Raw genomic sequence first — 72,089 nt, 5'->3', positions numbered from 1 at the left:
CTCTCTTCTCCTACCAAGTTGCGGTGCTAAGCACTTGCCTGAAGCCACCACTGCCACCAATGAATACAACATACAAGCACATAGGATAGATTTGCACATGGTTGTGTAAATATTAACCAAATTCCTCATGGGCATATAAGTAGGTGAGTTTGGTGTCATGTTAGTCAAAATAAAAATAAAAAGTACCCAACTAACATGATGCCTCTTTGGCTAACTAGATAGTTAGCAAACACAAGCATTCAATCATTTTTTAGGAAACTTCACAATCTGCAGCTTCTGTGTGACTTTCCTGACTTACTTTGCTAATCTTTTCTGTACTACCTTATAGTTCGTGAGAAATGGGGAAAGAAAAAATAGTTTAGCAAGTTTAACATTCAAACGGGTTTGCAGAGGCATAACTTGAAACTCCCTATGTAAATTCTTTAACAGGGCCCCTACCTACCCCTAACATGTGCAATTTATAGTACTGGTGTATTCATGGGTGGAATTAAGGTCCTTGGGCCTCCTCAGGCACCATACAGTAGCTCGGTTGAGACTGCTATTTCTGCAAGTCTTATAGCTACGCCCCTGCAGGACAGTTGAGACACAGGTTAAGATTTCCAAGATCTGATACTACAAAGGTTGAGCATTCCAAAACCTGATGATACTGTATGGGTTTTAAACAAATTTCCCCTAAAAGGCAGAAATAATCATGACATAGTTACTATGGCTTTCTGGACAATTACCTGGTCCTTCAAGAATTCATTCCAAATATGGACAGAATTGTCCCCAACTTCAAGCAGAACAAATGTAGAAATTCATAAAATGTCAGGGTCCCAGTGAGTAACATAATGGAGGGTGGGAGATAGCAAAGTATTTTAATGTTACCTCTCAACAGTTGGCAGATGTTAATTGACCTGCCTCACCCGTATTCTGTATAGTGTTCTATAAACAAATATAAGGCTACATTACATAGGAGCAAATTATCCATACAATACAAACATACAGTACAACAAATGTAATAATGTGTTTAGAATAAAATGTCCTGTGTGCGCTTGTGAGCTGAGTAAGGCTGTAATACATTACTGATCAAGTAGTTCTTATCTACCATTAGTTTCTGAATTTTACATGTTCGTTCTAGCCAACAAAATATTCATATTTCCTATATATAGAAACTGATATTGATATTAGTAAATGATATATGTTTAGTTAAACACTCATGATGATTGTTTGATTAGAACAATAAACTTTTCACACTTTTCCAACTTCCTTTTCCGACTTCATTTGGGTTTAAGTGGCAATCTTGAGTTGAGCAATGCACTTACATGGCAGTCCAGGCGTTTGAATGATATTTGTGATTACTTGAACATGCTGATTACCAGTAAATTATGGTTTTCCCTTCTTAATAACATACTTTTTGTTGATCTATGTTTCCAATTTTGTCTTGGTTACCATAACTAACATAAACCTATAAGATGTTATAACTTTGAGTGCTTTCAGTCAGATAAGTGTTTAGTCTGGAAGGCTTTAATTGCCACTTTCCTATTAAAAATCAACACAACAGTGTTATGTCCCTTAACTTGCTGACTTCCAATAACTAGTATGTTCACCATGAACGACAGGTAGCAGCCTCATCATGATGAGCATACTCATTATTACCATTTGCTGCTATTATGCTCATGCCATCATGAGCGGGACAACAGCGACAGCCCCATTATAACGGTGGAGATTGGTGGTCATACCACATGGTCAGGCATCCAAGGTTCCATTGAAGGACCCTGGCCATATTGCCTGTTTTAAGGGCATACCTAGGTATGCCCTAACAACTGCCGGTGTTCAATTAGCACACAGGCTAATATATTGGCTAGTTCATTGTTGTCAAAAAATAAAGATCATGATTTAAAACTCCCCTAGGGTAACTAATTTTTTTTTAAATATATAAAGAACGGAGATAAAAAAGACAGTATCTATCATCTTTACAACGAAAATATACATATGCGGCGATCAGGGACATTTAAAACATGAAAGATGATGATAATGGTAATTTGAACATAATTTAGATAATACAAATGTAAACGTATATCAATCATGCCGTTATGGATCGGTATGCGGCGTAGGTGAAAATAAATTGTTATACATATTTATTGTGAATATTCATTATAAGGCAATGGAGTAGTACATTTATCAAATAAAGAACAACGAAAAATGTATGGTTTTAAAATGAAATACACAAATGTAATGAAACGCCGCTGAAACAAGCGTCACTGGTTGTTAGAGCAACAGAAGAACTACGGTGGCCGAGGAGGGACAAAAACCAAATGTTGGAACGCATGGTGGACCTCAGATACAGCGGAGCCAGCAGTGGAGAAGACAGACGGGCATAGAGGGACAGGAATGCTACAGGCAGTGAGTAATAGCAAATACCGGGTATTTACAGTACTATTGGATTATCTATCAACCCTAAATACAACTTGTGTATTAAAGAACATAATTAGTGGCATGGATAAACGAAATTGCAAATAAAAGAATGAGGTAGCCGTAAGTGTCATTACCACACTACAAGCAGATATGTAAATGTCCTAATAAAATGAACATATAGAATGTTTTTTAAAAAGTTTTTAGAAAGTTTTAACCCTATCATTGGGAGGGACAATCAGAATATAAATATAGGAAAGTACAATGCTGTCTTTAATAACCCTGTCATGGCAATGAACATTCAGAGAGATGTTTATTCCAAGGAAGATTCTGTAAGATCATTTAGACCTAAAAGGCTCTTTTCGCTGTGGTCAAAATAGGTGCCTATGTTGCAATAATATTACTAATAAATGTATGGAGTACTACTCCACAGTAACGGGCGAAAGGTTCCCGATAAGAAATTTCCTCAACTGTGGGAGTTATTTTGTTGTTTATTTACTACATTGTACATGCGACCTTCAATATGTGGGTCGCACTACACAAACACTAAGGAACCGCATCAATAAGCATAGGTTCAACGTCAGTACGGGGTTCCTGAAACAGAGTGTGTCACGACATTGTACATTTAAACACAATTGCAAATTTGTGGACATTATGGTCACTCCTATTGAGCAAATACCATTCGTTATACCAGATAGATTCACTAGGCTCAAGCAGAGGGAGAATTTCTGGATCTATAAACTGGGAACTCTACATCCGAATGGTCTAAATGATCTTACAGAATCTTCCTTAGAATAAACATCTCTCTGAATGTTCATTGCCATGACAGGGTTATTAAAGACAGCATTGTACTTTCCTATATTTATATTCTGATTGTCCCTCCCAATTATAGGGTTAAAACTTTCTAAAAACTTTTTAAAAAACATTCTATATGTTCATTTTATTAGGACATTTACATATCTGCTTGTAGTGTGGTAATGACACTTACGGCTACCTCATTTTTTTATCTGCAATTTCGTTTATCCATGCCACTAATTATGTTCTTTTATACACAAGTTGTATTTAGGGTTGATAGACAATCCAATAGTACTGTAAATACCCGGTATTTGCTATTACTCACTGTCCGTAGCATTCCTGTCCCTCTATGCCCGTCTGTCTTCTCCACTGCTGGCTCCGCTGTATCTGCGGTCCACCATGCGTTCCAACGTTTGGTTTTTGTCCCTCCTCGGCCACCGTAGTTCTTCTGTTGCTCTAACAACCAGTGACGCTTGTTTCAGCGGCGTTTCATTACATTTGTGTATTTCATTTTAAAACCATACATTTTTCGTTGTTCTTTATTTGATAAATGTACTACTCCATTGCCTTATAATGAATATTCACAATAAATATGTATAACAATTTATTTTCACCTACGCCGCATACCGATCCATAACGGCATGATTGATATACGTTTACATTTGTATTATCTAAATTATGTTCAAATTACCATTATCATCATCTTTCATGTTTTAAACGTCCCTGATCGCCGCATATGTATATTTTCGTTGTAAAGATGATAGATAGTCTTTTTTATCTCCGTGACCTTCAACCTGTTTGTTTTGGCGGGTTTTTCTGCCTTTTTGTGTGTATAAATAGGCTTGAACCGCACAGTCTATATTGGCCTGATGAAGACACCGGTTCGGTGTTGAACCGCGTAGCCTTTTGACAATAAAGTCCTTTATCTTGATGCCTGCCTAAGTCTCCATATTGCTCACTGTTCCACATAGCAGCGCCGGTGGTCCTATTTTTCCACTTCAACCAATTCCTTGAGCTGTAGTTAGTCATTATCTCGGTAAGTGTAAGGCCATGTTCTGACATGGCGGGCTTATTGCAGATTTTTGGTGTAGACAAAGAACAGTACACACAGGGCTGTATTTACAGCTCACACTGCTCGAGGCACTAATCCTGAATACGCCCACATTAAAGGTCCAGTTACACTCAACAATAATTGTCATGTTTCGCTACTTTCTGAGCAATAGCAGTGATATTTGATCAGTGTTAACAAAGAAGATCAACAATAAAACTATTGTGAATCAGCAATTGTAATGTCATAAAATTAATTGTTAATGGAGGTACGATTGATAAATGTAAATGTTGCTCAGTGACATATACACAAGGCAGGGACGTAGCTAGTGGGGGCAGGCGGGACATGTGCCCCGGGCGCAACTTAGAGGGGGGAGCCAACGATCAGTGTCTGCGGCCTGCTTTCTAGGTGAGCTTCTGGCCTCAGGCGCAGTGCACAGCAGTTAAGAACTGCCGCCCGACTGTAACAGCAGCTGTAGTCTGTGCTGCTAACAAATCTCCCCCTCCAGCCCCCCTCTCTACTCTTTACACCTCTCCTCGGGCTGCTTCTGTTATCATTCGGGACTTGAGGGAGGGGGAGGGGAGACTGTCTGAGGCACTGTGTCGGTCCATCAAGCTGCAGAACTCCCTTCACAATTATCCTACATAAAAGGTAAGTGCATGTGTGTTTACAATGTGTACTTTATATGTGTATAATGTGTGCATGTAATGTGCATATTTGTGATGTGTACATGTGTGTGTATATATAGTGTATGTGATGTGTACATGTTTATATATAGTGTGTGAAGTGTTCATGTCTGTATATAGTGTATGTGATGTGTACATGTGTATATATAGTGTGTGATGTGTTCATGTGTGTATATATAGTGTGTGATGTGTTCATGTGTGTATATATAGTGTGTGATGTGTACATGTGTATATATAGTGTGTGATGTGTTCATGTGTGTATATATAGTGTGTGATGTGTTCATGTGTGAATATATAGTGTGTGATGTGTTCATGTGTGAGTATATATAGTGTGTGATGTGTACGTGTTCATGTGTGCCTATGACTTTCAATGGAATTGCTGCAGAAATTTTCTTCAGCAATTCTGTTGTGTGTGTGGACAAACCCTAAATCTGCAGTATAAGGGCTTCTCCACACGTATTGGAATTGCTACAGAAAATTTCTGCAGCAACTAGCAAAAATTCTGCTGTGGAAAAACAGCACCATTTCTTGTGTTTTTTGCTGCATAAAATGGTGCGGATTTTGCTGCTTTTTTCACAATGCTGGGGGATGGTGACATCTCTGAAAAACGCAGCAATTCAGTCCACTTTCCGCAGCAGGAATTGACATGTTGCGGTACGAAAAATACGTACCGCAGGTCAATTTCTGGTCAGAAATTTTACGCAGCGTTTGGATGGGATTTGTAAGTATCACCCAATTTGCTGCTACTGTATTTTGCTGCATATTTAAATACGCAGCAATTCCGTTACGTGTGGGCAAGCCCAAATGCAGTAGCAACAGAGTGGGTGAGATTTGAACAAAACTCAGCCACACGATTAGTGGGAAAAAGGCTCAGTAATTAACCTGTGGTCCGTTTTTTTAATTTGCAGCATGTTAATTGTATTTGTGTAAATGCTGCTTATTTGTTTTGAGTTTTCCCTATTTAATTCAATGGGGAAGTAAAACTCAGAACATATAGCAGATGTTGTGTTTTTTTACGGCGGAAATGCAGCGATTCTGATGCAAAAAACGCAACCCAGGAAAAATTTAAATCTTATACTTACCTAGAATTTTGTTTCTTCTTTCGGGCCGGCCTCTTGGGGCGACGTTTCATCCCATGTGACCGCTGCAGTCAGTCGCAGGCTGCAGCGGGTTACATGGGATGAAACATCATTCCAGGGCTGCAGGATGTAGGAGGGAAGCGTCGCCATGGTGAGTATCCAATTTTATTTCTGCTCATTTTTCCGCAGTGGCCATTCCTGGCCGAAAAACTGCACCACAGGGCAGTGCTTTTAAACAGCGTATCTGCCCTGTGTGAACATACCCGTACAGTATATACATATAGTAGCTGCTGTCTTACAACGATACACCTGCAAACCACGTCAACATGCTGCATTCCCACGAGTCAGCGCAGTTTTCAAATGATTGTTAATCTCCATTGAGTTTTTTTGCAGACATTAACAATCATTTAAAAACTGCACCGACTTTTGGTAAAACTGCATGTGCTGTGTGTTTTACTGGACAATGGTTGTTACGATCTGATTGTTTGCATTAAAGGTTATGTACACATTTGAAAGGGATTTTTTTTTAAATGTCAGTCAGTGTGTTTTGTGCAACTTTATAATTAGTTTTTATTAAAAAATCATTTTACTTTTTGAGATATCGCTGCTCTGTATCCTGTATACAGAGCAGCTGTATCTTACGCTGAATCCTGAACTTGTCAGGTCTGTGGGACTGATGGGTTCAGTGTCAGCAGGTCCTGTGTGACTCTGACACGCTGGATCCACCAGTAATACATCACATCTAAGTTAGATGTGATAGATTACAGGTGGATACAGTCGACTACTCTATTGATACCGCCAATAAAACGGAAACCTTGTGAAACGGAGACAAACAGTAACCATTAGCAACGGAAGCGTTACCATTGAAATGGTAACGGAAAGCTATGGTTTCCGTTTGGTTTCCGTTCGTGGGTTCCCCTGACGGAAAGGTCTGATGAAACCCATGAACGGAACCACGACGCAGGTGAGAATGAAGCCTAATTACTACTGTATGATCTTTACAGATGTGGAGGGTACTATTTTTTTGGGGTATAAGCAACTCCCAGCATATAATTACCATTATTCAGGTCATACTGGAAGCTGCTAACTTGACTTTGCAAATTAACTCTGTACTGAAATGTATTTGTACTGAGCTTTGTTCTGGTGTTGTATTCATGTACTGAGATTTGTTCTGGTGCTGTATATATATAATGAGCTTTGTTTTGGCACTGTATATATGTAATGAGCTTGGTTCTGGTGTTGTATATATGTACTGAGCTTTGTTTTGGCGCTGTATATGTGAAATGAGCTTTGTTCTGGTGCTGTATATATGTAATGAGCTTTGTTCTGGTGCTGCATATATGTAATGAGCTTGGTTCTGGTGTTGTGTATAGAACTATATTGCTTGTAAAATGTACAAATGTTTTTATGCTCGAGTTACATAAAAAAAAATGTGGAAAAGAAATGACACGTCATTGATTGGTAGAGAAAACAAACATGGCGAGGGGGAAGGAGCTGTTGGGAAAGAGATTGGGGGGGGGGGGCGCCAAACTGAATTTTTTCCCCGGGTGCTGGAGAACCTAGCTACGCCTCTGCACAAGGCATTGCTGAAAAGCGCACAACCCGGTGTTCGGTGGTGTGAACTGTGTTCCCCAAGAGTGATGTGCTCTATTGGGTAATACAGGGCCCACAATGCTCTATCTATCTATCTATCTATCTATCTATCTGTCTGTCTGTCTGTCTGTCTGTCTGTCTGTCGTCTATCTATCTATCTGTCTGTCTATCTATCTGTCTATCTATGTCGCTCTACGCACGGATCATAAAAACAAACCACTAGAGGTCAGACATAACCTGTTGTACACAATAGTGTAATTATGAAAGGCGCTTTCTAACTTTTGTCTTACTCACAGAGAGTAAACGCTGTGTATCTCCTTACAGATGTGAGAGAGAATGCATTTACAATCCTATGATAAACCAATTATTTTAAAAAAAAGAAGCAAAAAAGGTATTGTGAGGCCAAACTGGAAAACCAAGGCTGCGGGTGACGTTTTGTTGTAACAGTATAAAGTTTCAGCTTTGTTTTTTGGACTTCTGCATTCATTTTAAAACGTTTTTTAATTTGAGTTATTTACTTTTCAAAAATCAAATATTACACAGATATTTTATATGTTGTTAAAGAATTAAAATGATCATCTTCCCACAATTAACATTTATCACCTATCTATGTTATAGGTGATGAAAGAATGGTCACTGGGTAACCCACTACTGGGACACCCACCGATCTCTACAACAGGGTTCCAGGGTTTTGAATGACGCGGCGGTTGCGCATGTGCACTGCTACTCAATTCAATGTCTATGAGGCTGACGGAGACAGCTGTGTGTAGTGCTTGGCTGTTCCCGTAAACCCCGTAGAGATTAATTGGAGTGGCAGCGCACATGCGAGACCGCCACTCTATTCACAATCCTCCTACTTTTTACAATTGAATGGGAGAGATAGGGTATATATATCTTTGAGATAGGGTATATATATCTTTGTATATATATATATATATATATATATATATATATATATATATATATATATATGTATTTCTTACATGGTTACATATGTAACCATGTATCTTTGTTTGTCAAGTATACATTATATGATATAAATTTACCTCTGTGATGTTAGAGAAGAAGCCATTCCAAGCGAAACTTGAGTTGGGCTGTTTTTATAGTGGTTGCCACGTGGAATTTATACTTTTTATATGCCTGTATTTTAAACTCGCTTGTGAGTATAATAAATCCCCTAAATGTTCATAACCCGCGGTAAAATAAATGTTTTATTTTACAAAGTACTATTATTAGATAACACTATATATCACAATCCCCTCATTTATTGAGAATACTTACTATGATTTGAAAAAAGTTTTGCAGTCCATTATTCTGTCCAAATATTTCTGTAAAAAAAAGAATTGAATTGCAGCATAGTGAAGAAGGAAAACCTTTGCTCTAAAATGTCCCTTCTTCCCTCTGCTGAGACCACAGCCATTGGCAGTGGAGAACCTTTAAAATCTGATACTGTGCAAATAGAAACTACTGATATTTTCCCTGTGCTATTCAACAAGCTGGCAGTGCATTGTAAAAATAGTTCTAGAGAGGGGCCCTAAACATTTAATTGTATGGGACCCAGAAATTTCTAATGGCAGCCCTGCGTTCACTACAGGGAGGGGGAGAGGTGAGGGAAGATGATCTTACCTGTACAGTGCACTGAACATCACACTAGCAGAAAATAGACAACAGAAGCAGAAATATAAGCAAGTGATACAAGCTAAAAGCCCCACCTCGACCACGGATGGGAACATGCTGCAAAACTGCATGTTAGTCCATATGGTTTTGGTATGGTTCTACAGCTGTCAACATTTTTTTTTTAAATAAAATAGTTTTTCATAGGACTGCTTCTACAGATTTTCAATGCTGCCGTTTTACTCCATTGAAGTCAATGTGAAAAACCGCAGCAATTGACAATTACATTTTTCATTGTAACATGTAGATGCTGTGGTTTTCAGACTCTTCTCATCTATGAGCAACTAAAATGTTACTGTACATGTTAGTCAAATATAATAAACTATAAACTGAGAAAAGTTAATTGCATTTCTATATATACATATTCTATAATCTTATGCGTGTGTGCTAAAGACAATTCATCATGCCTCAGATGTATAGCTGAACACCTTCGAATGACAGGTAATTGAGCATGAGCTTTTTTTATGGTAGTCTATATGTTACACTGCATGGCACTGCCCATATAACACTCATCTAGTCAGTGGTTAGTGTGACCTCTGCACTCACCTTAGGGGTCTACCCCCTACTTAGAGCTTCTAGTCATCCCTTTTGAATTAGCTACCACTAATAGCCTGGTACCTGGTGCCTGTGACTCTCACACATCGTTTTAGTTAAATAAATCAAATACATCATGTAGCAGTATTATTTAGACATTGTATAGTGCTGTTATTGGATTATGTATAGTTGTGAAAACAATAATAAGATATGAAAAACGAAATAATAACAGTATCACTTGGAGTAACGTTAAAACAATTGTTTCTGGGGCCAATGTTATTGCCTCTAAGCCTGGGCAATTTCTAGTAATTTTGTGTAGTTTGATTCCATGCCTGTCTTGGGGTGGGTAAGGGTGGGGGAGTTTATGGGGGGTGGGGGTTTAAGGGTAGTGGTAAAAGCTTTAAAAGTCATATTGTATTATAAAGCGTGTATTGTAATACTTTGTTTTAAAAAAATGATTTTATTCTTGTTAAAATTTCACATTGTGTTGAATAAAAATTACAAAAAAAAAAAGAAAGAAGATTATGTATAGCACTCTATGGTGGTATATACTTAGCCACCGTACCCATATTTTATTTTTGTAATGTATGGTGAAAGTGACACTGCATAGCATGGTTGTTTTGACAAATGCATGAAAAAGTTTGTTGGCCAAAATATACCACTGTTTTTGGGTACCATAGTGTATGACTTTCAGATATAAGCACTTTCTTAGCTTTACAAAATAACAGAATTATAAACATAGATTCCATATTCTTGTAAGTATAATAATTTGAATTTTGTGTTGAAAATAATGTAAACAAGACCCACAAGTCTGGAGCACCAGGTTCTGGCTTAACTGTACTCATTCTATGCCACTACAAATGTTCTAGCTCTGCTCGGCAGTAGACGGGCTTATTGGGCTAGCCTAAAAATCCATTTGGTGAATTTTTTAAAATTTCCTAGTAAATAGAAATGTTAAACTGTGCAAACATACACAGTCTACATATGGTTCAGAAGTGCAATTCAGACTCGTGTCCCTGAAAATAAGTCATAATTTATTTTAAGGGCACGTGGAGGTGGGAAGGATCTTGTTAGTGTACCTTGCGAGAAACAATTAGGGAGCTTATGGTCTGGGTGCAGGGACATTCAATACAACGATTAAATCTTTTCATGTCTTAGGAATGTGCTTATGTCACGTTACTAAAACATACAATTCTGTTAATCCCTCTGTTTAACCCTTACACTGTCTGGTAGTTACAGTATAATTGCCAACTAGAATAATACATCACAGGAAGTTAAAAGTTGGCTTTTCTTGTTGTATTGCAGAATCTGACGACAATTTAATGTCGACATATTTACTTTGGAAGAACTAATGTTCTATATTTCGAGCTTGAACTTTGGAATATACTGTCTCCTGAAGAGCTGTCTGTAGTTTTCTCTTGTCTCTTATCAGTAGGTTCTCATGATTAATGGGCAATTTATTGATAGATAAAGTGCAATTCCAAGTTCTTAAACCTCAAGCAACTTTGTAAACTCCTTTGTTTTAACAGTCTGGGGGTTAAAATAAATATTTGTTCCTAGTTAGCACTTGACTCTGTTCTGAGTGTTATGCACCCAGTACATAGCTGAAGAGTTCAGATCACCTGTCCTGTCAGCTGAATAAGAAGCGATATGAAAGACTCATTGCAGAAACAAGACAAACCACACACCTTCTATTTTGAGTGACATTGATTTCAATAATTCCTAATAAGATATATCTTAAAAACATGATATAATTAGTCTGGGCACCCATGGAAAGTTATAGGCACAGGAAATGGCTACCTTGGAGTGCTTTGTATCATAGAAAGGACTGTGCAGATGGATGCCCAGACTACTCTGTCTTGAAGAGGATCTGTCACTAGTTTAGTAATGCCCTATCTCCTAGCTAATCTAATAGACGCTGCCACACAGATAATGATAGTGAAAATTGTGTCCCAAAACATTTATTATTTTAAAAGTTATGCAAATTCTAAATATGCAAATTAACCTATACTTGACAAATGGGTGTCAACACCAGCGATTCTCCTGAGGTGGAGCTACCTCACAGCCTCGGATTCTGTCCTATCAGCATGAAGCTGCTTCACACAGTGTGAGAGACTGAGGCTGGAGGGAAGGGGGATCACGTCAAACAGCCATATCTCGGGCTGTGGACCACCTAGAACAGCAGTTCTGGTGGCAAAGATGAGAAACAACTGGAGATATTACCAGTTGAAAACACGGTCGGAAATAGAAGCTATATACTATATGATCAGGCTGTGTTGCTGGGCAGGGAAGGGGAGAAGCTGTATGACGATTGGACAGCGTCATACAGAAAACATTACATCGCCCAGAGTAAAAAGAAAGAGTCACCTCCCATTTGGAAATTAGAGCCACATTAGCATATTTAGAAAAATGCACATAACCTTGCAAATAATAAACGTTTTTGAAAAAAGATTAGACTGTAGTTTTTCAGCATCATAGCGCCTATTAGATTAGTTAGGAGATAGGAAATTAATAAACTAGTGACAGATCCTCTTTAAGTACTGCACTGATCTCTAGGAAGGAGAAGCTGAACATCATCAGCCTGACATATGCTGAACATGGGGCTGAGGGAACAGAGAGGATGTTTTTATTGTGGCTCGGGGACATTGTGGCTGACACTGTAGGCCTGGTTTTTGGGGGCACACTGTGGCTAGCACTGTAAGGAGGAACACTCTGGTCAGTACTGTAATACACGTCAGTTGCTGTAGATCTTCATTTAATTGAAAAAGGGGTTCATGTTATTCAATCTATGATTTAAATAATGGTTCTACTATGATGATGTCACAATAGTTTATGTTTGGGTTCTACTGAGATGTCAAAATGTTGCAAGTCTATCTTCTACTGTGAGGATGTTACAATGGCGCTTGTCTGGATTCTACTGTGATAATTTCACAATGATCCTGATCTGAGTTTTACTGTAATGTCACAATGGTGCTGGCATAGGTTCTACTATGATGATAGTGGAAATGGTGCAGGTCTAGATTGCTCTGGGATGATGTTAAATTACTTGGTGATGATATCACAATGGTGCTTGTTTAGGTTCTACTGTGATGATGTCACAAATGTGCAGGTCTGTGTTCCACAGTGATGATGTCACAATGGTGCTCCCTTCCCTAGGGTTTCACTGTGATGATGTGCTTGTCTGGGTTCTGCTTTGATGATATCACAATGGTGTTGGCTTGGGTTCTGCTTTGATGATGAACCCATTGTGATTAACTGGGATCTGCATTGATAATGTTATAATGGTTCTCGCCTCGGTTCTACTATGGTGATACCACAATGGGGCTTTCCTGAGTATTACAGTACTGATTTCACAATGGTACTGATCTTGGATCTAGTTTGATGATATCACAACGGTACTTGCGTGGGTTCTATGTGATGATATCACAATAGTTCTGGCATCGAGTCTACTATGATAATATAGCAATGGTGCTGGCTTGGGTTTTACTGTGATGATGTAACTATGGTGTTAATCGTTCTACTGTGATGATGTCACAATAGGGGTAGCCTTGTTTCTACCTTGATGATGTCATAATGGTGCTGGCTTGGGTTATACTGTGTTGGTGTCACAATGGTGCCAACCTTGGGTCTGCCTTATTAATGTCAAAACGGTGCTGGTTTAGGTTCTACTGTGATAATGTAACAAAGGTGCTTGTCTAGAATCTACTGCTTTGATATCACAATGGTTCTGGTCTGGGATCTACAGTGATGATATCCCATTGTTTCTAGTCTGTGTTCTACTGTGATGATGTCACAATGGGTCTGCGTTCTACTGTGATGATGTCACAATGGTTCTTGTCCGGCTACTATCATGATGAGGTCACACTGGTGCTGGTCTGGGTTCTACTGTGATGTCACACTGGTGCTAGCCTTGGTTCTAACCTGTTGGTGTCACAAAGTGCTGACTTGGGATCCCTTGGGATGATGTCACAAATGTGCAGGTATGGGTTCTTCAGTGATGATGTCACAATGGTGCTCTCTAGGGTTTGATTGTGATGATGTCACTGTGGTGCTTGTCCTGGTTCTGCTTTGATGATATCACAATGGTGTTTGCTTGGGTTCTAATTTTATTATGCCACAATAGTGATTAACTGGGATCTACATTGATAATGTTACAATGGCGCTAACCTAAATTTTACTGTGATGATATCCCATTGGAGGTTTCCTGGGTTTTAAAGTAATGATGTCGTATTTCTCCCTGTAACATTGTGGTGATGTCACAATAGTGCTTATCTGTGTTCTGCTTTGATAATATCACAATGGTTCTCTGGGTTCTATTGTGATGACATCACAAGGTTACTTGTATTGGTTCTTGTGTGATGAATACACAATGGTTCTGGCCTTAATTCTACTGTGCTGATGTCACAATGGTGTTGGTTTGGGTTCAACTGTGATGTTGTTATAATGGTGCTAGTATTAATTCTACTGTGATAATATGACAATGGTCCTAACCTTGGTTCTAGCTTGATGATGTCACATTGGTGCTGACTTGAGTTCTTGTAATTATTGGGTATTGTAATTATGTTACAACAGTGTTTGCCTGGGTTCTAGTGTGATTAGGTCACCAACATTATGGTCTGTATGCATCTCCGATAATGTTACATTGGTGATTGTCTGGGTTATACAGTGATGTCACAGTGTCAGATCACGAACACAAAAAAACAAAAAAAAGTGTATAATAAAATATTTTATCCGTGGACTGCTGTTATTATATTTATACATTTTTTGATTATAAGTCAGGTAGCAGAGGTACTGAAGTTGAAATATTTCCCAAAATATGGGAGCTTATATCGTGCTCTCCTGGTTTCCACTGTGCTCTCCTGGTTTCCACTGTGATGTTGTCAAAATGGTTCTGGTCTGGGTTCTATTGTGATGATGTCAAAATGGTGCTTGTCTTGGTTCTATTGTGATGATGCCACAGTGGGGCTGGTCTGGTTTTCCTGTGATTATGTCACTGTAGTGTTGGTATTGGATATGTCTTGTTGATGTCAGAATGGTGCTGGCTTTGGTTGTACTCCTATTAGGTCACAAAGTTGCTCGTCTGAGTTCTACTATGTTAATATCGCAATAATTCTTGTTTGGGTTCTACAGTGATGATGTTACAATGGTTCTTGTCTGGTTTATACTGTGATAGTGTCACAATGGTGCTGGTCTGGGTTTTACTGTGATGATGTTCGAATCATTCCAGTTTTGATTCTAATGTACCTATGTCACAATGGTATTGGCTTGAGTTCTACTTTTATGGGTCTGATATTGGTGCAGGCCTTGGTTCCACCATGCTGATTTCACAATGGTGCTAGCTTGGATTCCATTGGGATAATATCACAATGGCACAGGTCTGGGTTATCCAGTGATAATGTCACAATGGTGCTGGTCTAAGTTCCACTGTGATGATGTCATAATGGTACTTATTTTGGTTCTGCTTTGATGATATCACAATGGTGATGGCTTGGGCTCTACTTTTATGATGTCACATTGGTGATTAACTGGGTTCTACTGCGATAATTGTACAATTGTGCTGGCTGAGGTTCTACTGTGATGATGTCACAAAGGTGCTCTAATGGGTTCTACAGTAATGATGTCACAATGGTGTTCTCTTGGATTCCACTGTGATGATGTCACATTGGTGCAAGTCTAAGTTCCACTGTTAAGATATCACACTGGAACTTTTCTTAGTTCTGTTTTGATGATATCACAATGGTGCTAGTTTGGGTTTTACTTTTAATATGTCACTATGGTGATTACTTGGGTTCCTGTAAAGGATCTGCCAGGCACAACTTCTGTGTATACGCCCATAGGTAATCAGTCTGCACCTGAGTCTATGTCTCTGAGACTGACTCCATCTTCCACCACTCAGGATGGCAGGCTTAGGAGTGGGAGAGCCTATCACAGCCTGGCCAGACGGAGCTAGCTCCCGCCCTCTGTCTATTTATACCTGCCATTCCTGTTCCTCCTTTGCTTGTGATTCTTCTTGTGTGGTTTCCTGGCCCAGCTACAGCTTCTGACTATTTGATCCTGCTTCTTACCGACCCTGGCTTACTGACTACTCTCCAGCTCTGCGTTTGGTACCTCGTGCACTCCTGGTTTGACTCGGCTCGTTCACCACTCTTGTTGCTCACGGTGTTGCCGTGGGCAACTGCCCCATTTCCCTTAGCTTTGTGTTCCTGTAAAGGATCTGCCAGGCACAGCTTCGGGGTTAACTCCCTTAATTAATCAGTCAGCACCTGAATCTACATCCCTGAGACTGACTCCAGCTTCCACCACTCAGGCTGGCAGGCTTAGGAGTGGGAGAGCCTATCGCAGCCTGGCCAGACTCAGCTAGCTCCCGCCCTCTGTCTATTTATACCTGCCTTTCCTGTTCCTCCTTGCTTGTTATTCTTTTTCGTGTGGTTTCCTGGCCCAGCTATAGCTCCTTCTATTTTGTTCCTGCTCCATACTGACCCTGGCTTACTGACTACTCTTCTGCTCTTCGTTTGGTACCTCGCACACTCCTGGCTTGACTCGGCTCGTTCACCACTTTGGTTGCTCACGGTGTTGCCGTGGGCAACTGCCCCTTTCCCTTGCTTGTATTCCCTTGTATGTTTGTCGTGTTTATCGTGCACTTACTGAGTGCAGGGACCGCCGCCCAGTTGTACCCCGTCGCCTAGGGCGGGTCGTTGCAAGTAGGCAGGGACAGAGTGGCGGGTAGATTAGGGCTCACTTGTCCGTTTCCCTACCCCCCGTTTGTTACAGAATAACAAGCCCATACCTAGTCTACCCTGGTCCCTGACACCACTATGGACCCCCGTGAGACCCTGGCTCAGCAAATGCAGGGTCTCTCCCTACAGGTCCAGGCCCTGGCTCAGAGGGTCAACCAGCCTGATGCTACTTTGGTAATTCCCCTCACCGCACCTCTTGAACCCCACCTCAAGTTGCCCGACCGGTTCTCAGGGGACCGGAGGGCTTTTCTCTCCTTTCGGGAGAGTTGTAGGCTTTACTTTCATTTAAAGCCTCATTCCTCAGGTTCTGAGAGCCAGCGGGTGGGTATAATTATGTCCCGGCTCCAGGAAGGGCCCCAAGAGTGGGCCTTCTCCTTGGCTCCTGACGCCCCTGAACTTTCCTCCCTTGATTGTTTCTTTTCTGCTCTCGGACTTATTTATGACGAGACTGACAGGACTGCCTTTGCCGAGAGTCAGCTGGTGACCTTACGTCAGGGTAAGAGACCTGTTGAGGAGTATTGCTCTGACTTTAGGAAGTGGTGCGTAGCTTCTCGGTGGAATGACCCTGCCTTAAGGTTCCAGTTTAGGTTGGGTCTGTCGAATGCCCTGAAAGACCTGCTAGTTAGCTATCCCTCTTCTGACTCCCTAGACCAGGCTATGGCTTTAGCGGTACGACTTGACCGACGTCTCAGGGAACGACAACATGAACGTTTATGTGTTTTCTCCTCCGACTCCCCCATGATGCCTCCCGAAGTTCCGTTGCTTCGTTCCTCCAGGAAAGACTCAGAGATACCTATGCAACTCGGGGCCTCCGTGTCCCCCCAACAACGTAGAGAATTCCGCAGGAAGAATGGTCTCTGCTTCTACTGTGGGGATGACAAGCATCAAGTGAACAGCTGTCCTAAGCGTAAGAATGCAGCCAGAGAACTTCCGCGCCTAAGTGATCATCGGGGAGGTCACTTGGGCGCACAGGTATTTCCAGTAAATAGGAAACGTACTAAGATCTTGCTTCCCTTTCAGGTCTCTTTTGGTGGTAGGTCTGCTACCGGCAGTGCCTTCGTGGATTCAGGGTCCTCTACTAATATTATGTCTGTGGAATTTGCTATGTCTCTTGCTATGCCTCTGATTGATTTGCCTAAACTTGTTCCGGTAGTGGGTATCGACTCCACTCCTCTTGCTAATGGTTATTTTACACAGCATACCCCTGTTTTTGAACTCCTTGTTGGCTCCATGCATTTGGAGCAATGCTCTGTACTGTTGATGCAGGGATTATCGTACGATTTGGTTCTAGGCCTTCCCTGGTTGCAGTTGCATAATCCCACGTTTGACTGGAATACTGGGGAGCTAACCAAATGGGGTAATGAATGTTGTACGTCATGTTTTTCTGTTAATTCTATTTCTCCCCCTGAGGAGGCGAATACGCTACCCGAGTTTGTTCAGGACTTCGCTGATGTTTTCTCTAGGGAGGCCTCCAAAGTGTTACCTCCTCATAGAGAATACGATTGCGCTATCGAATTGGTACCAGGAGCTAAGCTTCCTAAGGGTAGGATATTTAATCTTTCTTGTCCCGAACATGAAGCCATGAGAGAGTATATCCAGGAATCCCTGGCCAAGGGTTACATTCGTCCCTCTTCTTCTCCGGTAGGTGCTGGCTTCTTCTTCGTGGGGAAGAAGGATGGTGGTCTTAGGCCATGCATTGACTACCGTAACCTGAATAAGGTCACGGTAAGGAACCAGTATCCCCTTCCTTTGATTCCTGATCTCTTTAATCAGGTTCAGGGGGCCCAATGGTTCTCTAAATTGGATCTACGGGGGGCGTATAACCTTATTCGCATCAAAGAGGGGGATGAGTGGAAGACTGCGTTTAACACGCCCGAAGGCCATTTCGAATACCTCGTCATGCCCTTTGGGTTGTGTAATGCCCCTGCGGTCTTCCAGAATTTCATAAATGAGATTTTGAGAAATTACCTGGGGATATTTCTTGTAGTGTACCTTGATGACATACTGGTGTTTTCCAAGGACTGGTGCTCCCACATTGAGCATGTCAGGAAGGTGCTCCAGGTCCTTCGGGAAAACAAACTGTTTGCCAAAACCGAAAAATGTGTGTTTGGGGTACAGGAGATACCATTTTTGGGTCAAATCCTCACTCCTCATGAATTCCGCATGGACCCCGCCAAGGTTCAGGCTGTGGCGGAATGGGTCCAACCTGCCTCCCTGAAGGCGTTACAGTGTTTTTTGGGGTTCGCTAATTATTACAGGAGATTTATTGCTAACTTTGCGGTCATCGCTAAGCCTCTTACGGACCTCACTCGCAAAGGTGCTGATCTCCTCCACTGGCCTCCTGAGGCTGTCCAGGCTTTTGAGGTCCTTAAGAAGTGCTTTATCTCGGCCCCGGTGCTGGTTCAGCCCAACCAAATGGAGCCATTTATCGTGGAAGTTGACGCATCTGAGGTGGAAGTGGGGGCTGTCTTGTCCCAGGGTACCAGGTCCCTCACCCATCTCCGCCCCTGTGCCTACTTCTCCAGGAAGTTTTCGCCAACTGAGAGTAAATATGATATTGGCAACCGCGAACTCTTAGCCATTAAATGGGCATTTGAAGAGTGGCGCCACTTCCTGGAGGGGGCTAGACACCAGGTAACGGTCCTTACCGACCACAAGAATCTGGTTTTCCTAGAATCTGCCCGGAGGCTAAACCCGAGACAAGCTCGATGGGCGTTATTTTTTACCAGATTCAATTTTTTGGTTACCTATAGGGCTGGGTCTAAAAATATTAAGGCTGATGCACTGTTGCGTAGCTTCATGGCCAGCCCTCCTTCGGAGGAAGATCCTGCTTGTATTTTGCCTCCAGGTATAATCATTTCCTCGATCGATTCTGATTTTGTCTCTGAAATTGCTGCTGCTCAAGGTTCAGCTCCCGGGAACCTTCCTGAGAACAAGCTGTTTGTTCCCCTGCAATTCTGGCTAAGGGTACTTAGGGAAAATCATGACTCCGCACTATCTGGTCATCCAGGCATCCTGGGTACCAAACACCTCATTACCAGAAATTATTGGTGGCCTGGGTTGCCTAAAGACGTTAAGGCCTACGTCGCCGCTTGTGAGGTTTGTGCTAGGTCCAAGACTCCCAGGTCCCGACCAGCGGGCTTACTGCGTTCGTTGCCCATTCCCCAGAGACCTTGGACACATATCTCCATGGATTTTATCACCGATTTGCCTCCATCCCAAGGCAAGTCGGTGGTGTGGGTGGTGGTAGACCGCTTCAGTAAGATGTGCCACTTTGTGCCCCTCAAGAAACTACCCAACGCCAAGACGTTGGCTACCTTGTTTGTCAAACACATCCTGCGTCTCCATGGGGTCCCTGTCAATATTGTTTCGGACAGAGGGGTACAATTTGTTTCATTGTTTTGGAGAGCCTTCTGTATGAAGTTGGGGATTGATCTGTCCTTCTCCTCTGCCTTCCATCCTGAAATCAATGGTCAAACTGAGAGGACTAATCAATCTCTAGAACAATACTTAAGGTGTTTTGTCTCTGACTGTCAATATGATTGGGTCTCATTCATTCCCCTCGCCGAATTTTCCCTTAATAACCGGGTCAGTAACTCGTCAGGGGTCTCTCCCTTTTTCTGTAATTTTGGGTTTAATCCACGGTTCTCCTCCGTTTCACCTGGTAGTTCCAACAATCCCGAGGTAGAGGTCGTTCATCGGGAACTGTGCACAGTCTGGGCCCAGGTTCAGAAGAACCTAGAGGCGTCCCAGAGCGTACAAAAAACTCAGGCTGATAGAAAACGTTCTGCTAACCCCCTGTTTATGGTCGGGGATCTGGTGTGGTTGTCGTCTAGGAACTTGCGTCTCAAGGTTCCGTCCAAGAAGTTTGCTCCCCGGTTTATTGGTCCGTATAAGGTCATTGAGGTCCTCAATCCTGTCTCCTTCCGGCTGGAGTTACCCCCGTCTTTTCGTATACACGACGTGTTTCATGCCTCCCTCCTTAAACGCTGCTCCCCGTCCTTGGCTCCCTCGAGGAGACCTTCTGTTCCCGTCCTCACCCCTGAGGGGGTGGAATTCAAGGTGGCCAGGATTGTGGACAGCAAGATGGTCTAAGGCTCCCTCCAGTACCTGGTCCATTGGAGAGGTTACGGGCCCGAGGAGAGGACTTGGGTACCCGCCCGGGATGTTCACGCTGGGGTATTGGTAAGGAGGTTCCACCTGCATTTCCCCAGTAAGCCAGGTCCACTTAGAAAGGGTCCGGTGGCCCCTCATAAAAGGGGGGGTACTGTAAAGGATCTGCCAGGCACAGCTTCGGGGTTAACTCCCTTAATTAATCAGTCAGCACCTGAATCTACATCCCTGAGACTGACTCCAGCTTCCACCACTCAGGCTGGCAGGCTTAGGAGTGGGAGAGCCTATCGCAGCCTGGCCAGACTCAGCTAGCTCCCGCCCTCTGTCTATTTATACCTGCCTTTCCTGTTCCTCCTTGCTTGTTATTCTTTTTCGTGTGGTTTCCTGGCCCAGCTATAGCTCCTTCTATTTTGTTCCTGCTCCATACTGACCCTGGCTTACTGACTACTCTTCTGCTCTTCGTTTGGTACCTCGCACACTCCTGGCTTGACTCGGCTCGTTCACCACTCTGGTTGCTCACGGTGTTGCCGTGGGCAACTGCCCCTTTCCCTTGCTTGTATTCCCTTGTATGTTTGTCGTGTTTATCGTGCACTTACTGAGTGCAGGGACCGCCGCCCAGTTGTACCCCGTCGCCTAGGGCGGGTCGTTGCAAGTAGGCAGGGACAGAGTGGCGGGTAGATTAGGGCTCACTTGTCCGTTTCCCTAACCCCCGGTTGTTACAGTTCCCTTGTCTGTTTGTCTCGTGCACTTACTGAGCGTAGGGACCGCCGCCCAGTTGTACCCTGTTGCCTAGGGCGGGTCGTTGCAAGTAGGCAGGGACAGAGTGGCGGGTAGATTAGGGCTCACTTGTCCCTTTCCCTACCCCCATCATTACATAATCACAAGCCCATATACCTAGTCTACCCTGGTCCCTGACACTACTATGGACCCCCTTGAGACCCTGGCCCAGCAAATGCAGGGTCTCTCCCTACAGGTCCAGGCCCTGACTCAGAGGGTCAACCAGCCTGACGCTACCATGGTAGTGCCCCTCACCTCACCTCTTGAACCTCACCTCAAGTTGCCTGACCGGTTCTCAGGGGACCTGTAATGGCAGGAAGGAGGTGAAGGGAAAGTGAGCCCTAATCTACCAACCGCCCTGTCCCTGCCTACTTGCAACGACCCACCCTAGGCGACGGGGTACAACTGGGCGGCGGTCCCTACGCTGTCTAAGTGCACGGGAGAACAAACAGGGAACACGCAAGGGAAGGGGCAGTAGCCCACGGAACGCCGCGAGGAAACGGAGCGGCGAATGAGTAGTCAGGACCAGGATGAAGTGGAGTATACCAACGAGCACGGAGAAGGAAGCAAGCCAGGGGCAAAGCGAAGCAGGTTAAGCGGAACTGCAGCAAGGCAGAAGCAAGGCAGAAGCAGGCTGGAGCAAGCAGCAGTGGGGCCAGGAATCCAGAAGAATTAAAAGCACTGCGGAAGAGAACACGGCAGGTAGTAAAAGGACAGGGGGCGGAGCTAACTCCGACTGACCAGGCCGCGATAGGCTCTCCCACTCCTGAGCCTGCCACCCTGATTGGTGGGAGACGGTGTCAGTCTAACAGGTCTGGCCTCAGGTGTGGATTGATTAATCCCAGGAGTATACCTAGACGTAGTACCTGGCAGATCCCTAACAGTACTCCCCCTTTTATGAGGGGCCACCGGACCCTTACTAAGAGGACCCAGTTTAGTAGGGAAGAGAAGGTGGAACCTCCTGATCAATACCCCAGCGTGAACATCACGGGCAGGTACCCAAGTCCTCTCCTCCAGCCCGTATCCTCTCCAATGGACCAGGTACTGGAGGGAGCCCTGGACCATCCTACTGTCCATAATCTTGGCCACCTCGAATTCCACCCCCTCAGGGGTGAGAACGGGAACAGGAGGTTTCCTCGAGGGGGACCAGGACGGGGAGCAGCGTTTAAGGAGGGAGGCGTGGAAGACGTCATGTATGCGAAAGGATGGGGGCAGCTCCAGACGGAAGGATACAGGGTTGAGGACTTCAATGATCTTATAAGGTCCAATAAATCGGGGAGCAAACTTCCTGGACGGGACCTTAAGGCGCAAGTTCCTGGACGACAACCAGACCAAATCCCCGACGACAAACCGGGGGTTAGCAGAACGTCTACTATCAGCCTGAATCTTTTGTGCGCTCTGCGACGCCTCTAGGTTCTTCTGAACCTGGGCCCAGACAGTGCACAGTTCCCGATGAACATCCTCTACCTCAGGATTATTGGAACAACCAGGGGAAACGGAGGAGAACCTTGGGTTAAACCCGAAAATTACAGAAAAACGGGGAGACCCCTGACGAGTTACTGACCCGGTTATTCAGGGAAAATTCAGCAAGGGGAAGGAATGAGACCCAATCGAATTGACAGTCAGAGATGAAACACCTTAAATATTGTTCCAGGGATTGGTTAGTCCTTTCCGTTTGGCCATTAGTTTCGGGATGGAAGGCGGAGGAGAAGGACAGATCAATCTCCAACTTTTTACAAAAAGCTCTCCAAAATAAGGAAACAAATTGTACCCCTCTGTCAGAAACGATATTGACTGGGGCCCCATGGAGACGGAGGATGTGTTTCACAAACAAAGAAGCTAACGTCTTGGCGTTAGGTAGCTTCTTAAGGGGCACAAAGTGGCACATCCTGCTGAAGCGGTCTACTACCACCCACACCACCGACTTGCCCTGAGATGGGGGCAAATCGGTGATAAAATCCATTGAGATATGGGTCCAAGGTCTCTGGGGAATGGGCAAGGAACGTAGTAGGCCCGCAGGTCGGGACCTAGGGGTTTTGGACCTAGCGCAAACCTCACAAGCGGCGACGTAAGCCCTAACGTCTTTAGGCAACCCAGGCCACCAATAGTTTCTGGTAATGAGGTGTTTGGTGCCCAAGATGCCAGGATGACCAGATAGAGCGTAGTCATGGTTTTCCCTGAGTACCCTTAGCCGGTTTTGCAGGGGAACAAACAGTTTGTCCCCAGGGACGTTCCCGGGAGCTGAACCCTGATCAGCCGCGATATCAGAAGCTAAATCAGAATCCGTGGCAGAAACGATTATACCAGGGGGTAAAATACAAGCAGGATCCTTCTCGGAAGGAGGATTGGCCATGAAACTACGTGACAGAGCATCAGCCTTAATATTCTTGGACCCAGCCCTATAGGTAACCAAGAAATTAAATCTGGTAAAGAATAGTGCCCACCGAGCTTGTCTAGGATTAAGCCTCCGGGCCGATTCTAGGAAAACCAGATTCTTGTGATCCGTAAGGACCGTTACCTGGTGTCTGGCCCCCTCCAGGAAGTGCCGCCACTCTTCAAAAGCCCATTTAATGGCTAGAAGTTCGCGGTTGCCAATATCATAGTTACGTGGGCGAAAACTTCCTAGAGAAGTAAGCACAGGGGCGGAGATGGGTGAGGGAGCTGGTACCCTGGGACAAGACGGCCCCCACTCCCACCTCGGATGCGTCAACCTCCACAATAAATGGCTCCTCTTGGTTGGGCTGAATCAGCACGGGGGCCGAGATAAAGCACTTCTTGAGGGTCTCAAAGGCCTGGACGGCCTCAGGGGGCCAATGGAGGACATCAGCACCCTTGCGAGTAAGGTCCGTAAGAGGCTTAGCGATGACCGAGAAGTTGGCAATAAATCTCCTGTAATAGTTGGCGAACCCTAAAAAACACTGTAACGCCTTAAGGGAGGCAGGTTGGACCCATTCCGCCACAGCCTGAACCTTGGCAGGGTCCATGCGGAATTCATGAGGAGTGAGGATTTGCCCTAAAAATGGTATCTCCTGTACCCCAAAGACACATTTTTCAGTCTTAGCAAACAGATTATTCTCCCGAAGGACCTGGAGCACCTTCATGACATGCTCCACGTGGGAGGACCAGTCCTTGGAAAACACCAGTATGTCATCAAGGTACACAACAAGAAAATTACCCAGGTAATCTCTTAGGATTTCATTAATAAAATTCTGGAAGACAGCAGGGGCATTACACAACCCAAAGGGCATGACCAGGTATTCGAAATGACCCTCGGGTGTGTTGAACGCAGTTTTCCACTCATCCCCCTCTTTGATGCGGATAAGGTTATATGCCCCCCGTAGATCGAACTTAGAAAACCATTGGGCTCCCTGAACCTGATTAAAAAGATCCGGAATCAAAGGAAGTGGGTACTGGTTCCTTATGGTGACCTTATTCAGGTTACGATAATCAATGCACGGCCTAAGACAACCATCCTTCTTCCCCACGAAGAAGAAGCCAGCACCTACAGGAGAAGTCGAGGGGCGAATGAAACCCTTGGACAGGCATTCTTGGATATACACCCTCATAGCTTCACGTTCAGGACATGAAAGATTAAATATCCTACCCTTAGGAAGCTTGGCACCAGGCACCAAATCGATGGCGCAATCGTAATCTCTATGGGGGGGCAACACCTCGGAGGCCTCCTTAGAAAACACATCGGCGAAGTCCTGAACAAACTCAGGAAGCGTGTTTACCTCCTCCCGGGGAGAAATAGAGTTAACAGAAAGACATGACATAAGACATTCACTACCCCATTTGGTGAGATCCCCAGTATTCCAATCAAACGTGGGATTATGCAACTGCAACCAGGGAAGACCTAATACCAGATCAGACGATAATCCCTGCATCACCAGTACAGAGCACTGCTCCAAATGCATGGAGCCAACCAGGAGTTCAAAAACAGGAGTATGCTGAGTAAAATAACCATTAGCAAGGGGAGTTGAGTCGATACCCACTACCGGGACAGGATAAGGCAAATCAATAAAAGGCATCTTTAGAGACATAGCAAATTCCACAGACATAATATTAGCAGATGAGCCAGAATCCACGAAAGCACTGCCCGTGGCAGACCGGCCAGCAAACGAGACCTGAAAGGGAAGCAAAATTTTATTGCGTTTCACATTAACGGGAAATACCTGTGCGCCCAAGTGACCTCCCCGATGATCACTTAGGCGCGGAAGTTTTCCGGCTTTTTATTCTTGCGCCTGGGACAGGTGTTCAGTAGATGCTTGTCGTCCCCACAGTAGAAGCAGAGACCATTCATTCTGCGAAACTCCCTACGTTGTCGAGGGGACATGGAGGCCCCGAGTTGCATAGGTACCTCCGAGTCCTCCGTGGAGGGGTGAGGAGACGGGACCTCGGGGGGAATCGCAGAAAGGTCAGAGGGGAGCACATTGAAACGTTCAAGCTGACGTTCCCTGAGACGTCGGTCAAGTCGTACTGCTAGGGCCATAACCTGGTCAAGGGAGTCAGAAGGGGGGTAGCTAACCAGCAGATCCTTCAGGGCGTCAGATAATCCTAACCTAAACTGGCACCTTAGGGCCGGATCGTTCCACCGAGAAGCTACGCACCACTTTCTAAAATCAGAACAGTATTCCTCAACCGGTCTCCTACCCTGACGTAAGGTCACCAGCTGACTCTCGGCTAAAGCAGTCCTGTCAGTCTCGTCGTAAATGAGTCCGAGGGCAGAGAAAAACGATCAACAGAGGAAAGTTCAGGGGCGTCAGGAGCCAAGGAGAAGGCCCACTCTTCGGGCCCTTCCTGGAGTCGGGATATGATGATACCCACCCGCTGGTTCTCGGAACCTGAGGAGTGGGGTTTTAGGCGGAAATACAGTCTGCAACTCTCCCGGAAGGAGAGAAACGTCTTACGGTCCCCTGAGAACCGGTCAGGTAACTTGAGGTCGGGTTCTAGAGGTGAGGTGAGGGGTACTACTAAGGCAGCGTCACCCTGGTTGACCCTCTGGGCCAGGGCCTGGACCTGTAGGGAGAGGCCCTGCATCTGCTGGGTCAGGGTCTCAAGGGGGTCCATGATAGCGTCAGCGTAGGAGAAATGGTAGACTAGGTATGGGCTTGTAATTATGTAATGGCAGGAAGGAGGTGAAGGGAAAGTGAGCCCTAATCTACCCACCGCCCTGTCCCTGCCTACTTGCAATGACCCGCCCTAGGCGACGGGGTACAACTGGGCGGCGGTCCCTACGCTGTCTAAGTGCACGGGAGAACAAACAGGGAACACGCAAGGGAAGGGGCAGTAGCCCACGGAACGCCGCGAGGAAACGGAGCGGCGAATGAGTAGTCAGGACCAGGATGAAGTGGAGTATACCAACGAGCACAGAGAAGGAAGCAAGCCAGGGGCAAAGCGAAGCAGGTTAAGCGGAACTGCAGCAAGGCAGAAGCAAGGCAGAAGCAGGCTGGAGCAAGCAGCAGTGGGGCCAGGAATCTAGAAGAATTACAAGCACTGAGGAAGAGAACACGGCAGGTAATAAAGGACAGGGGGCGGAGCTAACTCCGACTGACCAGGCCGCGATAGGCTCTCCCACTCCTGAGCCTGCCACCCTGATTGGTGGGAGACGGTGTCAGTCTAACAGGTCTGGCCTCAGGTGTGGATTGATTAATCCCAGGAGTATACCTAGACGTAGTACCTGGCAGATCCCTAAGAGGACCGGAGGAGTTTTCTCTCCTTTCGGGAGAGTTGTAGGCTCTACTTTCGCTTAAAGCCTCACTCCTCAGGTTCTGAGAGCCAGAGGGTGGGTATAATTATGTCCCGGCTCCAGGAAGGGCCTCAAGAGTGGGCCTTCTCCTTGGCTCCTGACGCCCCTGAACTTTCCTCCGTTGATCGTTTCTTTTCTGCTCTCGGACTCATTTATGACGAGACTGACAGGACAGCCTTTGCCGAGAGTCAGCTGGTGACCTTACGTCAGGGTAAGAGACCTGTTGAGGAGTATTGTTCTGATTTTAGGAAGTGGTGCGTAGCTTCTCGGTGGAATGACCCTGCCTTAAGGTGCCAGTTTAGGTTGGGTCTCTCGAACGCTCTGAAAGACCTGCTAGTTAGCTATCCCTCTTCTGACTCCCTAGACCAGGTTATGGCTTTAGCGGTACGACTTGACCGACGTCTCAGGGAACGACAACTTGAACGTTTTTGTGTTTTCCCCTCTGACTCCCCCATGATGCCTCCCGAGGTCCCGTTGCTTCGCTCTTCCACGGAAGACTCGGAGGTACCTATGCAACTCGGGGCCTCCGTGTCCCCCCGACAACGTAGAGAGTTCCGCAGGAAGAATGGTCTCTGCTTCTATTGTGGGGATGACAAGCATCAAGTGAACACCTGTCCTAGGCATAAGAATAAGCAGCCGGAAAACTTCCGCGCCTAAGTGATCATCGGGGAGGTCACTTGGGCGCACAGGTATTTCCCGTAAATCTGAAACGTAATAAAATCTTGCTTCCCTTTCAGGTCTCTTTTGGTGGTAGGTCTGCTACCGGCAGTGCCTTTGTGGATTCAGGGTCTTCTGCTAATATCATGTCTGTGGAATTTGCTATGTCTCTAGCTATGCCTTTGATTGATTTGCCTAAACCTGTCCCGGTAGTGGGTATCGACTCCACTCCTCTTGCTAATGGTTATTTTACACAACATACCCCTGTTTTTGAACTCCTTGTTGGCTCCATGCATTTGGAGCAGTGCTCTGTACTGTTGATGCAGGGATTATCGTCCGATTTGGTTTTAGGCCTTCCCTGGTTGCAGTTGCATAACCCCACGTTTGACTGGAATACTGGGGAGCTTACCAAATGGGGTAATGAATGCTTGACATCTTGTTTTTCTGTTAATTCTATTTCTCCCCCTGAGGAGGTGAACACACTACCTGAGTTTGTTCAGGACTTCGCTGATGTTTTCTCTAAGGAGGCCTCCGAAGTGTTACCTCCTCATAGAGAATACGATTGCGCTATCGAATTGCTACCAGGAGCTAAGCTCCCTAAGGGTAGGATATTTAATCTTTCTTGTCCCGAACGTGAAGCCATGAGGGAGTGTATCCAGGAATGCCTGGCCAAGGGTTACATTCGCCCCTCTACTTCTCCGGTAGGTGCTGGCTTCTTCTTCGTAGGGAAGAAGGATGGTGGTCTTAGGCCATGCATTGACTACGGTAACTTGAATAAGGTCACTGTAAGGAACCAGTATCCCCTTCCTTTGATTCCTGATCTCTTTAATCAGGTTCAGGGGGCCCAATGGTTCTCTAAGTTTGATCTACGGGGGTGTATAACCTTATCCGCATCAAAGAGGGGGATGAGTGGAAGACTGCGTTAAACACACCCGAAGGTCATTTCGAATACCTCGTCATGCCCTTTGGGTTGTGTAATGCTCCTGCGGTCTTCCAGAATTTCATAAATGAGATTTTAAGAGATTACCTGGGGGTATTTCTTGTAGTGTACCTTGATGACATACTGGTGTTTTCCAAGGACTTGTCCTCCCACATTGAGCATGTCAGGAAGGTGCTCCAGATCCTTCGGGAAAACAAACTGTTTGCTAAAACCGAAAAATGTGTGTTTGCGGTACAGGAGATACCATTTTTGGGTCAAATCCTCACTCCTCATGAATTCCGCATGGACCCCGCCAAGGTCCAGGCTGTGGCGGATTGGGTCCAACCTGCCTCCCTGAAGGCGTTACAGTGTTTCTTGGGGTTCGCTAATTATTACAGGTGATTTATTGCTAACTTCTCGGTCATCGCTAAGCCTCTTACGGACCTCACTCGCAAAGGTGCTGATCTCCTCCACTGGCCTCCTGAGGCTGTCCAGGCCTTTGAGGTCCTTAAGAAGTGCTTTATCTCGGCCCCGGTGCTGGTTCAGCCCAACCAAATGGAGCCATTTATCGTGGAAGTTGACGCCTCCGAGGTGGGAGTGGGGGCTGTCTTGTCCCAGGGTACCAGGTCCCTCACCCATCTCCGTCCCTGTGCCTACTTCTCTAGGAAGTTTTCGCCCACTGAGAGTAACTATGATATTGGCAACCGCAAACTTTTAGACATTAAATGGGCATTTGAAGAGTGGCGCCACTTCCTGGAGGGGGCTAGGCATCAGGTAACGGTCCTTACCGACCACAAGAATCTGGTTTTCCTAGAATCTGCCCGGAGGCTAAACCCAAGACAAGCTCGATGGGCACTATTTTTTACCAGATTCAACTTTTTGGTTACCTATAGGGCTGGGTCTAAAAATATTAAAGCCGATGCACTGTCACGTAGCTTCATGGCCAGCCCTCCTTCGGAGGAAGATCCTGCTTGTATTTTGCCTCCTGGTATAATCATTTCTTCTATTGATTCTGATTTAGTCTCTGAAATTGCGGCTGATCAAGGTTCAGCTCCCGGGAACCTTCCTGAGGACAAGCTGTTTGTTCCCCTGCAATTCCATTCCGGCTAAGGGTACTTAGGGAAAATCATGACTCCGCAATATCTGGTCATCCAGGCGTCCTGGGTACCAAACACCTCATTGCCAGAAACTATTGGTGGCCTGGGTTGCCTAAAGACGTTAAGGCCTACGTCGCCGCTTGTGAGGTTTGTGCTAGGTCCAAGACTCCCAGGTGCCGACCAGCGGGCTTACTACGTTCTTTGCCCATTCCCCAGAGACCTTGGACCCATATCTCCATGGATTTTATCACCGATTTGCCTCCATCTCAAGGCAAGTCGGTGGTGTGGGTTGTAGTAGACCGCTTCAGTAAGATGTGCCACTTTGTGCCCCTCAAGAAACTACCCAATGCCAAGACGTTAGCTACCTTGTTTGTCAAACACATCCTGCGTCTCCATGGGGTCCCTGTCAATATTGTTTCGGACAGAGGGGTACAATTTGTTTCATTGTTTTGCAGAGCCTTCTGTAAAAAGTTGGAGATTGATCTGTCCTTCTCCTCTGCCTTCCATCCTGAAACTAATGGCCAAACTGAGAGGACTAATCAATCTCTAGAACACTATTTAAGGTGTGTTATCTCTGACTGTCAATATGATTGGGTCTTATTCATTCCCCTCGCCGAATTTTCCCTTAATAACCGGGTCAGTAACTCGTCAGGGGTCTCCCCCTTTTTCTGTAATTTTGGGTTTAATCCACAGTTCTCCTCCGTTTCACCTGGTAGTTCCAACAATCCCGAGGTAGAGGTCGTTCATCGGGAACTGTGCACTGTCTGGGCCCAGGTTCAGAAGTACCTAGAGGCGTCCCAGAGCGTACAAAAAACTCAGGCTGATAGAAGACGTTCTGCTAACCCCTTGTTTATGGTCGGGGATCTGGTGTGGTTATCGTCTAGGAACTTGCACCTTAAGGTCCCGTCCAAGAAGTTTGCTCCCCGGTTTATTGGGCCGTATAAGGTCATTGAAGTCCTCAATCCTGTCTCCTTCCGACTGGAGTTGCCCCCATCTTTTCGAATACACGACGTGTTTCATGCCTCCCTCCTTAAACGCTGCTCCCCGTCCTTGGCTCCCTCGAGGAAACCTCCTGTTCCCGTTCTCACCCCTGAGGGGGTGGAATTCGAGGTGGCCAAGATTGTGGACAGCAAGATGGTCCAAGGCTCCCTCCAGTACCTGGTCCATTGGAGAGGATACGGGCCTGAGAAGAGGACTTGGGTACCCGCCCGGGATGTTCACGCTGGGGTATTGGTCAGGAAGTTCCACCTTCGTTTCCCCAATAAACCAGGTCCACTTAGAAAGGGTCCTGTGGCCCCTCATAAAAGGGGGGGGTACTGTAAAGGATCTGCCAGGCACAACTTCTGTGTATACGCCCATAGGTAATCAGTCTGCACCTGAGTCTATGTCTCTGAGACTGACTCCATCTTCCACCACTCAGGATGGCAGGCTTAGGAGTGGGAGAGCCTATCGCAGCCTGGCCAGACGGAGCTAGCTCCCGCCCTCTGTCTATTTATACCTGCCTTTCCTGTTCCTCCTTTGCTTGTGATTCTTCTTGTGTGGTTTCCTGGCCCAGCTACAGCTTCTGACTATTTGATCCTGCTCCATACCGACCCTGGCTTACTGACTACTCTCCTGCTCTGCGTTTGGTACCTCGTGCACTCCTGATTTGACTCGGCTCGTTCACCACTCTTGTTGCTCACGGTGTTGCCGTGGGCAACTGCCCCATTTCCCTTAGCTTTGTGTTCCCTTGTCTGTTTGTCTCGTGCACTTACTGAGCGTAGGGACCGCCGCCCAGTTGTACCCCGTCGCCTAGGGCGGGTCGTTGCAAGTAGGCCTGGGACAGAGTGGCGGGTAGATTAGGGCTCACTTGTCCGTTTCCCTACCCCCATCATTACAGTTCCACTATAATAATATCAGAATGGTGCTGGCCTAGGTTCTACAGTGATGATGTTACAATTGTTCTGGTCCTGGTTCTTCTGTGGTATTATCACAATGGTTGTTCTCAGGTTTCTCCTGTGATGATGTAACAATGTTGCTGTTCTGGTTTCTACTGTGATAATGTCAAAATTATACTGGTCTGTGTTCTACTGTGAAGATGTTAAAATTGTTCTAGTCTTAGTTCTACTGTTGATTTCACAATGGTGTTGGCTTAATTTCTACTGTTATGATGTAATATCAGTGCAGACATTGATTCTACTATGTTTATTTCACAATGGTGCTAGTTTGGATTTCATTGTGAGGTCGCAATGGTACAGGTCTGACTTCTCCAGTGATAATATCACAATGAAGCTATTCTATGTCCCTATGTAATAATGTCACAGTGGTGATAGTCTAAGTCCAAATGTAAAGATGTCACAATGGGACTTCTGGGTTATTTTTTGATGATATCACCACAGTGCTGGCTTGGGTTTTACTTTAAGATGTCACTATGGTGATTTTTTGGGTTCTACTGTGATAATGTGATGATGGTGCTGTCCTATGTTCTACTTTCCTGGGTTCTACAGTAAAGATGTCACAATGGTGCTCTTCTGGGTTAAACTCGGATGATGTCACAATGGGGCTTGTCTCAGTTCTATTATGATGAGGACACAACGCGGCTGGTTCTACTGTGATGATGTCACAATAGTTATTATCTAGGTTCTTCTGTGATGATATCTCAATGGTTTTGATCTGAGTTCTTATTGTGAGGTTGTAATGGCGCATGTAATGGTTCTACTGTAAATATATCACAATGGTTCTGGCCTTGATTCGAACACAACCCAAATTAATACTTCCTCTAACTGTGTGATTTTTTTTAAGTTAAAACTGTAGATTTTAAGGGTATGCTTTAAAAATTCCCAGTGTCAGATCACGAAAAAACAAAAAAAAAAGTGTATAATAAAATATTTTATCCATGGACTGCTGTTATTATATTTATACATTTCTTGATTATAGGTCAGGTAGCAGAGGTACTGAAGTTGATATATTTCCCAAAATATGGGAGCTTATATACGCTCCTATTTATACACTAGCAAGTATTGAAGGTATTCCTCCTAATTTTTAACTAACAGATTTTGGAGACATTCCTCCTGTATTTTTGATGACAATATTTTCCATAGCAGGGTGAATTCAAACATTAATATTTCTCCTTGCAAATTGTTGCTGAGCGCCACAAACTGAGCTGACCGCTCGTCTCCTCTGCAAGTTCCTGTGCATTTTATATATGAAATGATAGGCAGTCTGCATAGATTGTGTTTTAAAATATAGACATTACTTTATTCAGGCCCCCTGCATGTTTCGCAATGCTAAGTGGCGTCTTCGGGGAAGAACAGGTGGTGCGGCGTCTCCTTATACAACCTCCCCTTTATTCTTTGCCTCATCAGCATTGACCAATGTAATAGCATATCATCATTCTGAATGCTTTAGTTAAAAGTGTAACTTCAATTTTTAATTGGTAATTTCTTCTTGGTGTAATGAAGGTAGTGAGGCATCACTTAGTTACAGAACACGTCGCTATGAAAAGGGAAAAGGGGGCCGGAAACTGGCAGTGCGTCACTTAGTTATAGGACAGGTCAGTGGCGGATTAAGTGTACCATGGGCCCTGGGCTGTTGACACAACTTGGGCCCCCTCCTTCCCGCTCACACGCAATTCAACCCCCCCAACCCGCTGACACTGTACCCGTCAGTGCAATTGACCTGACAGATGCAGGTTTTAGCACTAGATACAGCTGCTCTGTATTCAGGATATAAAGCAGCTGTATCTCAAAAAGTAAAAATCATTTTTAATAAAAAAGTATTTAGAAAGTTGCACCAAACACACTGATAGACTGTTTTATTAAAGAAAAAATAATAATAATGTAAAAAAAATAATAACACCTCTCTTTAACCCCCTCCCGACATTCGCCGTATATATACGGGGCGCGCCGGGTGGGGGAATATGGAGCGGGCTCACGGGCTGAGTCCACTCCATAGAGCGAGTGTGTTGGCTGTGTGTTACAGCCGACACTTGCGGATTACGAGCGGGATCGCGTTTTAGCGCGAACCCGTTTGTTTATCCCGTTAAATTTCGATTTCCATAGAGATCGCGGCATTTAAATTACTAAAAACAGGGGGTGACCCCCTGTAACGTCTCAACGGCCCCCCCACAGTGAGATTGGGGGAGCCGTTGGTATGCACGGCTGCCTGGGGGCCTGACGAAGTCCCCCAGGTCCGCCATCTTTGTACTCCTATGAAGCTCTGCCTCCGGCAGGGCTTCATAGGAGACTGTCAGAATCACGATATACTGCAATACATTAGTATTGCAGTATATCGTGCAAGCGATCTAATGATCGCTGGTTGAAGTCCCCTAGGGGGACTAATAAAAAAAGTAAAAATGAGTTAAATAAAGTTTTTTTGTGTAAAAAAATTTTTTTTAATTAAAAGTTCAAAAAAAAAACCTTTTCCCATTTTCCCCCTAGAGCATAGTAAAAAATAAAATAAATAAACATAATTGGTATCGCCGAGTCCGTAAAAGTCTGAACTATCACAATATATCATTATTTAACCCGCACAGTGAACGGCGTAAAAAAATAATTGTAAACGCCAGAATCTCTAATTTTTGTTCACCTAATCTCCCACAAAAAATGAAATAAAAAGTGATCAAACCATCACATTTACACCAAAATGGTATTATTAAAAACTACAGCTTATCCCGCAAAACATAAGTCCTTATACCACTTAATCGACGGAAAAATAAAACAGTTACGGCTCTCGGAATTTGACAAAACAAAATAAATTTTCTTTTTTACACTTAGGTTTTTACTTGTAAAAGTAGTAAAATATAGAAAAAAACTACATATATTTGGTAACGGCGTAATCGTATTGACCCATAGAATAAAATTAACATGTTGTTTTAATTGCCAAGTGAATTCCGTAAAAATGGCGCACAAAAAACCATGGAGGAATCTGTGTTTTTTTCATTTTCTACCCCACAAATAATTTTTTTCCCGTTTCCTAGTACATTATATGGCAAAGTAAATGGTGCTAAGAAAAACTACAGCTCGTCCCGCAAAAATCAAGCCCTCATAGTACTATATCGACGGAAAAATAAAGGCGTTATGGCCAGTGCCGCATCTACCATGAGGCAAGGTGAGCCGACAGCCTCAGGCGGCGCAGCCCAGCTGAAAGTGGGGGGGCGGCATTTTGAGCCAGAGACGGACTGGACCGGGGAGGGGGATTATTTTACTTAGCAGACGTGCCCGTCTGTGAGAACACTCCTGCTCCTCTCTGACGCTGTTTGAAGCACGCGCCACCATGGATGAGCAGGTCTGCAGGAGGAGCAGTCCTCTCCTCAAGCAAGTGACCAGACGCATGAGGTGAGCGGTGGACTGCTGTGCATACAAGCTACGTCCTCTCCCTCTCTCTCCCTTTCGTCTGAAGCAGTCGGGGCAGAGAAGAGGGGGAGAGTTCACAGCCTCAGCGTCAGCAGAGAGGAAGCTCCGTGTCTAGTCCCTCCCCTGTGTCCCTCTCCTGTGCCCTCCTCCTCTCCTGTGTCACTCTTCTGTGTCTCCTATGCCCCCCTCCTCTCCTGTGTCACTCTTCTGTGTCTCCTGTATCCCCCTCCTCTCCTGTGTCCCCTTGCTTCCCTCTCCTCTGCCCCCCTCCTCTCGTGTGCTGTGTCCCCCTATTTGTCTAACAGACCAGCTTACTTCTGCAGCTGGTTATATCTGCTGGCCTGGGATGGGGCATATTGTAAAGCCTCTGCTGCTGCTGCTTCAAGAGACTGCATGAGAGATCCTACATAGAAGGTAAGTGTGTGTATAAGTGTGTAAATGTTTGTTTGTGTGTGTGTGTGTGTGTGTGTGTGTGTGTGTGTATATATATATATATATGATTCTCATCTATATATGAGACTGTCTGCATTAGAGATCCTACATAGAAAGTAAGTGTGTGTATGAGTGCGTAAATGTGTGATATATATATATATATATAATCTGTGTGTATGTGGAAATATGATTCTCGTGTACATATGATACTGTAAGGACATTCACACATTGTAGTTTTGCAGCAATAATTTAGAAACTGTTTTTGCTGTGCTTTTGTGTAAATAGTGGGAAAACTGATGTGTAGAGTATATAGTGTACATACTGGTATTGTGTGTGTAGACTGTGTAGTAGTATTGTGCGTAGTGTATGTTGCAATATTATAGGCAGTGGCGTAGCTATAGGGGTCGCAGCGGTCGCAATTGCGACCGTGCCCCGAAGCCAGGGGGGCCCGCAGCCCCCCGCACCACATCAATAAAAAGTTACTATAGTAACTCGGGCCGCGGGCCCCTGTTACTATAGTAACTGACAGTACTTACCCTCTTGGTTCCGGAGCGCAGTGGAGGTCCTGACACCACAGCGCTGTGCGCAGTGCATGACGTCACAACGCTATGCGCCGCGCACAACATCGTGATCCTGGATAAAGTTAGGACAGAGCTTCCGCCACGGCTGAAGAGGAGGGTAAGATTAATATCCGTCTACTGAAGCTGATTGGCGGGATCCGACTCCCGGGAGCCGGCCAATCAGCTGTTTTGAAGGGGCCGCAGCACTCGTACGAGAGCTGCTTCCCCTTCATTCTGGTCACACTGTGAATCGGTGTCGGCGATTCACAGTGTGAGCGAGTAGTGAAATGAAGGGGAAGCAGCTCTCGTTCAAAACAGCTGATTGGCGGGTCCCGGGAGACAGACCCCGACACATCAGCTATTGATGGCCTATCCTGAGGATAGGCCGTCAATGTTTAGGGACTGGACAAGTCCTTTAAGCCTACGATGTAGCAGGTTTAGAGGGCCCATGAGACAGGATCACAGATTGTGTGATGCTGTCTGCTGGGCCCTGTATCTAAGCCAATCACATGGTAGGCTTAAATACATGGCCCATGTGTGATCCTGTCTGATGGGCCCTGTATTACTGTATAAGATTACTGTCTGCCTGACCCTGTATCTAAGCCTACCTTGTGGTAGGCTTAGATACAGGGTCCCACAGACAGTATCACACATGGGCCCTGTATCTAAGCCTAACACATGTGTTACTAATCGTTTTTTTGTGTGTTTTCTTACACAAGATTTTAGATTCCAGGACTACTTCGATGACGGCTTTTTTTATTATCAATAAAATGGTTAATGAGGGTTGTGTGGTTTATTTTTATTACAATAAAATATTTTTTCTATGTCTTTGTGGTTTTTTTTAAACTTTATGACTACCGCCTTAGTAATGGCCGCCGGCTGAGTGACAGCGTCCATTGCTAAGGCGGGGCTTAGTGTTAGCCGGTGCAGAGGCTAACACTAACCCCCTTTATTACCCCGGTACCCACCGCCACCAGGGGTGCTGGGAAGATCCGGGTACGATCCAGTACTTGACCATCTGTAGTGATGGTCGGGCAATGGGGTGGCCGCAGGCTGTGGAAGGCCATATACAGTGGCCCTTCCCACCCTGGTAATGCTAGGCTGCTGCTGCTTTATTGTATCTGGCTGGTTATGAAAAATGGGGGGGACCCCACGTCATTTAAAAAAAATAAAATACAAAATAATTGGAAAGAACGATGTCGGGTCCCCCCTAATTTTCATAACCAGCCAGATACAACACAGCAGCAGGCAGCATTACCAGGGTGGTAGGGGGCACTGTTTTTGGCCTTCCCCAGCCTAATACTACCAGCCTGCGGCCACCCTGGTGCCTGATCGTCTCTACAGATGGTCGGGTACTGGTACGTACCCGGCTCTTCCCAGTACCCCTGGTGGCAGTGGGTACCGGGGTGATAAGGGGGGTTAGTGTTGGCCTCTGCACCTGCTAACGTTAAGCCCCACCTTAGTAATGGAGGTTGTCAATCAGCCGGCAGCCATTAATAAGGGGGTAATAATAAAGTTTAAAAAAGTACAAGCACATAGAAAAAATATTTTATTGAAATAAAAAAACACAACCGCCATTAACCATTTTATTGAGAATAAAAAAACGCTTTCATTGAAATTGTCCTCGAATCCTAAGTAGTCCAACAACCGAACTTGTAAAAAAACACAAACACACAAAAATAATTAGAAACACATAAAAATCAAAACCATTATTATTCTTACCTTTCCTGGGTCCAGCGCTGGAGCCGCAATGTCAGCGAGCTGAGTCCTGTATCTAATCCGATCATGTGTGATACTGTCTGCTGGGCCCTATATCTAATCCTATCATGTGTGATACTGTCTGCTGAGCCACTGTATCTAATCCAATCATGTGTGATATTGTCTGTTGAGCCACTGTATCTAATCCTATCATGTGTGATACTGTCTGCTGAGCTGTGTATCTAATCCTATCATGTATGAAACTGTCTGCTGGGCCTTATATATAATCCTATCATTTGTGATACTGTCAGCTCAGCCACTGTATCTAATCCTATCATGTGTGATACTGTCTGCTGAGCTGTGTATCTAATCCCATCACGTGTGAAACTCTGCTGGGCCTTATATCTAATCTCATAATGTGTGATACTGTCTGCTGAGCCCTGTATCTAATCCTATAATGTGTGACACTGTCTGCTGAGCCAATGTATCCTATCCATAGTTTATAGGGTCGTAGTGCTACACACACACACACACACACACACACACATACACACACACATATTTTTTGGGGCGGACACATATGTATTGGGGCTATTTCCCCTGACATTTTAAGTCCTTAGTGATGCCCCCGGCTGCTAGTGCTGCATTGTTGGGTCACTTAGGAGACCCAGCGATGCAGCTGAAAGCTGGGTACCGTCGGCCATGAGAAGTTTGTGGGTGGGGGGGACCCAATAAGAACTTTTGCATCGGGGCCCGTGAGCCTTTACCTATGCCCCTGATTATATGTGTATGCAGTATATAGCGGTATTATATGTGAGTGTAGTATATAGCAGTATAATAGGTGTGCAGTGAATATAATGGTACTATATGTCTACAGTTATTGCAGTATTTTTTATACAAACAATATGTAGTGGTATTATATGTGTATACACCTATAACACCGCTACATAATGTACAGAGTATAAAGTGATTTGATTAATTATACTTGAAGCATATGTTGGACTTTATATGGCAGCATTATATATATATATATATATATATATATAGTACATGGGGGTATTATTCAGTCACTATGTGGTTATGGTGTGGAGGTATTATTCAGTATCAGTACAGGGGTATTATTCAGTCACTATGTGGTTATGGTGTGGAGGTATTATTCAGTATCAGTACGGGGGTATTATTCAGTCACTATGTGGTTATGGTGTGGTGCTATTATTCAGTATCAGTACGGGGGTATTATTCAGTCACTATGTGGTTATGGTGTGGTGGTATTATTCAGTAACAGTATGGGGGTATTATTCAGTCACTATGTGGTTATGGTTTGGCGATATTATTCAGTAACAGTATGGAGGTATTATTCAGTAACAGTATGGGGGTATTCAGTAACAGTATGGAGGTATTATTCAGTAACAGTATGGAGGTATTATTCAGTAACAGTATGGGGGTATTATTCAGTAACAGTATGGGGGTATTATTCAGTCACTATGTGGTTATGCTGTGGTGGTATTATTTAGTAACAGTATGGGGGTATTATTCAGTAACAGTATGGGGGTATTATTCAGTAACAGTATGGGGGTATTATTCAGTCACTGTGGTTATAATGTGGGGGTATTATTCAGTAACAGTATGGAGGTATTATTCAGTAACAGTATGGGGGTATTATTCAGTAACAGTATGGGAGTATTATTCAATAACAATATGGAGGTATTATTCAGTAACAGTATGGAGGTATTATTCAGTAACAGTATGGAGGTATTATTCAGTAACAGTATGGGGGTATTATTCAGTAACAGTATGGGGGTATTATTCAGTAACTGTATGGGGATATTATTCAGTAACAGTATGGGGGTATTATTCAGTAACAGTATGGGGGTATTATTCAGTAACAGTATGGAGGTATTATTCAGTAACAGTATGGGGTATTATTCAGTAACAGTATGGGGGTATTATTCAGTAACAGTATGGCGGTATTATTCAGTAACAGTATGGGGTATTATTCAGTAACAGTATGGGGTATTATTCAGTAACAGTATGGGGTATTATTCAGTAACAGTATGGGGGTATTATTCAGTAACAGTATGGGGGTATTATTCAGTAACAGTATGGAGGTATTATTCAGTAACAGTATGGGGTATTATTCAGTAACAGTATGGGGTATTATTCAGTAACAGTATGGGGGTATTATTCAGTAACAGTATGGGGGCATTATTCAGTAAAAGTATGGGGGTATTATTCAGTAACAGTATGGCGGTATTATTCAGTAACAGTATGGAGGTATTATTCAGTAACAGTATGGGGGTATTATTCAGTAACAGTATGGGGTATTATTCAGTGGGGGCTGTGGGGAAGTGTGAGTGTGGCAGCAGATGATCAGGCTAAGAGACAGTCTGCAGAGTGGCATGTGATGTACTTTGACATGTAGGTGATACTTACGTGTGGGATGTGCGCCCATAACTTGTGTACAGTCCAGGGACTAAGATCATATTAATCCACCACTTGCATCAAGCCAGCACAGGCAGACCACTACAATATAGCAGGTAGAAACCATCCCAGGACGTGCCGCTTCAAAACAGCGCTAAGCGCGATCCGTCCTGGACTGGCCTGAATGTAATTGCAGAGAGTGACGCCGCAAATGAGACTGGCTGCCGAGGAGAGATATGGGGCAGTGCAGTGCAGACTGTAGTATTTGCACTGCACTGATTGGCAGTAAGAATAATTCTTAAAATATTTTCCATACTTCAAACAGCACTTTAAGGCTATGTTCACACTGAGTTTTTTGCAGGAGGAAAATTCTGCCTCAAAATTCAGTTTTTGATTTTGAGGCAGATTTTGTCCCCTTCCTGTACGTCGTTTGCCGCGTTTTTCCGCTGCGTTTTTCGCTCACGGCCATTGAGTGCTACGGGCAAAAAACTCTGCGAAATACCCTTTCTCTGCCTCCCATTGATGTCAGAGGCGTAAATGCGCGAAGATAGGGCATGTCCCTTCTTTCTCGGGAGGCATTTTCGGCTGTTTTTTGACGAGTTTTGCGGAGCGATTTCCGCGTCAAAAAACTCCATGTGAACAGGGCCTAACAAACAAACATCAAATGTTTTCCTATTTAAAAAATTTATATATTGCATGTTTGGGTAAAGCTAGTAATGTGAAAACTCCGATACATTTGGGGGGGGGGGTGCCTTTTTATAGTTTGCCTCAGGCAGCAGAGGGGTTAGGTTCACCCCTGGTTATGGCTTTTGGAAGTTGGGGAGGAAAAAACTAAAATGAAAATCTGAAAAAGGGCTGCGGCGTGAAAGTGTTAAAGTGTAACTAAACTTTTAACATGTCACAGTGATTTGTCAGAACTTTTAATTGGTGGTGGGTTCGAGCACTGAGACCCCCACCGATCGCTAAAGTGAAGCGGCAGAAGCACACGATTGAATGCTGCGCCTCTTTGCTTTTGATCGGCATTCCTCGGAGTGGTCTACATCCGTACACCGCTTGCTCGGCTTTACGAGAAACGCAGATCAGAAACTAAGCGGCACAGCGGTCACCTGAGCGCTTCTGCCACTTTGTTTTAGCGATCCATGGGGGTCTCAGTGCTCGGACCCCCACCGATCAAAACTTCTGAAATTTCACTATGACATGTCAGAAGTTTTTTAGAAGTTTAGTTACACTTTAAAGGGGTTTTCCCGTGAGGGAAATTTATCACATATCCTGTGGATCCTGTAAGATAGGTACAGTTCCCAGAGCTGGGACTCACGTCTATCTCTAGAACCGGGCCCCTCAAACCCTTTTCCACCTCTTTCTGCTATCGCTGCCTCTCGGCCACTTTCTGACCATGGACTTTACGTAACTCATAGTAGTGCATGGCAGTTACGGAAGCAGCGTAGCATGCGAGATACGATGTTTCCATAACTACCATTCAGTTCTATAGGACTTACGGAAACAGTGTACTGGAACCAAGCTCAGCACATAAATACAACACCAGAACCAAGCTCAGTACATATATACAACACCAGAACCAAGCTCAGTACATAAATACAGCCCCAGAACCAAGCTCAGTACATAAATACAGCCCCAGAACCAAGCTCAGTACATAAATACAGCCCCAGCACAAATACAGCTCAATTTAGTGCAACCCCTGCCGTATAGGTTTGTATGGATAAAACTACAGCTCGCAGCATGGCCCGAACAATGGTAAGGATATGCTGGGAGTTGCTGTTTCCCCCCAAAAAATATCATACCACCCATCATTTCGCTGCAGATCATACAGCGACGACAGTACTGACTAGAGGCAGAATAAAAATTTATATTAAGTGACTTACCGGTGACCTCATTTCAGATTCTAGTTCTTCTTTTTTTCTCCATCCAGTCTAGAGCTTTATGACTTCTCCTGGCCACGACCCATTTCTGCAGTTTTTCCGCTGTGATGTCTTGGGCTTCTCACTTTTCAAACAATTCTGCCTCTATAAACAAAGATAAAGTTATCATTGTGCCGCACAATATGTCCCTATATGTAATAGTACCATACACTGCACCTCTAATAATAATAACAACGCCATACACTGTGTCCCTGATTATAATAGCACTATACACTGTGTCCCACACACACACATAGTGCTCCCTGTAGATAGTGCCCCCATAGAGCCCCCTGTAGATTGTGCTCCCATAGATAGTGCCCCCATAGAGCCCCCTGTAGATAGTGCCCCACGTATAGCCCCCCTATTGATAGCGCTCTACATATAGCCCCCTGAAGATAGCGCTCTACATATAGCTCCCCCTATATATAGTGCCCTACATATAGTCCCCCTGTAGATTGTGTCCCACATAAAGGCTCCCCTGTATATTTTTCCCCACATATAGCCACCTTTAGATTGCGCTCTACATATAGCGCACCCTGTATATAGTGCCCTACATACAGTCCCCCTGTAGATTGTGTTCCACATAAAGCCTCCCCTGTAGATTGTGCCCCACATATAGCCCCCTGTAGATGGTGCTCTACATATAGCGCCCTAAATATAGTCCCCTGTAGATTGTGTCCCACATAAAGCCTACCCTGTAGATTGTGTCCCACATATATCCTGCCCTGTAGATTGTGCCCCACATATAGCCCCCCTCCTGTATATAATGCCGCCCACACGTTTAGTTGAAAACAAGGATCGGCGATGCCATCGCGCCGCTTGCGTCGTTGAAAGGCGCAGATTGGCAGGGCAGAATGACATTCCGCCTCAATCAGCGGCCATCAACAATGGAAGCGGTGCGATGACGTCATCGCACCGCTACCATCGTTGATTGGCAGGGCATAATGACTTCCCCTGCCAATCAGCGCCTTTCAACAAGTTGAAAGGCGCTGATTGGCGGGACAACTCATTCTGCCCTGCCAATCAGCGTCATTGTAAGGCGCTGAATGGTCAGGCACAGAACGTACCCGGCCATTCAGCGCTTATGCATGTAATTGTACCTGCGTTCTATAGACGCAGGTACAATTAGTGCAGAAGGGGGTGGGGGCGACTGGTTTCAGTTGTGCTGCCGACCCTCAGAAAGGCAGCTGGGCGGACGGTGTGGCCCTATTTTAGCCCGCCCCTCCTCCCCATTAGTGGCGCTAGCACGCTGCAATGTATTTTTTAAAATTATGTGCGGTTCGGGCGGCCATGGGCCCCCTGGGAGCCGTGGGCCCTGGGCAGCCGCCAGAACCGCCCATATGATAATCCGCTACTGGGACACGTTGCTAGATACAGGGAGCCTTAACTATGTATATAAAAGGTAGCGGTGCATCACCAAGTTACGGAATGTGTCGCTATGTAGAGGAAAGGATTGATATCACGTCACTTGATAACAGAGACGTGCTACTATTGGTGAGGGATTACGAGGGCAGTAGATATATATCGATATTAACTGTCAGGCTCAATATCCAACTGGGTAACCTGATTGAAAGGGGAAGTCAAAGCTGCCTTATTTTTATAGCCATGGGCCCTTAAGCAGACCTGATTTCATAACCTCCCAGCATTGTGTGCATATTTACTCTTCCCTACATTATGATCCTTATATGTGCACTTAGAGATTGCTTGTATAGTCTGTATATGCGTCAATTATTATCTATTATATAACCGAGAAGGACGTGTTGTCTGAAGCTCACATAGAGCTCCGCCCACATAGAGCTCCGCCCACAGCCAGAAGACTGAGGAAGGAGATGTGAGTGATTAGTGGCGTAGATATAATGCCCCCCCTCCCATACACAGTATAATAGATACATACTTACCTATCCCGTTACCCAGCCGGGTGGAGGATCCTTCTCCTCCTCCGGTCTGTGCGATGCGAGTGACTCGGTGAAGACAGGCGCGATGACATCACTACATCATGCCTGCCTTCACCGAGCCGCTCACAGCCCACTGAGCACAGTGCAGAGAAGGCAAAGGATCCTCCATCCATCGTGGGAACGGGGATAGGTAAGTATGTATGTTATTATTTCTCTATTTAGTCTGTACATATGGGGGCATTATACTGTGTATGGGAGGGAGGGGGCAATATACTGTGTATGGGAGGGAGGGGGACATTATACTGTGTATGGGAGGGAGGGGGCATTATACTGTGTATGGGAGGGAGGGGGGCATTATACTGTGTATGGGAGGGAGGGGGCATTATACTGTGTATGGGAGGGAGGGGGGCATTATACTGTGTATGGGAGGGAGGGGGGCATTATACTGTGTATGGGAGGGAGGGGGGCATTATACTGTGTATGGGAGGGAGCGGGGCATTATACTGTGTATGGGAGGGAGAGGGGCATTATACTGTGTATGGGAGGGAGGGGGGCATTACACTGTGTATGGGAGGGAGGGGGGCATTATACTGTGTATGGGAGGGAGGGGGGCATTATACTGTGTATGGGAGGGAGGGGGGCATTATACTGTGGGGGCAGCTATGGGGAGCATTATGCTGTGTGGAGTCAGCTATGGGGAGCATTATGCTGTGTGGGGGCAGCTATGATATCACCATGGTGTAGGTTTAGATTTTACTAATGATGTCAAAATGGTGCTTCTCTTTGTTCTACTTTAATGATTTCATAATAGTGCTGGCTTTGATTTAACTGTGATGATATCACAATGGTGCAGGCCTGTTTTCTACTGTAATGTTGTCACAACGGTGCTCAACTGGGTTAAACTTTAATGATGTCAAAGGAGTGCTGATCTAAAAGAAAAAGAGTTGGTCAGCACATCCTAACAAAATCACATACATTTGCAGGTGCACATACGCTGTGTGATTTGAAACAATACAAAAATACCATTGCACCAGCACTAAACCACCAAATATACTGTAAAGATGTTAAATTGCATTACTGTCATGTTTACTATACTTACAAATGTGAAGTTCTTAGCTCACATTTTGATCAAATTGCTCGGCTTTACGAGAAACGCAGATCAGAAACTAAGCGGCACAGCGGTCACCTGAGCGCTTCTGCCACTTTGTTTTAGCGATCCATGGGGGTCTCAGTGCTCGGACCCCCACCGATCAAAACTTCTGAAATTTCACTATGACATGTCAGAAGTTTTTTAGAAGTTTAGTTACACTTTAAAGGGGTTTTCCCGTGAGGGAAATTTATCACATATCCTGTGGATCCTGTAAGATAGGTACAGTTCCCAGAGCTGGGACTCACGTCTATCTCTAGAACCGGGCCCCTCAAACCCTTTTCCACCTCTTTCTGCTATCGCTGCCTCTCGGCCACTTTCTGACCATGGACTTTACGTAACTCATAGTAGTGCATGGCAGTTACGGAAGCAGCGTAGCATGCGAGATACGATGTTTCCATAACTACCATTCAGTTCTATAGGACTTACGGAAACAGTGTACTGGAACCAAGCTCAGCACATAAATACAACACCAGAACCAAGCTCAGTACATATATACAACACCAGAACCAAGCTCAGTACATAAATACAGCCCCAGAACCAAGCTCAGTACATAAATACAGCCCCAGAACCAAGCTCAGTACATAAATACAGCCCCAGCACAAATACAGCTCAATTTAGTGCAACCCCTGCCGTATAGGTTTGTATGGATAAAACTACAGCTCGCAGCATGGCCCGAACAATGGTAAGGATATGCTGGGAGTTGCTGTTTCCCCCCAAAAAATATCATACCACCCATCATTTCGCTGCAGATCATACAGCGACGACAGTACTGACTAGAGGCAGAATAAAAATTTATATTAAGTGACTTACCGGTGACCTCATTTCAGATTCTAGTTCTTCTTTTTTTCTCCATCCAGTCTAGAGCTTTATGACTTCTCCTGGCCACGACCCATTTCTGCAGTTTTTCCGCTGTGATGTCTTGGGCTTCTCACTTTTCAAACAATTCTGCCTCTATAAACAAAGATAAAGTTATCATTGTGCCGCACAATATGTCCCTATATGTAATAGTACCATACACTGCACCTCTAATAATAATAACAACGCCATACACTGTGTCCCTGATTATAATAGCACTATACACTGTGTCCCACACACACACATAGTGCTCCCTGTAGATAGTGCCCCCATAGAGCCCCCTGTAGATTGTGCTCCCATAGATAGTGCCCCCATAGAGCCCCCTGTAGATAGTGCCCCACGTATAGCCCCCCTATTGATAGCGCTCTACATATAGCCCCCTGAAGATAGCGCTCTACATATAGCTCCCCCTATATATAGTGCCCTACATATAGTCCCCCTGTAGATTGTGTCCCACATAAAGGCTCCCCTGTATATTTTTCCCCACATATAGCCACCTTTAGATTGCGCTCTACATATAGCGCACCCTGTATATAGTGCCCTACATACAGTCCCCCTGTAGATTGTGTTCCACATAAAGCCTCCCCTGTAGATTGTGCCCCACATATAGCCCCCTGTAGATGGTGCTCTACATATAGCGCCCTAAATATAGTCCCCTGTAGATTGTGTCCCACATAAAGCCTACCCTGTAGATTGTGTCCCACATATATCCTGCCCTGTAGATTGTGCCCCACATATAGCCCCCCTCCTGTATATAATGCCGCCCACACGTTTAGTTGAAAACAAGGATCGGCGATGCCATCGCGCCGCTTGCGTCGTTGAAAGGCGCAGATTGGCAGGGCAGAATGACATTCCGCCTCAATCAGCGGCCATCAACAATGGAAGCGGTGCGATGACGTCATCGCACCGCTACCATCGTTGATTGGCAGGGCATAATGACTTCCCCTGCCAATCAGCGCCTTTCAACAAGTTGAAAGGCGCTGATTGGCGGGACAACTCATTCTGCCCTGCCAATCAGCGTCATTGTAAGGCGCTGAATGGTCAGGCACAGAACGTACCCGGCCATTCAGCGCTTATGCATGTAATTGTACCTGCGTTCTATAGACGCAGGTACAATTAGTGCAGAAGGGGGTGGGGGCGACTGGTTTCAGTTGTGCTGCCGACCCTCAGAAAGGCAGCTGGGCGGACGGTGTGGCCCTATTTTAGCCCGCCCCTCCTCCCCATTAGTGGCGCTAGCACGCTGCAATGTATTTTTTAAAATTATGTGCGGTTCGGGCGGCCATGGGCCCCCTGGGAGCCGTGGGCCCTGGGCAGCCGCCAGAACCGCCCATATGATAATCCGCTACTGGGACACGTTGCTAGATACAGGGAGCCTTAACTATGTATATAAAAGGTAGCGGTGCATCACCAAGTTACGGAATGTGTCGCTATGTAGAGGAAAGGATTGATATCACGTCACTTGATAACAGAGACGTGCTACTATTGGTGAGGGATTACGAGGGCAGTAGATATATATCGATATTAACTGTCAGGCTCAATATCCAACTGGGTAACCTGATTGAAAGGGGAAGTCAAAGCTGCCTTATTTTTATAGCCATGGGCCCTTAAGCAGACCTGATTTCATAACCTCCCAGCATTGTGTGCATATTTACTCTTCCCTACATTATGATCCTTATATGTGCACTTAGAGATTGCTTGTATAGTCTGTATATGCGTCAATTATTATCTATTATATAACCGAGAAGGACGTGTTGTCTGAAGCTCACATAGAGCTCCGCCCACATAGAGCTCCGCCCACAGCCAGAAGACTGAGGAAGGAGATGTGAGTGATTAGTGGCGTAGATATAATGCCCCCCCTCCCATACACAGTATAATAGATACATACTTACCTATCCCGTTACCCAGCCGGGTGGAGGATCCTTCTCCTCCTCCGGTCTGTGCGATGCGAGTGACTCGGTGAAGACAGGCGCGATGACATCACTACATCATGCCTGCCTTCACCGAGCCGCTCACAGCCCACTGAGCACAGTGCAGAGAAGGCAAAGGATCCTCCATCCATCGTGGGAACGGGGATAGGTAAGTATGTATGTTATTATTTCTCTATTTAGTCTGTACATATGGGGGCATTATACTGTGTATGGGAGGGAGGGGGCAATATACTGTGTATGGGAGGGAGGGGGACATTATACTGTGTATGGGAGGGAGGGGGCATTATACTGTGTATGGGAGGGAGGGGGGCATTATACTGTGTATGGGAGGGAGGGGGCATTATACTGTGTATGGGAGGGAGGGGGGCATTATACTGTGTATGGGAGGGAGGGGGGCATTATACTGTGTATGGGAGGGAGGGGGGCATTATACTGTGTATGGGAGGGAGCGGGGCATTATACTGTGTATGGGAGGGAGAGGGGCATTATACTGTGTATGGGAGGGAGGGGGGCATTACACTGTGTATGGGAGGGAGGGGGGCATTATACTGTGTATGGGAGGGAGGGGGGCATTATACTGTGTATGGGAGGGAGGGGGGCATTATACTGTGGGGGCAGCTATGGGGAGCATTATGCTGTGTGGAGTCAGCTATGGGGAGCATTATGCTGTGTGGGGGCAGCTATGATATCACCATGGTGTAGGTTTAGATTTTACTAATGATGTCAAAATGGTGCTTCTCTTTGTTCTACTTTAATGATTTCATAATAGTGCTGGCTTTGATTTAACTGTGATGATATCACAATGGTGCAGGCCTGTTTTCTACTGTAATGTTGTCACAACGGTGCTCAACTGGGTTAAACTTTAATGATGTCAAAGGAGTGCTGATCTAAAAGAAAAAGAGTTGGTCAGCACATCCTAACAAAATCACATACATTTGCAGGTGCACATACGCTGTGTGATTTGAAACAATACAAAAATACCATTGCACCAGCACTAAACCACCAAATATACTGTAAAGATGTTAAATTGCATTACTGTCATGTTTACTATACTTACAAATGTGAAGTTCTTAGCTCACATTTTGATCAAATTGTGGTGGCCCACTTGCTATGACAAGGCAACCTCTTTTAAGTGGGTCAATAACTAAATAGACACCTTTCTCCTTGGCCTAAACCTGCAGAATGAACTAAATGTTGGTAGGATCAGCTTGTTGGAGGGATAAACCCTCATTGCAGCAGTGCAGAGACATGTGTCGGTGGCCGAGAGGAAGGGTTCGGGAGTGCGGCTCCCGTACTGACGGAAGTGCTGGCGTTGTCATGACGATGACACTCGCACTGGCAAGCGTCATGACCCAGTCACTTCCTGTACAGAGCGACGGAGGAAGTCTCCGTCGGCTCTGTAAGAAGGGGGAGGGCGCGCCGAAGTGACGGGGGTCGTCATGATGTCACGTGGGGGGGGAGCCCGGTGGAGCGCGAAAGAGAAGAGTTTAGGAGAGGGGCAGGGCGCCATTGCAGAGGGAGAGGAAAGTTTATACAAGAATCGCTAGCAGAGAACGGAAGGCTGCAGGGCTTCACAGCCGGAGACTGTATGCACAGCTATCCCTGAAGCTGTGGATTTCGTGTAGTCAGTGGAGCACTGACTTGGATGCATCTTCCCTCACTCGGTGTGGCTACCTAAGGCCGATGTCCCTGGGCTGCAAATAAGTGATACAAACTTGTAAGTGTGCTAGCGCATGTGATGTGATTTCAAAGAAGTTCAAAGAATTATTGCAATTGTTAATTACAAGTAAAGTTGGATAGTGTGTGAAGCAGACAGTGCAAAACGACATGGACTAAACTGTGATTATACTAATGTATGCTTGAAGAGGGTGTCATATTGAGATTTCAAGATTATTGTCGTTTCTGGACTGGCTGCGCTTTTAGGTGAGGCTATAGCAAGGGCCCACCGGCTGAGGGAGGGAGAGGGATACCGTGAAAGGTAGCGGTTAGCACCGTAATGACCCGCTGTGGCGCCCAGAGGTCCGGTTAGTCCATCTGACACTCATTGTGTAGCCAACAGCCGAGAGTGTGACTCTTACTACTGGTATTCCGCTCAGTAGTGGGTAGCCACCACAGTGACTGGCGGAGACGCTTCCATCGCCACCTTCGGGCAGCGTGAGTTCAGGCGCGACATCTCCCTGGGGGACTCCAGCGGGATCGATGTCCCCACCCTTAGTTCTGATGTCTGTTTCACACTGAAGAGGATTATTGTCGTTGTATTTCAGTAAACGTTTACTGCAAGAATCTGTGTCGACTCTTCCCTCATGAATCCCCAAGTTGTACCCTTGCAACAAGCTTCATTCCAATTGAAAACACCTCTGAGCAGGTGGAAGGAGTGCACAACCACAAAAAAATGGAGGCAGTTACTACCTCTAAAGGTAAAATACAAACAAAATACAAAGTTGGTCAGCGCATTCTAACAAAATGACATAAATGAGAAGATGCACGCACGCTGTGTGACTGCAAACAATAAAAAACAACAACATTGCAACAGTACTCTGCGAGTACTAAGAACATCAAATGTACTGTATAGATTTTAAATTGCATTACTGCTATGTTTACTATACTTACAAATGTAAGGTTCTTAGCACACATTTTGAAAAAATTGAAGTAGCCCACTTGCCAAGGACAAGACAACCTCTTTTAAGTGGGTCCCTAACCTAAACTGACGTCTTTCTCCTGGGCTTTAGGGCTTATTTAGACGAACGTGTAATACGTCCGTGCAACGCGCGTGATTTTCACGCGCCTCGCACGGTCCTATGTTAGTCTATGGGGCTGTTCAGACAGTCAGTGATTTTTACGCAGCGTGTGTCCGTGTGTCCGCTGCGTAAAACTCACGACATGTCCTATATTTGTGCGTTGTTCGCGCATCACGCACCCATTGAAGTCAATGGGTTTATTTTGAGAAACTTGCTGAAAAAAGATTGTTTCTCAAAATAAAAAACACTGCTGTTAACTACATTCCAGCGCCGATAAAATGATTTAGGAGATAGGGTATTTTTAATCTGGTGACAGAGCCTCTTTAATGAAGTTAACAACAAAAAAAACAGCATTCAGGAGACGGAGAAGAATATAAAAGCGGCTCCTAAACAGACACAGACAAGCATGATCAGCTGCTGCTATAGGTAGAAATACGTAATACTCATCAGTAACATACTATTAACCTGTTAGATACCTGGACAATGTTACCTGAATGCCAGTAGTGACATGGTGTGTGGTGAGTCACATGACTAACGCCATCTTTAGTCCATACTGTTGTTCAATGGATGTAGTACTATGAACTAAAATGTAGGCTATACCATTAGTTTTTTTTTGTTTTTTCAACAGACGCTATCGCAGTGTTATAAAAAATGTATGTGAGCAGAATTTTTAATACATGTATATTAGAAAACTGTATGATTTCCTATTCTACAAATAAATAAATGAAACAAATAAAAACTGGAAAACCACTTTAACCCCTTCCCTCTTTGGCCACTTGTGACCTTCCTGACAGAGCCTAATTTTTCAAATCTGGCATGGAAGCCGGATGGGTCCTGAACGGCTTCCATGCTAGGCAGACCGGGAGGCCAGTATTAGGCCTCTGGTTGCCATTGCAGCTGCCGGAAACCCCGGCAATTTCATGGCCGGGGTTCCGATGAGCTGCAAACACCTTAAATGCAGCGATCACGTTTGAGCGCTGCATTTAAGGGGTTAATGGCGGGGATCGAAGCTAATTTCGGTCCCCGCCATTACAGTCGGATGTCAGCTGTAAGATACCGCTGATATCCGGGATGATGGCACCAGCTCAGCTTCTGAGCCGGTGCAATGCATTTGGCGTATGGATACAGCAAAATGCAGGAAGCACTAGCTTTCCATGACGTATCCATGCGGCAAATGTCAGGAAGGGGTTAAAGTAGAACCCTTTTTGGGCTCTACTGTGATAATGTCACAATTGTTCTAGCCTGGGTTCCGCTGGCTGTGAAGAAGTCACGGACTAGATGTGACGGGAAGTCTAGTTCTCTTCCCCACCTTTGGTCCCTCAGAGCCTATTTTAGTAATAAAATATTAGCATAAGCTACATAACACTACATTACAAAGTGAGAACATTTTAGAATAAGGTGGTACTGCATGATTCCTGCTTACTGAGGCTCAATTAGCATACATGTGGAAATGAACTGATAGTTGTCTTGTTCTCACTGGTGGTGCAGTTACTTGTACTTTATAATTATTCTTTGCTTGAGAAATCAGCTCTTCGGGCATTGTCTATTTGGTCAGATTGTGGTGGAATTATGTTTATACATGGCACTTAATCTGAACATACACAGCTGCAGTGTAATATATGAGGAAGAGAAAGAGTAGCAGTCTGAGCCACTGGTAAGTCAGTAAGGGTATGTTCACACGAGGGCGTCCGTTACGGCTGAAATTACGGGGATGTTTCAGCCTGAAAACATACCCGTAATTTCAGCCGTAACGGCATGTGCAGGCGCTTGAACGCCACGTCCATTACGGACGTAATTGGCGCTGCTATTCATTGGAGTCAATGAGTAACGGCTCCAATTACGGCCAAAGAAGTGACAGGTCACTTCTTTGACGCAGGCGTCTATTTACGCGCCGTCATTTGACAGCGGCACATAAATATACGCCCCGTGTGAACAGACAAACGTCTGCCCATTGCTTTCAATGGGCAGATGTTTGTCAACGCTATTGTGGCGCTATTTTCGGACGTAATTCGGGGCAAAAATGCCTGAATTACGTCCGTAAATAGGCCGTGTGAACATACCCTAAGTGTTTTTCAGACTACATCAGTCTTTAAGGGTGTGTCTATATGGGGTGCAGAGGTATTTTATGGGTCCCTCAAAACCACTTCACAACTGAACTGGTCCCTGAAAAAATAGCCTTTTGACATTTTCTTGAATATGTGAGAAATTGCTGCTAATGTTCTAAGCCTTGTAACGTCCTAGAAAAAGAAAAGAGCGTTCAAAAAAACGCTGCCAACATAAAGTAGACATATGGAATATGTGAAAAAGTAACTATTTTTGGTGGTATTACTGTTATTACTGGTATTCTGTTTTACAAGCAGATACATTTAAATTTAGAAAAGCGCTAATTTTTGAAAATTTTCTCAAAATGTTGTTGTTTTTCACAAATAAATATTGAATTTAACGACCAAATTTTTTCACTAACATAAAGTACAATATGTCATGAGAAAATAATCTCAGAATCGCTTGGATAACTAATAACATTCCGGAGTTATTACCACATAAAGTGACACATGTCAGATTTGAAAAAATCGGCTTCGTCCAAACAGGCTGTGCCCGAAGGGGTTAAAGACATAGTTGACAAGTTTGGTGTGGGGGCATGCACAGAGCCCTGACCTCAACCCTACTGAACATCTTTGGGATGAATTGGAATGCTGATTGCAAGCCAGAACTTTTTGTCCAATATCAGTGCCTGACCTCACAAATGCTCTTTTGTCTGAACGGGAACTAATTCCCACAGACACTCCAAAATCTTGTAAATAGCCTTCCAAAACAAAAAGCTGGCTGTTATAGCCATAAGAAGGGGCCCCAACTTTATATTAACACTCATAATTATGGTTTTGAAATAGGATATCCAGCAAAGAATCATTTAAACCCATGGCGACATGTGACGTAACAGTACGACATACCTGCCAAGGAGTATGGAGCGGACTCACGGGCTACACAGCGGGTTATCGGCTGTATGTTACAGCTGACACCTCACAGCATCAGTGGAGATTAAAGTTAACTCCAATCCTAGCTGTTTAACCACTTAGATGCCTTGGTAAATAGCAACCTTAGCATCTAAGCCATTAGAAACAGGGGGGGGGGGGGGGGTGGGCAGCCTCCCTGCTTAGTAGTGCCGGTTTTAGACAAAGTGTAGCCCTGGGAAAAGCTGAAAGTGGGGCCCCAAATGCTGAATTAGGGCCTGTTCACATCTGCGTCGGGGTTCCATTGATGGCTTCCGTCAGGCCTTTCCGTCAGTGGAACCCATGAACGCAAAACCAAACGAAAATCATAGCTTTCGTTTGCATTACCATTGATATCAATGGTAATGTTTCTGTTGCAAATGATTTCCGTTTGTTTCCGTTCTGTAAGGTTTCTGTTTTTTTGGCGGGAACAATAGCACAGTCGACTGCGCTATTGATTCCGTCCAAAAAACGGAAACCTTACGGTACGGAAACAAACGGAAACCATTTTCACAAGCACATACAGACTAAACCGTGCTCCAATCATGATATACTAGCAGTTTATCGTCTTCACTGTATTTTTGTATTTTTATATACATTTACCTTAGATTTATATAACTATGTTAATATTTTGGAAAATGTTATATCCATTCCGGTATTAGTGATTATGGTTCAGAATGTATATCATACACTTGTCCTTTTTTTCTCTCTTTGTATCATAATAGTGATTGTGATAAAGACCTTGGACAGGCCGAAACGTCCATTTAATATCGCCCACTTAAAAAGTCCAATATCTGGAATAAAGCATTTTGAAAAATCCATTTCAGTGCATTCTTAGAGTGCTAAAAGTTTTCTTCTATAGACCTATAGTGTGGGTTTCCAAACCCGAACTTTACGGCACCACCACACCCTACTCTGGAGTGCAGCCCTACATTTTTCTTCAGCATGATGCAGTGACGTCATCACGCCGGCCTGCACAGGGAATCTTCCCAGCGCCTTATAGTCTGCAGGCCTAACGTAGCCTGCAGCCTATAATATTAATTTGTATCTGTGTCCTGCGGACACTGATGCAAGTGAATGAGGCTGTCGCTAGCACCGGGGCCCCCTCCGGTGCTAGCGATGCCGCCGGGCATGAGGGGACCCGTGAAGCCCAGCCCATAAAAGTTATGGGCCGGACGGTGCATTTTACATAGTAGCCACGGACCGGGGGCCCTAAGAGGATGGAGGCCTTGGGCATTTACCCAGTTGCCCCCCTAATTCCGGCGCCCATCGCCCTACCCCCCGCGATGCCATTACAGGGTGCCAATAGTTGTCATGGCAGCCTGGGGACCTAATGAACGCCCCCAGGATTTGCCATCTTTCTAAAACATGAGTTAATAGGAGCCAGTAAATAGTACAATGCAGTTCAATATATAGGTAATAAACAGTTAGGGAATGGCCCCACGTGGCGTATTTCTTCCGCAACTGTCCGCATCAATGCCGCACAGAATCTGCGTTGCAGATTCTGTTGCGGATCTGCCCAAAATGTGCAGTAAATTGATGCGGACTAGCCGTTGCGTATTGAGGTGAAAGTACTTCCCTTCTCTCTATCAGTGCAGGATAGAGAGAAGGGACAGCACTTTCCCTAGTGAAAGTAAAAGAAATTCATACTTACCGGCCGTTGTCTTGGTGACGCGTCCCTCTTTCGGCATCCAGCCCGACCTCCCTGGATGATGCGGCAGTCCATGTGACCGCTGCAGCCTGTGATTGACTGCAGCCGTCACTTAGACAAAAACGTCATCCTGGGAAGCCGGACTGGAGGAAGAAGCAGGGAGTTCTCGGTAAGTATGAACTTCTATTTTTTTTACAGGTTGATGTATATTTTGATCGGTAGTCACTTTCCAGGGTGCTGAAACAGTTACTGCCGATCGCTTAACTCTTTCAGCACCATGGACAGTGACTATTTATTGACGTCGCCTAGCAACGCTCCCATAATTACGGGTGCACACACATAGTCACCTGTAATTATGGGTGCACACACATAGTCACCCGTAATTACGGGTGCACACACACGTAGTCACCCGTAATTATGGGAGCCCCATTGACTTCCTCAGTCTGGCTGTAGACCTAGAAATACACATAGGTCCAGCCAGAATGAAGAAATGTCATGTTAAAAAATCAATACGCTCCGCAGCACACATGACATGTGCATGAAATCTGCGGACTTCATTGCGGAATTTAGAATCTCCATTGAAGTCAATGGAGAACTTCCGCAATGAGTCCGCAAACAGTCCGCCACACCTCCGCAACAACCATTGTATGCTGCGGACACCAAATTCCGCACCGCAGCCTATGCTCCGCAGCAGAATTTTCCGCATTGTCTAAACGAACACTACTAAAAAGCAGTGGAAGGCAACGGAGAAACGGGTCCGCTGCGGATTAACGCTGCGGAGTGTCCGCAGCGGAATTCCAGAGCAATTCCGCCACGTGGGGCTTTGCCCTTAAAGGCTATGTAAACCTTTGAAGGTATTTCTTTTTTCAAATCCATGGTTTATTGGATTTTAAACAAGTTTTGAATTGGGTTTTATGAAAAAATCTCATAAAGTAAACATTTCCTCAATATAACCCAATTCAAAACTTATTATAAAACATTGATTAAAAAAAATGGCTTCAAGGTTTACGTAAAACTTTTAGTTTTACATAGGTTTGTTTTTTAATAATGAACAAACAAATGAAAAATATTAAAAGTAAAAAAAAACTTTTCCCATTTTTCCCCTAATGTAATGTAAAAAATATAAAAAAGTAAACATAATTGGTATCGCCATGTCCGTAAAAGTCTGAACTACTAAAGTATCATTCAATTTAACCGACTGGATAAACGGCGTAGGAAAAAAACAATTCACAGTGACAAAATTGCTGTTTTTTTTTTTTGGTCACCTCATTTCCCCAAAAAAGGAATGAAAAGTTATCAAAAATCATATGTGCACCAAAATGGTACTAATTAAAACTACAGCGCGCCTTACTACAGCTCACTCTACAAAAAACAAGCCCTCACACCGCTCCATTGACGGAAAAATAATAAAGGGATGGATCTCAGAATATAGCGAGCCAAAATATTTTTTTTGTTTAACAAATAGTTTTTTCGTTGTAAAAGTAGTACATCATAAAGAAAAACTAGACTTTAACCCCTTAATGACCAGGCCTGAAAAGGTCTTAATGACCAGATACATTTTTCAGTTTTTACCTCTCTGCATTTCAGCAGCCATAACTTTTTTATTTTCTAATTGACGTGGCCGTATGAGGCCTTGTTTTATGTGGGAGAAATTGTATTTTTTTTTTCCATAGTTTGGTGGTAGAAAAAAAATATTTTTACGCCGTGAATATAAGAAAAAGCGATTCTCTGCATCGTTTTTCTTGTTTATGTTTTATCCTGTTGACATTTCACGCTAAATAACCCATTCAATTAATACTTCAGGTAATTTAGGTCGTTTATATACCTAATATGTGTAGGTTTTTTTTTTCATTTAGTGTAGGTGCAATAAAATATATTTTATGCCAAATAATGACTTTTTTTTTAAATGTATTTATTTTTAATTCATTTTTTTTGTTACTTTTTTGTTAATCCCATTAAGGGATAACTTTATTTATAACTTTATATTTTACCTGTAATATATTAGCATACTCCTGTATACTAATACATCATACTGTGTCACTATGACAAAGGAAGCTGTTAGGGCAGCACATAGTGTGCCCGAACAGCAGACTTACTGAACAGACAGCCCTGGGTTCTGACGATCAATGGGTTAAACAGCTGGGGTCCGAATGTTTTCCGACCCCAGCTGTATGTAGCAGGCTGCTCTGAGATCAGGAGCTGTAAGTTACAGCTCCTGCTTAGAGAATGAGCGTTCACAGCCTCTTCTACAGCAACGCCAAAAGAAGTCGCTGTAGACTGAGGACATGCACCGCCTGCCGTCAAAAGACAGTGGGTGGTCGTTAAGGAGTTAAATTTGGTATTGACGTAACCATATTGACCCACAGAATAAAGTTAACATGACATTTCTACTGCACGGTAAATGCTGTAACACCGAAACACAAAAACTAAGGGGTTAAAGGAAATAAAAATGCAAACAATTACTAAAAATAGCCACAAGTAAGAGTTACTGATCTTTTTATTCTGTAACTGTAAAGAAGCACATCACCTATTCTTCTATTGAAATAAGAATTCATGGGTTGGTAAAGACCTTAATTGAGGTAATTAGGAAACAGTTTCCAGTATATTGCATCTTTCCCCTGGACTCCTGCCAGAGCAGAGAGATTGTCTTTGCCAAGAGCAAATTATTATCCATATTACTGAATCTCCCACATCACATCTCTGCAGGAGACCACGGCAACTTGCTTTAATTAAACAGAGAAATGTGGCTCAACCAGATCCTTAGACTCACTGCCCAATAATTCTTGTCGTGATGACTGGCTCATGATGGACAGCATCTATCTTTGTACGTGTGTGGGTGGGGAACCTGGCATGCGCTTCACAGATAACATCTAATTTTTCTCGCTGTAGACATTTTAATTGAAGCAGCATTCACCTTGTAATAATTGTGACTTTGGATGTATCAAAGAAGTTTTCTATTGCTGACTATTCATTTTCTAGTTTGATGCCTATATTTAATTCAACAGCTCAGCAATTCAACTTTGGAGCCACTTTAAAGATTGTATTACAGAATCTCATAAATAGCAATCTCCTAATATAATGTTATTTTAGAAATACTACCTTTAGCTGAAGGAGCAATCCTATGATAACTAACAGGGCTGCATGAAATGTTACATTTACGTCGTTGACCTGCAGACTGTGTCTGTAGCTCACTCAGGTCTGGCCTTAGGCTTGATGGTGCCATCTGCAGTACCTTTTATTAACTCCCCCATAGGATGTACATATGGTGCCCAAATAACACTGTAGACAATTGCCTAAATAACAACATCCAAACAATAAACCAGGCAATGTAGGCTGCTGCAGCTGGATTTCCATAGGTTGAGGCACCAAGTGATGATGTGGGTTTGCTATTTCCGTGTTCCCAGGCCTATAGGGCCAATGACATCCCCTTCAGAAGTGACAGGGAATGGGCCCGGAACCGCTGCAAAGGTTGCACACTGTTATAGTCACCCCTTAGCCCACTGACAGACTATAGATTGTTGGGTACAGTAGTCTGCTGTCTGTTGAAAATATTGACATTGACTTCATTCTGTTAATATAATAATAGCAAACTGCTATTTACATAATTTCCTAATATATTCTTACTTTAAAGGGATTTTTGCCATCAGATGATAATGAGATGACTGCTGACCCAGCCTCCCAGCACAAGCTGAAAAGCGACCTCTATGAAACAGGTGTCAGCCTATTGTAAGGGCTCTGAAGAGAGTATGAAAGCTGAAATATTTTGGAAGTTTTTGTATATAAAAGGAAAATAAAAGAGTATGTTTAAGTACATATGTTTAATTAATAAAAAATATACATGATACATTTCCTTTAAAATCATTAAAGGGGTTCCTCAGGGACTATAATATTGATGACCCATCCAATGAAAGGGCTGAACTTGAATGTGGCAAACCGCAGTAGCAAGCACAGCCATTCGTACAGCCGGTTTGCCTATATAAACAATGAACGACCCTTTTATTGTCCTGATCGGCACGGATCATGGAGGTTGGAACCCCACCTAACCTAAGGCCACCAAGGTTCTAGTCCTAGACCTTAGAATTTCAAGTTGTTTTGGCTAATAGGATACAGAATTAATGCTGCAATTGTATGCCTGTAGGTATCACTTTTGAGAAGCCTCTTACCCATACGCATCATCATGCATGGAGTCTGAAGAGTATGGCTGTATTCAACAGATGCCAGCATATGGGAGAATAGAAACATTACTAATTACATTTGGAAATGTTGTGGTTTTGAAAACTCCTTGAACGCCATTCTGATTAAATCTAGCAGTATGTTTTGCATGTATAAGCACTCTAATACTGACAGCCTGTATAATTTGCCCTCCCTGACTTCGATGCTTTTTACACTTTCCACACTCTGATCTAGTGAGAGAAAACAGTGGGAGAGCAGAGAAAGCCCACACAACTAGGAGCAGTGTTCTGTCAGATCTATGGCAGACACAGCAGGACAATCAGCTAGGTGATTTATAATATACTATATATAACATATTTCAGGATTTTATTTTTTAAAGGGTTTGTGTCCAGGGATGGCCTTGTCTAGTCAACTTTACTGTTACACATAAGTGAATGGAAGGTCCCATTATAGGCCAATCAGCCGTCAACTTTTGGGGGCTATTAGAAAGTGGTGGAACCATTTGCCTAAAGGGAACCAGTGCCTTGTGTACATATGTCTTGTCCACCCCTGAGAAGAGCATTTGTGTAAAGAGTACAGATAAGGACACTGTAGAAGCACAAGGGTGATCTAAAATAACAAAAGCTTATACTACTTTAAAGATTGTTAAATGTTGTCCTCTGAACACACATATTCTGCTCTAGTTGCTCCCTACAGCTATAATAGTGGGCATCTGTTACACTAATTTGAAGGAGATCACATAAACAATAATTGATTTTCTTCAAATTCTGTGTTAAATTTTTGTATAAAGGAGATATTAGAGAATATATAGTTAGATCCAGAATTATTTGGACAGTGACACAAGTTTTGCTTTTTAGCTGTTTACCAAAACATATTGAATATACAGTTATATAATCAATATGAGGTTAAAGTGCAGACTTTCAGCTTTAATTTGAGGGTATTCACATCCTAATTTGAGGAACTGTTTATGAATTACAGCTCTTTAATATGTAGCTGCCTCTTTTTCAAGGGACCAAAGGTAATTGGACAATTATCTCAAAAGCTATTTAATGGGCTGCATGGGCTATTCCCTCGTTAATCCACTATCAATTAAGCAGGTAAAAGGTCTGGAGTTAATTCCAGGTGTGGCATTTGCATTTGGAAGCTGTTGCTGTGAACCCACAACATGAGGTCAAAGGAGCTCTCAATGCAAGTGGAACAGATCGTCGTTAGACTGAAAAAAAAAAAAAAGAAATCCATCAGAGAGATACCACAAATGTTAGGAGTGGCCAAATCAGCAGTTTGGTACATTCTTGAAAAAAAAGAGCCCACTAGCGATCTCGTGAACTCCAAAATGCCTGGATGTCCACGGAAGACAACAGTGGTGGATGACTGCAGAATCCTTTCCATGGTTAAGAATAACCCCTTCACAACATCTACCCAAGTGAAGAACACTCTTCTGGAAGTAGGTGTATCAGTATCTAAGTCTACCATAAAGAGAAGACTTCATGAGAGCAAATACAGAGGGTTCACCATAAGGTGAAAACCATTAATCAGCCTCAAAAATAGAAAGGCCAGATTAGACTTTGCCAAACAACATCTAAAGAAGCCAGATCAGTTCTGGAACAGCATTCTTTGGACAGATGAAACTAAGATCAACCTGTACCAGAATGATGGGATGAAGTAAGTATGGAGAAGGCTTGGAATGGCTCATGATCCAAAGCACACCACATCATCTGTAAAACATGGTGGAGGCAGTGTGATGGCATGGCCATGCATGGCTGCCAAAGGCACTTGGTCACTAGTGTTTATTGATGATGTGACTGAAAACAGAAGCAGCCGGATTAATTCTGTAGTGTTCAGGGATAAAGATGAGCGAACTTTTCAAAAGTTCGGTTCGGCTAGTTTGCCGAATTTCACAAAAAAGTTAGATTCGGACCGAACTAGTTCGGACTGAACCTGTCACTTCCGTGCGCCGAGCATGCTACTGTCCAGGGTGCTGATAGAGTTAATGGGCTGCACTAACTCTTTCAGCAACCTTGACAGTACATGCTCGGCGCGCGGAAAATAAAATTTTAATGTAATAAAAAAATAAAAATAATATGTTCGTACTTACTTTCCTCCTGTCCGGCCTCCAGCGATGACGTTTCATCCCTTTCACCGCTGCAGCCAATCACAGGCTGTAGTGGCGGTCACGCACGTCAGGATGACGCTTCATCCCACGTGACCACCTCTGCAGCCAATCACAGGCTGCAGCGGCGACATGGATGAAACGTCATCGCTGGAGGCCGGACAGGAGGAAAGTAAGTATGAACGTATTATATTTTTTTTTTGCCATGTATGTATGTTGTCATGTATGCATGTATGTATATATGTGCATGTATGTTTGCATGTATGTTGGCATGTATGTATGTATATATGTGCATGTGTATGTATATTTGCATGTATATATTTGCATGTATGTTTGCATGTATGTATGTTTGCATGAATGTATGTTTGTATGTATATGTATGTTTGCATGTATGTATGTTTGCATGAATGTATGTTTGCATGTATGTATGTTGTCATGTATGTATGTTGTCATGTATGTATGTATGTATGTATGTATGTATGTATGTTGTCATGTATGTATGTATATATGTGCATGTATGTTTGCATGTATGTATATATGTGCATGTTTGTATGTATATTTGCATGTATATATTTGCATGTATGTATGTATGTTTGCATGTGTGTATGTTTGCATGTATGTATGTTTGCATGTATGTATGTTGTCATGTATGTATGTATGTTGGCATGTATGTATATATGTGCATGTGTGTATGTATATTTGCATGTATATATTTGCATGTATGTTTGCATGAGTGTATGTTTGTATGTATGTTTGCATTTATGTATGTTTGCATGTATGTATGTATGTTTGCATGTATGTATGTTGTCATGTATGTATGTATATATGTGCATGTATGTTTGCATGTATGTTGGCATGCATGTATATATCTGCATGTATGTATGTATGTTTGCATGTATGTATGTATGTATGTATGTATGTATGTATGTTGTCATGTATGTATGTTTGCATGTTTTTATTTTTGCATGTATGTTTGCATGTATGTTTATATATATATGTGCATGTATGTAATTATGTTTGCATGTATTTATGTTTGCATGTATATTTGTGCATGCTTGTATATATGTATGTATGTATCTTTGCATGTTTGTTTGTATGTATGTATGTATGTTTTCATGTGTGTGTGTATGCATGTATGTATGATAGTTTGCATGTATGTATGTATATATGTGTGTAAAGTTTGCATGTATATATGTGCATGCTTGTATGTTTGTATATATGTATGTATGTATGTTTGTATATATGTATGTATGCATGTTTGCATGTATGTTTGTTTGTATATATGTCTGTATGGCCATGTATGATACTGTCTGCTGGCGCCCTGTATCTAATTCAACTTTGCGGCAGGCTTCTATACATGGTATAACAGTCAGTGTCACACATTAAACTGAATCTAATCCTACGACATGTTTTATTTCATTTTTTTTTTTTTTTACAGGTTTGGTGTTTGGACTACGTCGGTTTCGAGGACTATTTCGATGACGGTTTTTTTTTCTACAATAAAATGGTTAATGAGGGTTGTGTTGGGGGTGCTTTATTTCAATAAAATATTTTATCTATATCTTTGTCTTTTTCTTTTCAAATTTTATTACTACCACTTTATTAGTACCACATTACTAAGGCGAGGCTTAGTGTTAGCCGGTGCAGAGGCTAACACTAACCACCATTATTACCCCGGTACCCACCACCACCAGGGGTGACGGGAAGAGCGAGGTACGATCCAGTACCCGACCATCTGTTGTGACGGTCGGGCTCTGGGGCGGCCGCAGGCTGGTATTATGAGGCTGGGAAGGGCCAAAAACAGTGGACCTTCCCACCCTTGTAATGCTAGGCTGCTGCTGCTGTGTTGTATCTGGCTGGTTATAAAAGTGGGGGGGACCCCACGTCATTTTTTTTTATTTTTTTTAAAAAGACATGGGGTTCCATTCAATTTATCATAACCAGCCACATACAACACAGTGTTATTAGCCTGGGAATGGACAAAACCAGTGGCCCTTCCCACCCATGTAATGCCAGACTGCTGCGGCCTTGTATATGGCTGGTTATTAAAAATGTGGGGGACCCAACGTCTATTATTAAATTTGTTAAATTCAAAAAAAAAAACGACGTGGGGGTCCCCCCCATTTTTATAACCAGCCCGATACAACACAGCAGCAGCAGCCTAGCATTACAAGGGTGGGAAGGTCCACTGTTTTTGGCCCTTCCCAGCCTCATAATACCAGCCTACGGCCGCCCCAGTACCCGACCATCACAACAGATGGTCGGGTACTGGATCGTACCAAGCTCTTCCCGGCACCCCTGGTGGTGGTGGGTACCGGGGTAATAATGGGTGGTTAGTGCTAGCCTCTGCACCGGCTAACACTAAGTACCGCCTTAATAATGGACGCTGTCAATCAGCCAACTGCCATTATCTAGGCACTAATAAAGTTTAAAAAAAAACGCAAAGACAATTCTTTTTTATTGAAATAAGAAATCCCCAACAAAACCCTCGTTAACCATTTTATTAAAATTTGAAATTTGAATTTCTGCAACAACATAAAAAAACAGTTATCAATGTGAACAATACCAATACTTCTACTCACCTACACACATATATACACGCACACACAAACAAACAAACAACCATACACAAACACACACATATACACAAACACACATATACACAAATACACACATATAAACAAACACACCCATATATGCACAAACACACACACATAAACACACACCCATATACACAAACACACACATATACAAAAACACACACACACACACACACACACACACACAAACATATACACAAATACACCCATATATACACACACATATACACAAACACATATACACAAACACCCATATATACACAAACACACACATAAACACACACCCATATACACACATATACACAAACACACACATATACAAAAACACACACACACAAACATCTACACACAAACATATACACATACACCCATATATACACACACACATATACACAAACATATACACAAACACATATACACAAACACACCCATATATACACAAACACACATAAACACACATATACACAAACACACATATAAAAACAAAAACAGACAAAGACACATACCCAAACACACACACTGTTTCTTTTAAATGCTGCTGGGGAACCCGCTCGATCCACTATATAAGGCTGCGCTATAGTGCAGCATTTAAAAGAAACAGGATCCTGACCTGTCCATAGAGTTTAAGGCAGCACAGAGCATTTCAGGAGATGAGCGTGCAGATTCAGTGCTGCTGGGAACTCTGCTCTTACCATTACGTAGCTCTCAGTCTGTTACCTCTCCTCCACTCCTGTCCTCAAGAACACCTTCACATGATTGGCAAGTCACCACGTAATGGTAAGAGCAGAGTTCACAGCAGCACAGAGTATTTCAGGAGATGAGCGTGCGGATCTTGTGCGGGGTGGTGACTTGCCAATCATGTGAAGGTGTTATTGAGTGGAGGAGAGGTAACAGACTGAGCTACGTAATGGTAAGAGCAGAGTTCACAGCAGCACAGAATCTGCACGCTCCTCTCCTGAAATATTCTGTGCTGCTGTGAACTCTGCTCTTACCATTACGTAGCTCTCAGTCTGTTACCTCTCCTCCACTCCCGTTCTCAAAAACACCTTCACATGATTGGCAAGTCACCACCGCGCACAAGATCCGCACGCTCATCTCCTGAAATACTCTGTGCTGCTGTGAACTCTGCTCTTACCGTTACGTGGTGACTTGCCAATCATGAAGGTGTTATTGAACACAGTAGTGGAGAAGAGGTAACAGACTGAGAGCTACGTAATGGTAAGAGCAGAGTTCACAGCAGCACTGAATCTGCACGCTCATCTCCTAAAAATACTCTCTGCTGCCTTAAACTCTGTGGACAGGTCAGGATCCTGTTTCTTTTAAATGCTGCACTGTAGCGCAGCCTTATATAGTGGATCGAGCGGGTTCCCTAGCAGCATTTAAAAGAAACAGGATCCTGACCTGTCCACAGAGTTTAAGGCAGCACAGAGTATTTCAGGAGATGAGCACGGCCGACCACAGGCAGCCGGTCGTTTCTCCAAGCCATGCTCCCATTATGCACACGACCGTAAAAACACTCGTTATTGCGGGTCGTAATTACGATCCGCAATAACGGGCTCATAGACTTCTGTTACCCACAGGTACCTTCCCGTTTTATCTCGGGAAGGTGCCCGTGCCGTTAAAAAAATAGAACATGTTCTATTTTTCTACATTACGGGCCGTGCTGCTATAATTAGGGTATGTTCACACAACAGCGTTCCCTAACGGCTGAAATTACGGGGATGTTTCCGCCTGAAAACATCCCCGTAATTTCAGCCGTAACAGCATGTGCAGGCGCTTGAACGCCGCGTCCATTACGGACGTAATTGGCACTGCTATTCATTGGAGTCAATGAATAACGGCTCCAATTACGGCCAAAGAAGTGACCGGTCACTTCTTTGACGCGGACGTCTATTTACGCGCCGTCATTTGACAGCGGCGCGTAAATATACGCCTCGTGTGAACAGACAAACGTCTGCCCATTGCTTTCAATGGGCAGATGTTTGTCAGCGCTATCGAGGCGCTATTTTTGGGCGTAATTCGGGGCCAAAACCCCCCCAATTACGTCCGTAATTAGTGCGTGTGAACACACCCTTAGGGTATGTTCACACGCACTAATTACGGACGTAATTCGGGCGTTTTTGCCCCGAATTACGTCCGAAAATAGCGCCTCGATAGCGCTGACAAACATCTGCCCATTGTCAAATGACGGCGCGTAAATAGACACCCGCGTCAAAGAAGTGACCTGTCACTTCTTTGGCCGTAATTGGAGCCGTTATTCATTGACTCCAATGAATAGCAGCGCCAATTACGTCCGTAATGGACGCGGCGTTCAAGCGCCTGCACATGCCGTAACGGCTGAAATTACGGGGATGTTTTCAGGTGGAAACATCCCCGCAATTTCAGCCGTAACGGACGCTGTCGTGTGAACATACCCTTATAATGACAGCACGGCTCGCAAAAGCGGCCGGCTGCCCGTGGCCGGTCGTGCTCGTAATTACGAGTCGCAATTATGAGCACGGCCCGTAAAATAAAAAAATAGAACATGTTCTATCTTTTTAACGGCACGGGCACCTTCCCGTGAGAAAACGGGAAGGTACCCGTGGCTAACAGAAGTCTATGGGCCGCTATTTCGGGTCGTAATTACGACCCGTAATAACGTTTTTTTTTACGGTCGTGTGCATGAGGCCCCGTAATGACGGGTGGCTACATGTGTGCACCCGTCATTACGGCAGCGTTGCTAGGCGACGTCAGTAAATAGTCACTCTCCAGGGTGCTGAAAGAGTTAACTGATCGGCAGTAACTGTTTGAGCACCCTGGACAGTGACTACCGATCACAATATAGAGTACCTGTAAAAAAAAAAAGACGTTCATACTTACCGGGAACTCCCTGCTTCCTCCAGTCCGGTCTCCTGGCCGTTGCCTTGGTGACGCATGCCTCGCGACATCTGGCCCGACATTCCTTGATGACGATGCAGCCCATGTGAGCGCTGCAGCCAATCACGGGCTGCAGAGGCCTCTGCAGCCAATCACAGGCTGCAGAGGCCTCTGCAGCCAATCACAGGCTGCCGCGTCAGAAAAGAAGGTCGGACTGGAGGAAGAAGAGGGACTCGTCACCAAGACAACGACCAGGTACGTATGAAATGCTTTTTATTTTATTTTTAATCAGCAGCCTCTTTTCTCTATCAGTGATTGATAGAGATAAGTGGCTGCCGATTTGTATCATATTTTTGACCGGGTTCGGTCAAAACGGGTTCGGCCGAACCCGGTGAAGTTCGGATTCGCTGCAAACCGAACTTTTCCGGAAGTTCGGACCGAAACCGGGTTCGGTTGTCCCGGTTCGCTCATCTCTATTCAGGGATATAATTTCTGCTCTGATTTAACCAAATGCAGCAATGTTGATTGGACGTCGCTTCACAGTACAGATTGACAATGACCCAAAACATACTGCGAAAGCAACCCAGGAGTTTTTTAAGGCAAAGAAGTGGAATATTCTGCAATGGCCAAGTCAATCACCAGATCTCAACCCGATCGAGCTGCATTTCACTTGCTTAACGACAAAACCTAAGGCAGAAAGACCCACAAACCAGCAACAACTGAAGACAGCTGCAGTAAAGGCCTGACAAAGCATCACAAAGGAGGAAACCCAGCGTTTGGTGATGTCCATGGTTCCACACTTCAGGCAGTTATTGCCTGCAAAGGATTCTCTACAAAGTATTAAAAAAAAACATTTTATTTATGGTAATGTTAATTTGTCCAATTACTTTTGAGCCCCTGAAATGAGGAGGCTGTGTAGAAAAATGGTTGCAATTGCTAAACGTTTCACAGGATATTTTTGTTCAACCCCTTGAATTAAACCTGAAAGTCTACACTTCAATTGCATCTCAGTTGTTTAATTTCAAATCCTATGTGATGGCATGGAGAACCCGAATCATGAAGATTGTGTCACTGTCCAAATAATTCTGGACCTAACTGTAAAATATAATCCTTAATGCTTTGCAAAGGAGGGGTAGGAAACATTATAAGTAACATATTCTGCGTCAAAAATTCAAGTTCAAATTCAAGTTCAAATTCAAAGTTTACAATGTACGTCTGAAACAAGCCCATAGGCCTTCAGTAAGAGAGATATATGTCATCACAGAAACCGCTGCTATATAACAATGGCTGGATTTGCAAAAACAAGGTTCAGTCTACAGAGTTGCAGGACTAGATTGACCAGAAATTACAATTTCAGAGGAAATTGAGTAGTTAAAGGGTCACTGAAAGGTGTTATTGCTGTAACAGTTCACTCACATGAAAAATTAAAGGTGTTGTCCGGTAAGGGATTTCAAAATTATTTGAGGGGGAGTTCATCTATTAGCCAGAGCCTGCTCCCTTGCACTATTCACTTTCCTCAGTCAACTTAACCCATCTCATCCCACTGCTCAACATAAAAAACACTCTCATAAATCACATAACCATCTGCTGTCTCTCTCCATTCTCCTGCTACTAACTGCAGGGGACATATCTCCCAACCCTGGTCCTCCCTTTTCTTCTGCCAAGCTCAACCACTTACCTGCCACACATAGAAACCTTGCAAATCTTCTTACCATTCATTGTACGTCTTCTCCTGTCTCTTTTAACTGTGCTCTCTGGAATTCTCGGTCCGTGTGCAACAAGCTCACCTTTATTCATGACTTATTCCTTTCTAACTCTCTCAACCTTTTGTCTCTTACAGAAACATGGCTACACCTGTCTGACACTGCTTCCCCTGCTGCTCTATCTTATGGTGGTCTCCAGTTCTCTCATGCCCCCAGACCTGAGAACAGGCAGGGTGGAGGAGTAGGTATACTTCTTTCCCCACACTGCACTTTCCAGGTCATTCCCCCGGTCCCCTCACTCACATTTCCCTCTTTTGAAGTCTACACCCTCAGACTCTTTCACCCTTTTTTCCTCCGAGTGGCAGTTGTCTACCGCCCCCCTGGCTCACCCCGCCAATTCCTGGATCATTTTGCTGCCTGGCTTCCACAATTTCTGTCCTCTGAAACACCCACTCTCATCATGGGTGACTTCAACATCCCCATTGATAACCCAATCACCCCACCTGCCTCCCAGTTTCTATCTTTAACCTCTTCCCTAGGTCTGTCACAACTTACTAACTCTCCTACACATGAAGACGGGCATTCACTTGACATGGTCTTCTTCCGTCTCTGCTCAGTTTCTGACTTTATTAACTCTCCTCTCCCACTTTCTGACCACAACCTTCTCTCCTTTACTATCAAATATTCTCTGCCTTCTCAGGTCATCCCTACGTATCATACATACAGAAATCTACATGCCATTAACACTCAGAAACTCATAGACAGTCTACAGTCCTCATTGTCCCCTATCTCTTCCTTCTCCTGTCCCAATCTGGCTGCCAAACTTTACAATAACACTCTCAAGAATGCATTGGATGAAGCAGCCCCCCCTACACTCCGAACCACCCGACAAAGATGAAGACAACCCTGGCACACGCCTCAATCCCGCTTTCTTCAGCGGTGCTTGAGATGTGCCGAACGACTGTGGAGAAAATCGCATTTGGATGCAGATTTCCTCCATTACAAATTTATGCTGAAAACTTACAACTCTGCCCTTCACCGAGCCAAACAAGTCTATTTCACCTCTCTCATCTCCACAGTATCTAATGATACTTTTCACTCCCTCCTTAGTCCTAAAGTGCAGACGCCAATCACAGATCTCAGTGCTGAAGACCTGGCCACTTATTTTAAAGTTAAAATTGACAACATCCGCCATGATATTATCTCCCAGTCCTCTAGTAACATCGATCCCCTTCCCTCCCGCGCTCCCTCTTCTTCACTCTCAGCATTTGACCCAATAACAGAAGAAGAAGTCTCTAGGCTCCTCTCTTCTTCTCGTCCTACTACCTGCCCTAGTGATCCTATCCCCTCACACCTCTTCCAGTCCCTCTCCCCAGCTGTCACTGGTCACCTGACTACAATATTTAACCTCTCTCTTTCCTCTGGTATCTCTCCCTCCTCTTTTAAACATGCCATTATAAACCCATTACTGAAAAAAACAACTCTTGACCCATCTAGACCCATTACAATCAGGCTTCCGCAACTCTACACTCCACAGAAACTGCCCTTACTAAAGTCTCAAATGATCTCTTGGCGGCTAAATCGGAGGGTAAATCCTCTCTCCTGATTCTTCTGGATCTCTCTGCAGCCTTTGACACTGTAGACCACAAACTCCTACTTAACATGCTCCACTCTATTGGCCTCAAGGACGATGCTCTCACTTGCTTTTCCTCCTATCTCTCTGACCGCTCGTTCAGTGTGTCATTTGCTGGTTCCACTTCTTCTCCTCTTCCCCTTGCTATCGGGGTTCCAAAGGGATCAGTCCTAGGTCCGCTTCTCTTTTCTCGCTACACAGCTCCTATTGGACAAACCATCAGCAGATTTGGCTTCCAGTACCATCTCTATGCTGATGACACCCAATTATATGCCTCTTCCCGTGACATCACCCCTGCTCTAATACAAAACACCAGTGATTGTCTGTCCACTGTCTCTAACATCATGTCCTCTCTCTATCTGAAACAGAATCTTTCTAAAACTGAGCTCCTTGTGTTCCCACCATCTACTAACCTCCCTAAACCTGATGTCTCCATCTCAGTGTGTGGCACTATCATAACTCCTAAGCAGCACGCCCGCTGTCTCTGGGTTATTTTTGACTCAGATCTTTTCCTTTACTCCTCACATTCAATCACTTTCACGCTCCTATCATTTTCACCTCAAAAACATCTCCAGAATCCGCTCTTTTCTTACGGAGGAAACCGCCAAAACTCTCATTGTTGCTCTGATTCACTCTCGTCTTGACTACTGTAACTCATTACTAGTCGGTCTTCCCCTCACCAAACTTTCCCCTCTCCAAACTATCCTCAGTGCAGCAGCCAGGCTCATATTTATGACCAACCGCTACACCAACGCGTCTACTCTGTGCCAGTCACTGCACTGGTTGCCCATCCCCTTCAGAATAAAAATCAAACTTCTTACTCTCACCCACAAAGCTCTCCACAGTGCTGCACCTCCTTACATCTCCTCCCTCATCTTTGTCTACCACCCTACTCGGGCTGTACGTTCTGCCAACGACCTTAGATTAAAATCCTCCATAATCCGAACCTCCCACTCCCGTCTCCAAGATTTTTCTCGTGCTGCACCAGTCCTCTGGAATGTGCTACCCCAGACAATCAGATTAATTCCCAATTTCCGCAGTTTTAAACGTGCCCTGAAAAAACATCTATTTAGACAGGCCTATAACATTCCCTAATCGGACTCCTTTCCATGGCCCTCCTTTTAGAGGCTTCATGTCTATAGTTAAAGCACTAATAATTTTTAGCAAATCCTTACAATTTTGATAAGATTCTGACAATCTAATATCTAAAACGACAGGCAGACAGACCCTCGTCTGAAGGACGCCATGGAGGAAAAGAAAGTTCTGATGCAACTGACTTTTCCTGTCTAATCCTAATGTTTTCCTGGGAGGTCATTAACTTTCCTGCTTTATTAAACATTTTGCCTATCAGCTATAGAACCCTCGAACAGATCCATAATTCAACATGTCCACCTCCATAGTCTTATGAGGGACATACGACTGTGTAATACAAAATCGTTGAAAACATTGACGAAGTGTAACATAGTTTTCTCAGTTATAATTGCATGTATTTTAAAGAGCAATGTTATCCAACACCATTGCCACTCATATGTAAAAGAAACTGCACCCATCACTACTCATGTTCCCTTTGTTTAATATCACATTTTGTTTAACCCCTT

The sequence above is a fragment of the Rhinoderma darwinii genome, chromosome 4 (genome assembly GCF_050947455.1).
Source record: "Rhinoderma darwinii isolate aRhiDar2 chromosome 4, aRhiDar2.hap1, whole genome shotgun sequence".
Classification (NCBI taxonomy): Eukaryota; Metazoa; Chordata; class Amphibia; order Anura; family Rhinodermatidae; genus Rhinoderma; species Rhinoderma darwinii.
The sequence above is the reverse complement of the archived record's forward strand: the minus strand, read 5'-3'. Positions refer to the sequence as shown.